Here is a 72,089-nt window from a genome sequence, read left to right on the forward strand (position 1 = left end):
GACAGACAGACAGACAGACAGACAGACAGACAGACAGACAGACAGACAGACAGACAGACAGACAGACAGACAGACAGACAGACAGACAGACAGACAGACAGACAGACAGACAGACAGACAGACAGACAGACAGACAGACAGACAGACAGACAGACAGACAGACAGACAGACAGACAGACAGACAGACAGACAGACAGACAGACAGACAGACAGACACACACACACACACACACACACACACACACACACACACACAGTGCCAGTGCCAATCAGCATGTTAACTCTCGGCCTCCCACACTGTCTTCTGGACATCAGGGTTGGACCGCCCAACCACAACCATCATTTATAATCACTTCCGAATTATTGTATTATTGAATAAAGCTTTTATGAAGATTTGTAATCCACCTACAGAATATCTATTTATCTATGTATGAAATTATTTATGAATCTATATACAGTAGCCGCAACAGTGTCCCAGCTTGCGAGCGCATAATGTCATTCCCCCATGCACTTATGAAGTTTGCTCATAATGCTGAAACACGTGACATATAATCACACACCAGGAACAACTGCTTCATTGTTTTAAAAATTATATATAGTCTGGTAATAAATTCTATATAGTCATGCTAAGAAATTATATATAGTAAGAAATTATATATAGTCTGGTAATAAATTATATATAGTCTAGTCTGATATATATATATAAAGTAAGAAATGATATATAGTCCCAGCAATCAGCGCTCCGGCAAGTCACAATCACAAAGAAATTATATATAGTCTGGTATATATAGTAATATATAATTATAGTAAGAAAGTATATAGTCTGGTAAGAAATTATATATAGTCTGGTATATATATATTTTTTATATATATATTAAGAAATTATATATAGTCTGGTATATATATATAGTAAGATATATAAGAAATGCGAAAATGATTTGATAGAAGCTGTGACCCGGAGCCTCTTACACCTTTGGACTTCTGCCTGAAATGACACCCAGGGAGATTTGAACTGCAGTGACTTCACCTCGCTGTTAGCTAGACATTTAATATTGAACTGTAGTGGCTTCTCCTCGCTGTTGGCTAGACGCAGGGGCTGAGCTTCCTACAGGCGATATAGGCGGTTGCCTAGGGCGCCACCCAGAGGGGGGCGCAAAAAAAGCGGCCCCCTCTATATCTGCAACCATTATTTTTACATAAAAAAAATTCTAACATAAGGGAAAATGAGCCAAAAATCTAAAACGGTCGGTCGGTCTGAGCCTCAGCTTTAGGTGTTCACAGTCAGAACATGCTAGAGCGCTGTGCATTGATGGGTATCGGTCAAGTGTTTATAGAATTGAGCGTTGAGGAAAGAAAGACTAACGTTAGAGAACTATGAAGAGGCAAAAGCCATCCGGCCAGCCAGTATAAAAAGAGAAGAAAAGAAGAAGACGAGAAACGTGCCAAGGTGAAAGGTATGCAATTTTGTACAACTTCCAAGACCTGCCACACCAAGAGCTGGTGAAGCAAGCAGAGGCACTTGTACACACCTTAAACCATGGAGGGCAATCTGATTTGGATGGGAAGGAGCTGGCTCAGGAGTTGGACAATTTGATGTGATTGATGACTTTGCAGCGAGGAAGGCCAGAAGGATTGCACTGTAAATGGAAACCAGTAGGAGCTACAGGCTAACCTTGAAGTGTGATGATAGGGAGTGGAATGTAAATAGTTCTTTAGACAAAGTGAATTTGTAATTTTTATTTATTTGTTTGTTTATTTAGCATATTATATTTTGATTATATATGTGTAACATATTTTACAATACATCATTTTCTTTTAAAGCAAATTTGCACATTATTTTATTGTTTGTTATTGTTATTATTATTATTGATTGTTAGCTAAGTTGTTTGTTTTAATTCTTTAGTGTGCACTTTACATTTCTTCTTAATTCTCTAGCAAATTTGCACATTCTTTTATTGTTTGTTATTGTTATTATTATTATTGTGTGTTAGCTAAGTTGTTTATTTGTTTTAATTCTTTAGTGTGCACTTTACATTTATTCTTAGCTCTTGTTCTTGCTTGTAAAAAATAAAGGTGCAGTACTTTACTGTATAACTGTTAACCCTTTCACTGCCACACGACGGAGGGTTAACCCTTTACTATCACACAACCGACGGTCGTGAAAGGGTTAACCTTCTGTGTATTGTCGCAGTGAAAAGGGTTAACCGGTTGGTAGCGCGGCGATGTTTTGATTTTGGGGGGGGGTCGGGCGCAGTGGTGAATCTCGCCTAGGGTGCCAAATGTGCTAGGTCCGCCCCTGGCTAGACCTTTAAAAGTGGAAGCATGTCTCCCCACCTACACACAGCAGTTGGATATAGGGGGTTCTACAGGCTCTACAATGTGTTTGTTTATTTGTTTGTTTGTTTGGGCTATAATATTGTTTATTAATTTATAAATTTAATATATAATTCATCAATAAATATAAAAAATATAATATAATATTATATAATAAATATAAAAAAAATAAAGAATACATTTGAAAAGGAAAATTATTCATTTTCATCAAATGCGGTGCCATGATAGCGGTCATCTTCTCCACAGCAAACAAAAGTACACGGAAGTAAATGTTTTAACTTTTAACTACACATTAACTAATAACTACATATGGAGCTGTAAAAGTGGATTTATAGAAAGCTGGGGTGAGTTTTCCTTTTCATGTTTTTTACCAGACTATATAGAGTTTCAGCGAATATGAGCAAATTCATAGGCCAGATGAGACATTATCTGTGGCCCAGATATGCGCTAGCAGTCTGGGATGCTGTTGCAGCTAAGTATACAGTAGAGAGAGAGAGAGAAAGAGATTAACTCTGAAAAACAAACAAAAAAAACAATATTTTTTTATAGGCACTTGTATTTTAATAAACAATGTACTTGGACCAGGGGGTCAGTCAAACCTAACAGAATGTATAGAACACCTACAGCTGTCTTTGGAGGTGAAAACCTCTCTGTCTCAACAAGTGGTGTTACATCCTTTGAATTCTGACACCAGCCCCTCAACCACCAAAGTGCAGATGAAACCTTTTTGCTATCCGTCCTGATGACTTGTCGTACAGAACTTGTAAGTCGCTTTGGATAAAAGCGTCAGCTAAATGACTAAATGTAAATGTAAGATTGTGGTGCAGATACACTGTGTAGACAAATTATCCAAGTTAAGAAGCGACTCACAAACGGCATTGTGCAGAAAATGCAGAGGGAGACTTGACTGTTTACCTATTTATTATTTTCTTTTGGATGTTTTAATGTGTTTTGATTCGAAAGTGCTTTTGTATTTGCATTTCTCTTCGTATTGTATTCATGTTTAAAATAAAACTGTGCTCTGTACGAGTGCTCACGTGATCATTTTAGTTCTTCATTTTCAATGTTTACATACTGAAAAAAGCTCTTGATGTTGTCTGTGAAATCAGTTTCTTCTAATCACCCAGACTCAGAATACATTTCTGATATTATTTAAAGCAGCATACATATAGACTGCAGATTGATATTGAAATGTTTGGCTTAACTCAAACTGCTTGGTTTGGCATAATTGTCTTAGCATATCAAACATCAAAGTGGGCTTACCTTTGGATCAAACAGGATTTGACAAATCCTACTTCCTAGATGTAAGGATTCTATTGATTTACAGAGAGCGTTCTAATTTGCAGTTCCCGGAGAAGCAGGTGGTTTTCATGTTATGCCTATTGCCTAATGCAAAAGCTGTTGGTAAATATTTCATGGGTAGTCATGAGCATGTGAAATTATTCAACAATTGTGAAATTAATATGCAATTAAAATTCTGAATTTCCATTGTTACCTTAGGACAGGCTGAAACCCTGCTGTTTTCAACTGCATTAATAAGGAGGAGACTGGGTGCACCAATTAAATTGATCTAAATTCCCCCCTCAAGGCTGCAAAAGGCCATCTAACTTGCACATGTCAGTGTGGATTAGTGCTTTAGCTCTTCCCCGCTAGTTATGCTAGTTTCGCTTATCTCCATCACATAGTCAAGGAAGAAGAGAGTGTGTGTGTGTGTGTGTGTGTGTGTGTGTGTGTGTATGTGTGTGTGTGTGTGTGTGGGAGGGAGGGGGTCATGTTTATAGCATGAGGTATGTCCAGGCGGTCCCCTAACAGGGAGATCAAAATGGTGACAGCGTGGGGCAGTCCATGATAAGGGGCATGCACAGCAACACCCTTTGGTCAGGGGTTGGCAGACAATGACACTGCATCTCCAGCAGTGAGACGTGCCCGTCTGCCCACCAGCCTGAGGGTGGAGGTCAATAACTAACCTAACGTTAGTTTAGGTTCGTGTCAACGTTAGATAATGTACAAAATAAACGTATTTCCGCTGCTATAGATGTCGCTCTTTTATTTTGGAACCCCCCGACCGGAAGTTATTACCCTCGTTATCTGCTTGAGTGTCCGGTTGTGTCCAGTAGCAGCATATCAACACCAGCCATGGGAATACTGTTTTCTAAATTGGGGAGGCTTTTAATCGTCAAGGTAAGAGGATTTTAAGTCATGGTATCCATAAACTTCAATCGGTTCGGATCCTTTGAATGAAATGAGAATGTAAACAAACACGGCGTCACGTTAGTAAGTATCACTGCGTTGCGTGAAATCACTGACTGCGCCCCGAGAGGAGTGGTTCGGCAAAAAATAGTTCAGACTATATTTGCTTAGAAAACGTAATTGTCTAATTCAATCATTTTTTATTTCTCCACGTGGTAAATACACAGGTCACAACATGTTTACAGGAAAGTTTTGGAGTTGTATTTGGAGTGTATTTCGTGACTGTAGGGCACTGTAGGGAACGTCGGGGTACAGGTCTGACCCACTTCCAGTGATGAAGCTAAGCTACGCTAACGGAGCGGCTGTTCCCTAAGCCTAATGCACGCACAGAGAAGAAAAGGGTATGTATCTTCTTGTCTAACTCCAGGGAAGATGGCAAATAAGCTAATTTCCCAAAATGTTGGCGTTTTCCTTTAATGCGTGCACATACTGCATGACAGGCTTCTCTCAAGGGGGCTGTGCCACACACACATACACACAGGCATATACACACACACAGACACACACACATGCATATGTACACACACATACACACAGGCATATATTAATACTTTATTTGGTTCCACAAATTATATTACATAAACAGGGAATCAAATGTATCGGGGCCAAGCAGCACTGAACACTTAAGGGTACATGTAGAGGCAGAAACCGACTTGGTGGATTTATATATTATTATATTATTATTATTATATATATATATTATATTATATATATATATATTAGAACCTTTAGACTGTCTTATTTATGTTTGGCCACTAGAGGGCTCACCACCCATTACAGCCCACTCCTATAAATAGCCAAGGTAATCAATGGAATCTTGTGCACCTGCCGAGGTTTTACCTTCAAACGCTACTGTCTCACTGTTGGAACTGCTACTGTCTCACTGTTGGAACTGCTACTGTTTCACTGTTGGAACTGACCTCACGGAGCAATTGACGACTGTTCTGTTTAACCCTTAATTCACTATAATTTACCCTTGGACAACAATAAACCCTGTAAACCGAACCGGCGGCAACTTTGGACATTCAATTCATTCAACATCACAACTTTGGTACAGTGTGAAAAGGCACAATAGCAGGTGCATCATGGATGACTGTCAGCACACAGAGGAATGACAGTCGGCCACTACAGTACACATAGCACCTCCTTCTCCACGTGGCTAAGCTGCCAATAATAGCTGAGACAGAGCAATATTTGGCAATTTGTTTGGCTTTTCTTTTAGACATTGCAGCAATTCTCAGACCGGTCATGGTGCATTTGTGTACATGGCCCAAGACTTCCGAACACAAGTACACTATATCTACACCTATACCCAAGGTCAGCCATCACACTGAGCAGTGGTTGGTATTTGATATACTTGTCCCGGAAGGCCTGGTCCATGTACAGGTCAAAGGTACAGCCTACTTCTATGACCAGCACCTCTCCGTGGCTGGTGTCAACAAAAACAACGTCCGGTGTATTGGGTATGTTAGCAAAAACATCGTTGGTAAGGCCAAACCACTCTGGTTTCACTCTGGCATGTTTGTACATTGCTGCACTAGATGGTGATATGTTCCGTACCACATCAGACACAATGTCCACAATACGGTCATGACGAGCGATGTACAGGTGTTTGTATGCATTACATCCGTTTGTTATGTGTGCAATGGATTCTAGGTGTTGTGAATCCTGATGGTTTAAACAGAATGGACTGTGAGTTTGAGGATACCAAGTGGACAGATTGTATTGAGTGGGTAATACCTGCAGTCTTGCTTTGATGCATATACATGCATATACACATGCACACACACATTAACATCTTCGCCTCTTCCGCTCCCCCTGTTCTTAGAACCAAGGTCTTCTCCTTCCTAATCAGATCTCACTTCACGCGTGGAAAAGGACTGGTGTGCCTGCCATTAGGAGATTTTTCCCACGCTTTGCGAGTGAGAAATGTTCTGTAATTTCACTGCCTTATCCAGATGTACTCGCCGGGTAATATGACAGGATTCATTGTTGTCGATTATTGAACTATTCTATCAGCCCCTTAGATGGCACTAGCAGGGGGGATAATTGCTTTCTTTCTGTCTTTCTCTCTCTCTCTCTCTCTCTCTCTCTCTCTCTATCTCTCATCCCTCTCTCTCCCTCCCTCAAGTCTAATTCCCCAGGCAGCGTACCTGCGGTGTATACAGGCCTCTGAAGTAATGAGCGTGACCTTGCTCCGGTGTATGAGTTCTTAACTGTTATGGAAAGGCCATTAACATTTAGAGTTGCTTTTGGGATCAATTGATCTCTCTCTCTCTCTCTCTCTCTCTCTCTCTCGCTCAGCAAATAGGTCACTCACCCCCAAATTAAATAACTGTAGTTTTGGATAGAGTGTAAGCATAATCAAGATTAGCAGTCTACACTGTGAAAAGAGACAAAATTAGTCTTTGGAAATTAAATTCCCTCAGTAACCTGTTTTTGAATGAGGCTTCCTTTCAAAGACAACCCATTAATTGGAGAGACATCTGTTGGAGGAAGCCATGGGAGATTAGCCCTGGTCTCCTCGACACACTGAACCATACAATTAGGCTGCTGACTGTTCTGGACAACGCATGCTACAGCGAGACTGGATTTGTCTGTATTAAATTCATTATTCATCTCTGCCAATCAGCAACCGCTGTCAACTGAAAGGAAGAGAGCCGGTTAGGGTACTGAAAACCCATTACTGTGCTCAAGTGCTCATAAAAAGAGCGATGAAGACATCGTCATCAGCATACCAACACCACAGTGTGCAAGCTTTGTGATCGGAACGCGTAGCATGAATTTAGTTCTCAAGCTAAAGTTATGCTCGGATCATTTACACAATTGTATTACAGTTTGTTTCCAGTGTGATAACATTTTATTAAGAAATAGATGGTTTCATGAATGTTGTTTCTGTTTGTCTGTTTTGTATTGAAAAGTTGAAAAATTCAAACAAAATTACAAAAAGAAATAGATGGTTGTATTGTCTCCCTTTGTTGCCAAGCTAATTAAACTCCTCCACTGCCTAGTATTTCAATACTAGAGGCTCAGTAATTTATCTGAGTATCTCAAGGAGATTAGTGCTAACCTTAGTTTATCCTAGTTAATAATGGAACCCACCAGACCAGTAGAATGTTCCAGGTATACTCTAATAGATATTTTATTCTTATAGGCCTGACAGAATTACAACCGGCAGTGTTTTTCAACTTGCCAGTAGTGATCACTGTCCAATTGCTTGTATTAGAAGTACACGCTCAATAAAAACAAAATATCACACAGTTACTAAAATACGTTTTAGACACTTCAGTGAAGAAACCTTCTTAACTGATCTTCACCATAGTGATATACACGTCACAGTTGAGTTTTGGGACTTGCAAATGGTTCGTTTATCGTTGATAGGTGTAACTGAGGGGTACAATTCCCTGACTGTATTAATAAGTATGGTATCATTAAACCACTACCGTCTTATGTACATTACTACTGGCCATACAGTACACGAGTATATGATGAGAACACCTCCACAATGATACGGTTCCACACAAATCTGGGTTAAGAATATTTATTAGCAGCAAGAATACATAATATACTTTACTTTCAATGCGCTTATAAGGCAAAGGAATGTGCGTAGGCAAATCAGTAACGAATGTCCATTCTCATATTACGCAGGAGATAATAATACAACCTGAATATTAGGAATTATATCTATGGTACTCCAGGGAGGCAGCGGGAGATACTGGAAGGGGGTTCCCACCGGTTGTAAGCCAGCAGGGGGAGGAAATGTTCGAATGCAAAGTCTGGATCCACGGGGACTCAATAAGCTCCTGCTATGGGAGGCGGTATATTACTCCCTGGATCAGCAGACGAAAGCAGCAGCTGTAATCCCAGTATGCGTGCAGCACAGGTGAAAGCCGGCCAGCCTCTCCTTGCGACGGGCTCGAATGATGTTCCTCACGTCACGGGTAAATCCCACAGTAGTGGGTGTAGACGATTCTTCTCCGCTCCAACAGCCTGGTCCAAAGCAATAATAATAATAATCCAGCCGGAAAGGGGCTCTGCATTCACCTGTGTAGATTCTCCGGTGCGCGGTACTTCACATTAGCTAGGTTGAACTTGACGTTATTCCACTAAGCTCTGACACTTTACTATCCTATTCGCACGCGGCTATAAGTGCTCTATTTAGACGCACGGTTGCTCACTTCACTTGGTCGTTGACTCGTGATGAAGGCTTTACTAGTAAGGAGCGAACGATACGTTGAACAAACGTATTAGGATAAGACAAGACTCTATTTTGGGGCAAAACGGGCCCTACTTCACCGCACGTCGTATCGTGGGTGAGGCTTCACTTGGGTAACTCGAACTACTTCTGTATTCACCTGCGCCATATTTATATGTCAGGCGAATAAACTAGTACCAGCCTTATTCCTGTCTCGTAGTCTTGGGCAGAACCGGGCATGTTGAGACAAGCCTTGACGGTGGCTTTGAACTCGACTCTGGGGGTATGGCAATGGCGCTGGTGGAACGCTATCCAATAAGAGAACGAAATATTATGGTCTGTACTAGGTTAAAGGGATATTCCGTGTATATGTACAAAGAATACACAAGGGATATCAAACGATATACAAATATTATGCAATATATATCAATCAATAAATATATATATTCGGTTTAATCTGACCCTTTGTAACAGCCGCCTCCTAATTAGTCCCACCTAATTAGATAAGCAGATACAGATTAACCGCACTGTCCACTACTCAATGTCCGTTGTGAAGGTAGGGCAGTTCACAAAGTCAGGGGTCATGGTCGTCATTAAGCGAGTCGGGGAGCCTTGGCGACTCTATCAGCCTCGCCACGGGTCGGTTGTAGGTCCGCCCTTGGACGAGCAATTCTGCCGCTCTGACCTTTCCGTCGGCACCAGTGGTCACTTTGCTTACGCGGCCGGCCGGCCACGCAGCTCGGGGTAGTGACTGGTCTATGGTCATGACGACTGGACGGGATGAAGGGGGGCTTAGGAGGAAGCGGGCCTGAGACTGCTTTGATCTGTGCTTGGCTGTGCCTCCTCCTCCTCCGTCTGTTTCTCTTGTTTGCTCTGTACCCCGTCTGAGGAGGGGCCGGTGCCGGCCGCCCCGTCAAGGAGTCGCTTGGGGTGCTGGGTTCGAGGTCAGCTACGTCTGGAGCGCAGCTGAGGGGGGTGGAGTTCCGAACTCCCTCTGGTGCCCACGGTTCTCTCACGGGCCTCTCGCTTAATGTCAATAGCCTCTGCTGTACGAGGGAGTGGCCGGTGTCGCTCGCCTTTGTGTGTAGGCAGCGTGTAGACGTGGGTTGACTGTCAAGTCCGTAGAGGGGGCCCTGGAGCGTCTATCCCAGTCGGGTCTGAACCGCGACTGGGCATCCTTTGGGTCCGATGTGGGCCGCCTCAATTGGGAGAATGAGGTCCGCGTGGTCGGAGCCGATGAGCAGGGTCGGTGTGGCGCCGTCGATAAGCGGTATAGGTAGTTGACGTAGGTGCACATACTTAGCCATCAGCTGTGGGATGGGGTAGGTGTACTGAGACAAGCCTATGTCGTGGCTGGTGAAGACGTTGGTTATACTATACTGCTTCTCGGGCTGGTCCACCGCTGCCATCTTGAAGGAGACCTTTTCACCTTTTATGGTCTTCTGGTCCCTTCTGATGGTGCGTATGGTCATGGTATCTTTGACACCCCGCAGGCCCAACTGGGCTGCTGCGGAAGCGAGGAGGAGAGTCTTTTCAGACCCATCGTCCAGGACGGCGTAAGTGTCCAGGACCTTGTCCTCGTAGCTCAGGAGCACTCTGACCACTTTGATGAGCACTCGGGGGGTCCCGCTATGCTGGTCAATGTGGAGCACTCCTGTTGGTCGGTTGCCTTGGATCTTCTGGTGGGCTCCGCACAGTGCTGCGCGGTAAGCGGCGCCCGCCTGGGCCGCCCCTGCGCGGTAAGCGGCGCCCGCCTGGGCCGCCTCACGCCACTGGTCAACTTGGACGGGGTTCAGTGTCTTATATTCGGCGCACTGTGCCAGCCAGTGTCCGCCGTCGCAGTAGGTACAGTAGGGAGCGGTCTGGTGGCTCTTCGGTACTGGTGCCACCGCCTCGGCATGGTACATTACCGCGACGGGCCCACTCTGTTGTCCTGGCTGACGCCTGTTGATGTCATGCAGGACCTCCAAGTGGGTGCCACCGCACCTGCTGCACTTCTTCTTCAAGCGGCACTCAGCTGCCAGGTGGCTGCGCGCGCAGCGGAAGCAGCGGCGGTGGTCCTTGATCCACTGACTCACCTCGTCCGTGGTCAGCTTCCCGAAAGTGTCGCATTGGTACAGCCGATGTTCTCCCTCACAGTACTGGCACTCAATCTTCCACTGGTCCTCTTTCGTCGAGGGGGTGTTGTGGTTCTTGTGCTGCGGTACTGATTCGGCTTGGTGCATAACGGTCACCAACCGGCGGTTATCTGTTGATCCCCGAGGTCCGAGTCTTGGGCTTGGTCCACTCCATACGAACGTGTCGAGTCGTAGGCTACTGACCTCACTGGCGAGGAACTCAGATAGGTCTAGGAGGGATGCCTCTGGACCGTTGGGGTCGCGGTGGTCTCTCTGCCGCCGAAAGCGCTCTTGTCGGGCGGGAGGGAGCTTCTCTAATATCCTCTCTACATTAGAGTTAGCGTACAGTTCATAGATCCCCTTTTCCTTTTTGGCCCCCAGCATCCCTACCAGGGACTGTACCTTGATAGACAGGTCATCTAATGCTCTGTTGTCTCTGGCTGGGGGGAGACGGTCAATGTCTCTTATCTCCTGTATCACGTAGTCCCATATGCGTCCATAACGTTGGTCGAGGGCTACTAGAGCCGCGGTGTATGGGGTAGTAGAGCTGGAATATGCCAGCGCTATATTGTGCGCTCTGGGCACCTTCAGGTGCTTGAGTAGGATAGCATACTTGTACGGTTCATCTGGTACGTCGGACAGCATAGTCTCTAAGCACATTCGTAGCTCTGTGTACTGTGCTCTGTTCTCGTGTGTGAAGTCCGGGAACGTCGGTGTGCCAAGGTACGATGCCATGGATGACTGGCACATCGGTGAGCGTTGGGGGAGAGGCCTCCTGGGCGAGTCTCCCCGTGCGTGTCGTCTTGGGCTGGTACTTGGTGGGTACCGAAGGTCGGGTACCCAGGTGCTGTTCCTCGGGGCTGGCGGTGCGTCAAACTCACCCGTGAGTTGAGTCGGGGGTTTGTAGCGCAGGGCCTCGGAACTGACGTCTGGGCTGTACTGGACCTCCTGGTCCAGAGTACGTTGCTGCTGGTCGGGGCTGTACTGGGCCTCCTGGTCCAGAGTACGTTGCTGCTGGTCGGCTTGACATTCCTCCTCTTCCTCTTCCTCTGCTAGGACCTGGAGTCTTCGGTTCAGTCTCTCGGCATGGTCCGGTTCTTCCCGGTTGCTGGGTCTCGTATGGACCGGCCGGGGAGGGGGTTCGGAGACGTGGACAGGATCCTCCTGTTGGCGGGGTCCCGGGTCGCTTGGTCGGGTAGGGGAATGCGTCCTAGACCCTTGTCGTGACGATCTCCGGGAGCTCCGTGCGGAGAGAGGGGGTGTCGCCATGGCAACCAATTTGTCCATCAGCTGCGCCTGCAGCCGGTTGCGCTCTGCCTCGCGCTGGGCGTGGGCTGCGTCGCGCGCTGCTTCGCGGTGGGCATTGGCGGCGTCGCGCTGTGCATTGGCGCTGGCCTGGGCGGCGTCGCGCTGTGCGTTGGCGGCGTCGCGCTGGGCATTGCCGCTGGCATGGGCGGCGTGGAGCTGTGCATTTACGACGTCGCGCTGTGCATTGGCGGCGGCGTGCTGTGCATCGGCGCGGCTTCTTTCAATGTTCTCTTCCGTCTGAAGGCGTCTGGTCTCCAGTCTTATGCGGTCGTCTTCACTCCTTTGTTGCGCTTGGAAGCGCTCTCGCTCGGTTGCAGAATGTTCGCGCTCGCGCGTCTGTTGCGCTTGAAGTCGATCGCGTTCGGTGGAGGCTGCCAGGGTGGCGATGAGTGCCTGCGCCAGTATCTTGTCCGCTTTGCTGGGGGAAGACACCGGCGGAGGTGATCGGCTTCCGGCAGTGCTCGTTGGAGATCTGTTCTCTGGGCACGCCTCGAGGTCCGTCTCCTGGGCGCGCTTCTCTTCTGGTAGTGGGTCGGGTTCCGTCCCTGGAGCGCTTTCTTTATCCTGGAGCTCTCCGGGGACTGTCCCGTTGGCGTTGTCTGGGGGTAAAGTCATGTCATGTCCCTCCTGGTCCCCCCCGTGAGCTTGGTCAGTTACGTTAGAACCCACTAGGGTCTCTACTGGCGGGGTCGCCTGGTCGTTAGGGTTTGGCATACTTTTACTCTCCGCTTTAGTTATTTTATCCGCATTTAACTTCCTTTTAAAGCTAGGTATTGGACTGACAACGTAGTCCTCTAGGTGAAGAGGTGGCTGCCGTCTGCGCTCCGGGCGATCTAGCTTAGGAGAACCGTTTGTGGAGTGTTCATCATCGGCCATGTTAATATTAATATTATATTAATATTACGTTAATTCTTATCCGGGGCTCGAAGGACCAATTGTAACTGAGGGGTACAATTCCCTGACTGTATTAATAAGTATGGTATCATTAAACCACTACCGTCTTATGTACATTACTACTGGCCATACAGTACACGAGTATATGATGAGAACACCTCCACAATGATACGGTTCCACACAAATCTGGGTTAAGAATATTTATTAGCAGCAAGAATACATAATATACTTTACTTTCAATACGCTTATAAGGCAAAGGAATGTGCGTAGGCAAATCAGTAACGAATGTCCATTCTCATATTACGCAGGAGATAATAATACAACCTGAATATTAGGAATTATATCTATGGTACTCCAGGGAGGCAGCGGGAGATACTGGAAGGGGGTTCCCACCGGTTGTAAGCCAGCAGGGGGAGGAAATGTTCGAATGCAAAGTCTGGATCCACGGGGACTCAATAAGCTCCTGCTATGGGAGGCGGTATATTACTCCCTGGATCAGCAGACGAAAGCAGCAGCTGTAATCCCAGTATCGCTGCTGTCGGGACAAAACCTCATAACTCCATTTTAAATTTTTTTCTTTTTATATAAATCAACTCCGTATATCATCCTCCATATGTGTGTGTGGGTTTTACAAAGTTTAAACAATGGGAAAGCATTAAACCGATCATCTGTCTAAACCTCCGAACTCTATTCACCCTCAAATCTGTGTTAGTTTTTTTCATCTGCTGAAAAGTTGGGTTTTTGGAGTTATGAGGTTTTGTCCCGACAGCAGCGGTATGCGTGCAGCACAGGTGAAAGCCGGCCAGCCTCTCCTTGAGACGGGCTCGAATGATGTTCCTCACGTCACGGGTAAATCCCACAGTAGTGGGTGTAGACGATTCTTCTCCGCTCCAACAGCCTGGTCCAAAGCAATAATAATAATAATCCAGCCGGAAAGGGGCTCTGCATTCACCGGTGTAGATTCTCCGGTGCGCGGTACTTCACATTAGCTAGGTTGAACTTGACGTTATTCCACTAAGCTCTGACACTTTACTATCCTATTCGCACGCGGCTATAAGTGCTCTATTTAGACGCACGGTTGCTCACTTCACTTGGTCGTTGACTCGTGATGAAGGCTTTACTAGTAAGGAGCGAACGATACGTTGAACAAACGTATTAGGATAAGACAAGACTCTATTTTGGGGCAAAACGGGCCCTACTTCACCGCACGTCGTATCGTGGGTGAGGCTTCACTTGGGTAACTCGAACTACTTCTGTATTCACCTGCGCCATATTTATATGTCAGGCGAATAAACTAGTACCAGCCTTATTCCTGTCTCGTAGTCTTGGGCAGAACCGGGCATGTTGAGACAAGCCTTGACGGTGGCTTTGAACTCGACTCTGGGGGTATGGCAATGGCGCTGGTGGAACGCTATCCAATAAGAGAACGAAATATTATGGTCTGTACTAGGTTAAAGGGATATTCCGTGTATATGTACAAAGAATACACAAGGGATATCAAACGATATACAAATATTATGCAATATATATCAATAAATATATATATATTCGGTTTAATCTGACCCTTTGTAACAATAGGCTTATTATTTAGCGATTAACGCTTAAGAAAATGACCAGCAAAATAACACCTTGGTGTTATTCTAGGAGTTGCCAGCCTTGTTTAAAGACAAGCAAAATAGAATAACACCTTGTTATTGCTGGCAGCCTTGTTTAAAGACAGGAATAGTGCTTGGTGCCAGACTCTCAGGTGATACTCCACATTGGCTGTGATTCAAACAGATTAGAAATAAATGTCCCTCTGCAGTGAGATTTTATCACTAGCTCCTACTCTAATCCGGCCAATTTCTGGAAAGCAGCTCATTTGAACAAAAGAAAACCTACAAATTATCTGCCTACGCATATCAAGTAGAATAGAATAGAATATAATAGAAATCCTTTAATAATCCAGAGGGAAATTCGGCACTACAGATCACTCACATTGAACAACAATAAACATTTAGGTAGTCAATAGGACTAAAATAAGAATAAGAATATAATAATATTAAAAATAAGAATAAAATAGAATAAAGAATAAAATACGGGCCGGGATATACATTATGGTAATTCTAAAATCTTAAATATACAACTATCCAGCCAAAAATATACAGTAAATGTACAGTAATAAGTGTAAAAATGTAAAGTGATGCAGTGAGGCACAGTGATGCATTATAGAGTCTAATGGCTGTCGGAATGAAGGACTTCCTGTGCTGTTCAGTGTTACATCTAGGGAGTCTTAGTCTAACACTGAACGTGCTCCTTCTTTCAGCCAAGTCCGTGTGTAGTGGGTGGAAGGGGTTGTCCATGATGGCGTTGACTTAGCAAGGCTCTTCCTCTCCGCCACCACCGCTAGAGAGTCCAGCTCCACCCCTACCACGTTACTGGCCTTCCTGACCAGCTTTTCCACCCTGTTTGTGTCCCCCGCTCTCAGTCCACTACCCCAGCAGGTCACAGCGTACCCAAGAAGGCACCCGCCACCACCGACTAATAGAACATCCTCAACATCCTTGTACAGATGTTGAAGGATCTCAGCTGTCTGAGGAAGTAGAGTCGGCTCTGGCCCTTCTTGTAGAGTGCCTCAGCGTGTTTTGACCCGTTCAGTTGTCAGGGTTCGCACAAGGTCCTTGAAGTGCTTAAAGTGCTTGATTTTTGTCCCTTGAAAACAGCAATTTTTTAAACAAGTAGCTGAAATTCAAATCAACCATTTGCATTGAAAGTTTTGTTCATCCATGATAAAATAGTTCTGAATCAAGAAATATAAAACATTTTATCTAAAGTGTAACTAATTGTCAGAAATTGGTTTAAAGCCATAACTGGATCCGATTTTCTTTTCAATAAAAAAACAGCATTTAAAGGTGAATTGTATCATTTTAAATGCCCTTTTAAAATGGAAAATAGTGCTTATAAAAGTACTTGAAAGTCCTTGAATTTTATTTTTCAATGTCTGTGGGAACCCTGCTATGTGGACTCCGAGGTATTTGTAGTCCTCAACCATGTCCACATCGACCCCCCCTGATGGAAACGGGGGTCACAGATGTACTCCTCCTCCTCCCCAGATCCACAGCCAGTTCCCTGGTCTTCATCACATTTAGCTGGAGGTGGTTATTTTCACACCATGTGACGAAGTCCGCCTCCAGTTCCCGGTATTTCTCCTCATCACCGTACTATGATTGTGTGTCTAGCATAATGACTGTCTATAGCACAAGCACTTGGGGATGCAGGGTATCTGTTTGAGAAGACATAAGACCGGACCTGCCCTGGCTGCTGATGATGGTAGGTGCTCAATGCATTGCAAGCAGGGCCGGACTGGGGAAATAATTCATACCGGGAGATATAGCGTGAAATATAGCCCCAATCAGGCCACTTTTTAAGCGGGGGGTCTGGGGGTCCCCCACCCGGAAATTCTTTGTTACAAAGACTTAATTTCCTGCATTCTGGTGAATTTTAGTGCATGTGAATCACAAACTAATGAGCCAACAATTGCTTAGTACAATGTACTGTTATGAACCTCAAATAAAACTGTTGTGGCACTAGCAATGCTACTCTCTCCACCTTCAAAAAGAAAAAAGCAAGAGCACAACATATTTGTCTATTTACTATTATAATACAGTTAACCACTCTCTCCACCTATTCAAACAGAGCAAGAGCACAATACCATATTCACTTTATGATGCACTACCCATCAACAGTAAAAATAGCCCTTTACACAAACATTAAATAACAGACCTTTCATTACAATACTATAATAACAGTAGCCACTGCCAGAATAGTGACACATGTATCGCGTGAGGTGAGCACACGCATGCATGCACAACGAAGACAGAAGATTGCATTGTCTCAATCATTTTAACTATAAAATGAGCTCAAAGTATGAGCTCACTGACTGAAATTTCCAACAAAAAGCATCAATTGTAAAAAATAATATTGATCACATTAACTAGACTAGATGTTTTTGAGGAAATTAGAAAGGGAACAACAACTTAAACCTTGTGTCTGATCAGATTCTTATTTTTTTGATAACTTTGCAGTGATTATGTTTGTAGCCAATGTGGCAAAGGTGTGTAATCTTTTAATTATCTTGGAATTATTTTGACTTTCTCTTTCATAAATTGTTTATTCAACTTCAGCCCCAATCATAACCACCACATATTGTTTTTTGTAATGTCAGATTTAACAACTCCTTTCAGAAAAGTGGGAGTATGCCATCTGCCATTCCATTCGCCGCCTCCGCTGTCAATCAGTTGTAATGCCTGGTCCCGCCTCCACCAATCACAAGCGGCAGCACGGCTCCATTGTGTGTGTGTGATCCGCGTGAGGGAGAGAGAATCAGATAGTTCTCCAACTCTGTCGCAGACAGTGAAATCCTGGTTGTTCCCCACCCACCTAGGTTATCTAACTATCGCGCCGCGCCGCCGCCACAACTAGAAACAATGGCCTGGCAAAAAAATAATAATAATAATAATAATAATAATAATAATAATAATAATAATAATAATAATAATAATAATAATAATAATAATAATAATAATAATAATAATAATAATAATAATAATAATAAAAAAAATATATAATTTTTTTTTTCTTTTATATTTTGTTTTTATCTGTGCAGGCCAGGCCACCGGGAAAACTCCCGGTGCTCCCGATGGCCAGTCCGGGCCTGATTGCAAGCCATTGATACCAGGAGTTTGTGGAACAATGAACTCGTACATATTTCCACCGTAGGAGGTAGTTTCCCTAGTGTTTAGAAAACAGCACATGTGTGACCCCTTTAAACATAGAACAAAAAGTTCTGAAGTTTGTGTTTGGTAGATTATTTCTCTGTTGTAACAATGCTTCTTGGCAATACATTTTATACCGTTTGGAAAGCCTGTTTATTTCCCTTTTAAATGGTTCCCCATTTGTAAGGAACATGCATTTGTGGGATGAGCAGCACAGCTGAGTATGTGGGTTGTGCCGATGAAAAACAGCTTATTCTACAGTTGCTATTGACTCTTGTTTGGTGTTGTTTGGTGAATTGGATGATTGAAGTCTATCAGTAACAAGGAAGAAAAACAAGACATATTGGCAATTTTACAATGAATTAAACAGCCTCAGTAGCGTGTGGAAAAACCATACACAGCCACAACAGCCTGGCACCTCCTCAGATATGGACCTTGATCGGACCTTCCTACGCTGAGCTATGGTCACTTTTCCACACCTACCCCCTACCAGTGGCAATCCCATATCTCCAGTCTGGGACCGAACTCCATCCTCCGAGATGACAACGCTCGGTTTATCAGAGACTACCTCCAGAATTTGGGCCTGCCAACAGTCCTGACCTCAACCCAATTGAACGCTTGTGGGATCAGCTTGGGCGTGCTGTTCGTGCTCAGGGTGACCAACACAACCACGTTGGCTGACTTGCGACAAATCCTGGTTGAGGAGTGGAATGCCATCCCACAGCAGTGTGTGTGACCAACCACGCTGGTGTCCAGCATGAATAGGTGCCAGGCTGTTGTGGCTGTGTATGGTTTTTCCACACGCTACTGAGGCTGTTTAATTCATTGTAAAATTGCCAATATGTCTTGTTTCTTCCTTGTTACTGATAGACTTCAATCATCCAATCCACCAAACAACGCCAAACAAGAGTCAATAGCAACAGCAGAATAAGCTGTTTGAATAAGATTTGGCTAATTTTTCATGGGCGCAACCCACATACTCAGCTGTACTGCTCATCCCACAAATACATGTTCCTTACAAATGGGGCACCATTTAAAAGGGAAATAAACAGGCTTTCCAACGGTATAAAATGTATTGCAGAGAATTAATCTACCAAACACAAATTTCCAAACTTTTTGTTCTATGTTTATAAAGGTGGTGACAAAGAGGACCTAAACAACTATCAACCTATTTCTAAATGACCCTGTTTAGCACAAGTCATTGAATAAATAGTGAACAACCAACTCAAGCCTTTTCTCTCAATTCAGTTTTAAGCCCTCTTGCAAAAACTAGGTAATATTGATCTTGACTGGTTCCATATTTGTATGGGAGGCGTCAGTATGTGAAAACATACTGACATACATACCATCGTTCTAAACATGTATGTAGAACGATGTACATACAAACATACATACCGGATCTCCTCACTGGTAAACAAGAATACCCTGAAGACTCTGGCAGGAGCACTCATTCAAGGGTACTATGACTATGCTTGCACCTCATGGTACCAAAGCACCTCAAAGGCGCTAAAAACAAAATTACAAACATCTCAAAACAAACTAGTCAGACTACTGCTTGACCTGACTCCTAGAACCCACCTCACCCCTGCCCACTTTGACAACCTAGGATGGCTTAGAGTAGACGACAGAGTACAGCAACTTGCAATGGGCCTGGTCTACAAGCAGGGGTGCAGTCGTGCACACACGCGGTTACACGGCGTGTTATTAGTAGTCACTCAGGGCAGAAGTGCGCGCAATGATAAGTACCCGGCCGTTGTAGAAAGCTACCCGGCCGGCGGCCGGCACTTGTCACCTAGACTTTGCATAATAATAAGAACCTACGAGAAGGTGGGGGGCTGCTTGATCTCCATTGTTATGCATAATAATCATCTGTTCTGTGCAACTGAGGGAACATGTATGCGCGTGCACGTGGCGTGTAACCAGTTCCCATATTACGACTGCACCACTGTCTACAAGATACACTACACGACCAAGGTACCCATGTACATGTCAAAATACTTCCCAAAGGTCAGTGAATACCACGATCACAACACCAGAGGGAGCTCCACAAATGATGTTAAACCCAGATTCGGCTCAAACAAGGGACTAAACACGTTTCGCAATTATGCCACATCAATGTGGAACGCCCTACCCAAAGCTGTAAAGGAATGTGAATCACTACCCACTTTCAAAAACACTCTCAAAAAACACCTACGGGAGACTGCAATTCGAAACTGGCCCCTGTAAATGTCCTAACACAACCCCCTCCAATGTACAGTAAATTACCAAGTATGGTCTTGTCAATATTCCAATGTACAGTTTTGCTTGTACAGTTGTACAGTGTGTCCCCCCCACCCCTCCTAAACCACCCCCCCCCCCCACTCCTACCCCCCCCCCCCCCCCCCACCCACCTCCAATGTACAGTCCCCCCCACCTACCCAACCTCCTCCAATGTACAGTTTCTACGTCAAATGTATATGTATATGTATTTGTAAATCTGGTATAGATTTAGCAGTACTGTCTATCTGTATGTCATGTATGTCATATATGTTACGATTAATTGAAAATGGGGGACCCTGATGTAAACAAGACGAAAGTCTTTCTCTGGTCTGCATCCCCTTAACAATTGTATGTATTGAGCTGTACTGTACTGTACCCATTCTGCAATCTGTTAATAAAGTTTTCAATCAATCAATCAAAACGGGTGATGCCCAGCCTGAGTTTTTGCAGATAACAAAGGGTGTACTAACTTACTACAAGGTAAAATGTTGGTCAAAGTCAATTTGTATGTGGATGTCTGATACTATAATTTATTGTATTGCTGACTTTGTTCAGCTAGCAATGGATAACCTCCAACATTCCTTTGATGCTCTGCAGGAAGCTTTCATCATGATGAAACATTTACTTTTAAATACCACATAACCAATTTCACTAGCAAGCTGAGACAAAAGATTGGGTTATTTTACAGAAACAAATCAAGCTTCCCTGTGGTTTTCAGAAATAGGATTGTTGAAGCAGTCTTTATGTCAGTTTAAACTTTTGGATTATGGTGTAATTTATAGAAGCACTGCCTTGTCCACTCTTTTACCCCTAGACACTGTCTATCATTCTGCTCTTAGATTCATAACTGGTGATGGTTACGGCACTCATCTTCTTATCCTGTATGTTATTTTTCGTATAGCTTTGCGCTCTGCTCTATTGGAACTGTCCCTTTAATCATATGCTATCATGAAAACTTTCAACCACATGCATGCTCCTCACCTGCCTGGCCACGCCCACATCCGCTCATACATAAGCGGGGCCATGGCCATACTACCAGCTCCTTCCCTACTTTCACCACCGTGAAGTCTGTGTATAGCACTGCTTCAAGTTTAGTGCTTTAAAGTAGTTAGTTTAGTTATAGGAGCTGTGTTGGCGTTATTCAGTTCCCCCGCCAGCGTTGCGCTCCGGCTGTACAGCTGGATACTACTGCCGCGAGAGGCAGTCGGCTGGCTGACAGTCTCTCTAGGTGGGTGGTGTCTTGCGACACGGGCCTCAGATGTGTCAGTTGTGCGGGGTCGGCTGCGCAGGCTTGCGGCCCCGCAGAACAGCCGGCTCCAAGCGAGGATTCCTCCGTTGCCTCTCCATCGCGGGTGTATGGAGGGGACGAGGGGTTCTTGTTTGACGCCCCACGAAAACAGAGGCTGTGTTTTCCTCTGAGCCCCGATTCCGAGTCTGGGTTCGAGTCCCAAGTCTCTGAGGAGGGATGCCCTCTGCCAGCCGCACTGGACATTGGCCCCCGCCTTTCAAGAAGAAAGTGGGTTGTGCTTCCCGGCGAGAGGGGTGCGAGCTTGCATGTTTTTTAGCCCGAGCTCAAGGCGGCAGAAGGCCGCATAAAACGGGGCTTCGCTGCCGACGCCACTGTATCTCTGGTAACGCCGTCCTGTGAGGGAGACAGGTGTTGTCTGCCCTGTTTTTCTTTGGGCTAAAGAAGAGGCAGTCGGCTGTCTGAAGTGATCAGGCCTGCATCGCTATTCCTCACATTACACAGTTTCAGTAGTAGCCGGTAGCTAACAGTGGGCCCGTGAGAGCTAGCCGTTAGCTTGCTGCTGCGTTGGTAGCTGGCCGTTGGTCGGAGCCGACGGTGGGCCTGTGAAGGCTAGCCGTTAGCTTCAAGTCAAGTCAAGTCAAGAGTTTTATTTGTCACGGCATACAAGTATACAGTGAAATGCAGGGGGTCTTGCCCGCAACGATTGTGCATAATACAATAATACAATAATAAGAATCCGATTGGATGAGAATGCGACATTTGTGCAATAATACAAGTAATAGAGTAAGACATATCAGGTATATGTACATGAGTTTTACAAAAGCATGGTAAGACATGCTAGGTCCTGTGATAGTGCAATACACTGTTAGCTACGGATGAGGCACTGGGTCTTATGTACACTGCTATACAATGCTATACTATACAATCTCTAGTTATACTATGCGTCCTTATGCTAGCTTGCTATCGATCTATTTACTATAAAAGAACCACTCCCGTTCTTGTTTTTAAAGTGACCTTTCATTGTTAGCTTAGTGCTAACCGTCATCCTGGAGTTAGCTGTTAGCTTGTGCTAACCGTTGGCGTTAGCCGTGGTGAGGTAGCGGGCCCTGAACACTCTGATTCGGCGTCATCTCTGGCAGAAGATGTCGTCAGCCTGCACCATGGTCGGCCGCAGGATGTGGGCGAAACGCCGGAGCGAGACTCCAGCCGTCGCCACTTCTGGCCCCGCCAGCAAGAGGTCTCGTCAATGAGGTGGACCAGCCATTGTTGTGGCCATTCATCCTGCGTCCGGGGGTTAGGTAGGACACGTTACGCTATGCCCCACTCTCCCCCCCCCCCCCCCCCCCCAAATGTTTTTGGTTAATAACAATTGTTGACAGAATCTGGCTATGGGGCGACAATAATGTGGTCAAGAGGCATGGTTTCTATCTTTAGCCTTTGGCGTGGTTTATTCATTCACATGTTAAACAGCAGTTCTAGAGTTCTCCTCTCACTGAGAGGCTGGTGGAAAAGAAGTAGAGGGGGAGGAGACATCTCTTTATATACTCACCACCTGGTGGTATCATGAGTGGCTCCGCCTAGAGTGCCCTCTAATGGAAACAGTTATATATGCAGTTAGACAGTTACTAGCAATCCTACATAGAACCTCTAACTTTAACACTCCCATTTAGGTTTGTTTTAGCACACTGGATAACTTCTCCGAAAACATTTTACAAAGAAAATAATACAATCCAAAACATCAAAAGAGTATGGCAGTCAATATTTACACGTTAAACATGACCTCTGCAAATCTCTTCAATTTCAATTTGGAACAGGTTTCCTCATAGTGTCTGCTACCATGCCGTCCATTGTACAATAAATCAGTGTCATTCTTTCTTGTCTGATGACAGATCTGATGAGATGATATTTTATATCGACATGTTTACATCTATGTCGGCACACTGGGTTCCTAGCAATCACAATGGTTCCCTGGTTGCCCTCATAAACAGTCTTCATATATACATAGGTGTCCATCACTTCGAGCAGTTGTTCTAGATAAACACATTTTCATATATACATAGGTGTCGAGCAGTTGTTCTAGATAAACACATTCCTGCATTGTCATAGCTAGAAACATACACTCGGCTTCACAGGTTGATAGTATCACTAAACCCTCGCTGCCCTTTCTGAAACACAGCTGTTCGTCTGCTGTACCTTTGGGATAACGAAAAACATGTTTTTGACGTAGTTCAATGCTTCTCTGTGGGGTCAGCAAAATGCTGTGACAATTTTTACTCACTACAAAACATAAGTCAGGGCGAGTACAGGTTGTCAAACAACTGAGGCTACCCACAGCTTCTCTATACATCTCTTACATCAGTCAAAACGTCTCAGGATCTTTTACACATAATTAAATCATTTAGAACATGGTAAGTCATCCACCTCTGTATTTAAACATAGGATCCATTTCTGTATTTAAACATGGAATCCACTCAGGTATTTAAACCTGGATTCTACTCCTCCCGTATTTAAATCTGGAGTATCCTCCTCCTGCATTTAAGCAGTGTAGCCACCCTCCTTCAGTATTTAAACATGGAGTACCCTCCTTCAGCATTTAAGCAATTAGCTACAAACCATACTTTGTACTTGTCGTGGCCTTCAATACCCTCCTTGATTGAATACACCCATTCCCCCCCACTGTCTGTCTGCCCTCTGGTAACTTGGTTGAATACACCCATTTCCCTCCCACTGTCTGTCTGCCCTCTGGTAACTTGGTTAGAGTAAATGTGTGGTTGTCCTCTAGGGACCTCATCTCCTCATCCCTTGCTCTCTCCCATTTACTTGATTCAGGGGACACTATGGCCTCTTTAAAGGTCGGGGGTACCCCACTGACTACCCTGTAGCAGTAATCAACGGTGGTAAGTGTACTGTCATCCTCGTCACTCCCTCTCCGGGCATAGTCTGTCAGATACTTTGGGGGTTTGTGTTCCCTTGAGGGATACCTCCCACTGCTTGGGGCACTTGACGTCACCCTCGGGTGCTCCTCGTCATCGCCCTCTGGGGGTGGCTGACTGTCTGCCTGCACGACCGTGCTAAGTACACTGGGCTGGGGTGTCTCTGTTTCTTCACACCTTACTCTGGAGTCCAGCTCTGGTTCCTCTGTCTGTCTCGCTCTCACATGTTGTCTTTGTGACAAACTTGACTAGCATGTGTTTCAGCGGGGCTTCCCTTGTCGTGCCCTACAAAGAGTCCTTTCTCACATCTGGACTCTGGCTTTCCCCTGTCCTGCAGGTACGCATAACACACTGATCCAAATCGGTGCATTCTAGCTAGATTACACTTCTTTCCTGTCAGTGCTGTATACGGGGTGGTGCCCGTGTGCTTATTAAAGCACCTGTTTCTGGTGTAAGCGGCTTCTTGCACCGCATAATGCCATAGGCTCTTAGGTAAGTTACTGTCTACTAGCTTACACCTAGCCATTTCGAAAAGGGTGCGCCATTTCCTCTCTGCCACTCCGTTCTGGTGTGGGGGATATGGACATGACATCTTGTGTCTTATCTTGTACCTTCTCAACAGTGATTGGAATTCTCTGTTTGTGAACTCGGTTCCGTTGTCGGACCTCAAGCATCTTACGTTACCATAAGGGGCTACGTCTGCCAGGAATTTCTCTGTGGCCTGGAGTGTGTCACTCTTTGCTTTGAAAAAGTAAACAAACACTGCTCCTGTGCACACATCTGTAAAAGACTGTACATATCTAAAGCCTCCTATGGACTCGTTGCTTACTGGACCGGCTAGATCCGTGTTAACTAGCGCAAGTGGTACCTTTACTTTTTCTGTGGGATTTCTGTTTCTCGATTGAGTAAACTTGCCCGTTTTGCACACTACACAATCTTTGTCAGGTCTACGCTTTTCACCTTCAATGTGCATGCCTTCTGTCACTGCTTGCAGTTTCAGTAAATCCTCGTAATTACAATGACCCATAATCTCGTGCCATGTCTGAATATCGTGACTGGCCGTCACGCTACACATATCATTATTATCATTACACTTGTCGTTGTCATTACACTCTGTTTGCAGATAATACATTCTCTGGTACATCTTTATGTCAAACCGTGTACCGTCAGGCTCTACAAGAACATTTGTACCTTTATCGAAGAATACCTTGGCACCGCTTGCAGGTTCACTCACTTCCGAAATCTACTGGGAACACACTTGACAGTGGATGAAGATGAGGAGACGATACCTGCCGTCCTCACGAATCTCACCATTGACGATGGTCCCTTCACAGCCAGGGAGTTTACCAAAGTGAAATCCACACTGAAGCAGGGAAAAAGTTCTGGGCCGGACGGCATTCCCCCAGAGGTCTATAAGAACTGTGACCTTGACAACATCATCCTGGAGTTCTGCAACCATGCCCTGATGAAAAACAACCAGCCTGATATGTGGTTTCTCTCTAACATCATCCCAGTGCCTAAGTCTGGAGATCTCTCGAAGCCAGACAACTACCGTGGCATAAGTCTGACATGTGTCATTGCAAAGATGTACAATCGCATGATACTAAACCGGATAAGGAATGCCATCGACCCCCACCTCAGGGAGAACCAAAATGGTTTCCTAGCGAAGAGGACCACTGTGGCCCAGATCTTGGCCTTGAGTAGAATCATCGAGGAGGTGAAGAAGAACAACCTGACAGCGGTACTGTGCTTTATCAACTTCAAAAAGGCTTTTGACTCGATACACAGAGCCGTGATGATGAGGATACTCAAGGCCTACGGAGTCCCTCCCAATCTACTCCGGGCCATAGGGACCATGCACACGGGTACAAGGGCCAAGGTGGTAACCCCAGATGGCAACAGTGAAGAATTTGACATCCTGGCTCGAGTGATGCAAGGGGACACCCTTGCCCCCTTCCTTTTCGTCATAGTCCTCGACTTTGCGCTCAGGAAGGCCATCAATGGACGGGAGCAGGAACTTGGTCTCACAATAACCCCAAGGAGATAGAGACGACACCCCGCCATAGTCCTAACAGACCTTGACTACGCGGACGACATCAGCCTGCTCTCTGACCACGTGGAGCAGGCACAGGAACTCCTGTGCAGAGTGGAGATGGAGTGTGCCAAGGTTGGCCTTACGCTAAATACCAAGAAAACCGAAGTCATAATGTATAACACCCTCCCGGATCATCCACCTCTAAGGACAACAGGAGGCTCTGCTCTAAAGGAAGTTGGTGATTTCAAATACCTGGGCTCGTGGGTCAACTCGTCCGAGCAAGACCTTAAAGTGAGGAAGGCGCTTGCGTGGAGGCTTCTGAACGGCATGACCAGTGTGTGGAAATCCAACCTCCCCCGTCAAATCAAGCTCAACTTCTTTCATGCAACAGTTGAGTCTGTCCTTTTGTATGGCAGTGAATGCTGGACCTTAAAGCCCACCCTGCAGAAGTCCTTGGATGGGTGCTACACCAGAATGATGCGTGTGGTGCTCAACATCAACAGGGATGAGCATGTCACTAATGCAAACTTGTATGGGGGGGTGCTAAGGGTGAGCGAGAAAGTGGCAGTCAGGAGAATGAGGCTGGCAGGTCACTGCCAGAGACATCATGAGATGCCAACCAGCAAACTTGTGCTGTGGGAACCAACACACGGGCATCGATCACGAGGACGTCCCACATTAACCTACGTGGACGTACTCAGGAGAGATGCGGGAACAAAATGCACTGGCGAGCTAGCCAGATGCATGGAGGATCTGGATGACTGGAAGCACCGATGGAGGGCCCGTCCGAGGACGACCTAGATAGATAGCTTGCAGTAGCAGCTATTACAGAGAATAGTCCTTGTGGGAACGATGGTACGTAGAGAGCGTTCTTTAACGTCACTGTACGCCGGCTCCCTCCACTGTCCGTGAGGCATACCTGTGCATCTCCTCTCTCTTGCGCCAACCCGTAGGTGCGCTTCCCGTCTGCCAGCTCCATGCTGTGCCTCTCCGGGTGGAAAGTGTTGTCAAAGTTCTTGAACCGACTCCTGTCGTTGATGACATGGGACGACGCACCTGTGTCCACGATCAGTCCCTTCCTCTGGGCCCTCTGCATGGCCGCCGTCTCGTCCATGGCCGTCATCTTGTCCATGCGCGTATCGCGCACTCTAGTCGTGTTTCTTCATGCACGCTCTGTCTGTGTGCCCCGTGGATTTGCAGAAGCTACACCAGACCGTCTTTGTGCAGTCGCCTCTCCGATGGCCTTTCTCTCCGCATCGCCAACACGCCAGCTCCGTCGTGGTCCTGGTCCTCTCCCTTGGCGTCGCTCGGACCTTCAGCACCCTCTCTCCCACTTCCGTGGCGGCTGGGTGGGTATCTTCTGAGGCCTCGAAGTTTCTTAACTTGGCCTTGAACTGTCCCAGCGTCATGTCCGCTGAACCGTGTGTTACCAGGAGTGTGAACGGTTTGTAGAGCTCCGGTAGTCCTCTCATCACCATTGCCATCATTAGCCCATCGCTTGGTGCTTCTCCTGCACTTTTCAATGCCGTCATGGCCTGCTCAGCTCTGATGACGTATTCGGTCACCATCTTGGTGTGCCCCTTCCTCAGTCCTGTCAGTGTTATGTAGAGGGCCACGACTCGGGGTCTTCCTCGCCCGATGTAATGCTCTCTCAACACCCCCAGGCTTTCTCGGCCTTTGTCTTTAATGTCGCAGAATATCAGCCCCAAGCTTGTGTCGTCGAGCAGTGGCGCTAACTCAAAGTACGCGTCTGCGTTACGCTTGTCGTCCAGGGCTTGCTCTTCGCCATCAGTGGTCCCGTGGGGGCTGTCAAGATTGTCGCCTTCTGTCCCGCACCGTGCATGCAGCATAACATGTGATCTTCCCAGAGCTCGTAGTCCTCTGCTTTTCCATTGAATGAGGGCCATTTGCTCCTTCCCTTGGTCGCCATCCTCTTGGTTGATGGTAGGCGTAGCTTTAGCTCTTGTTGGCCTAGCGTCTAGCCACGCGGTGCTCCCGGTGCTAACCTAGCCTATACTTTAGCTAAGCTTGCTACCCTTATTATTTCGCCCCGGCGTGATCTGGGCCCATAACCTATTGACAGAATCTGGCTATGGGGTGACAATAATGTGGTTAAGAGGCATGGTTTCTATCTTTAGCCTTTGGTGTGGTTTATTCATTCACATGTTAAACAGCAGTTCTAGAGTTCTCCTCTCACTGAGAGGCTGGTGGAAAAGAGGTAGAGGGGGAGGAGACATCTCTTTATATACTCGCCACCTGGTGGTATCATGAGTGGCTCCGCCTAGAGCGCCCTCTAATGGAAACAGTTATATGCAGTTAGACAGTTACTAGCAATCCTACATAGAACCTCTAACTTTAACAACAATGTTTTTGTTTAACAAAACGTGTTTACTTCACTGTATTTTGGGGGTTACGACGTGTGCTATGTGAACCCACAGCTACAAATGCTGGGGGCGCCTTCTAGCTTGAAGTTTGTGCAGTTTTCTCTGAAATATGCTTGGTTGCTGTTGTATAACTTGCAAGGCTGTGTTCTAGCACTTAGCCGGGGCTTATGTCCTTTCTCTACCTAAGCCGGTGTTTTTCTTACATGGTAAGAGTGAACTTGGCGGCTTCATTGTATGATGAGGGTTGTGTGTGTTTCATGAAATAAGTTTTTTTTGGTTAAAACTTAGCTTTTGAGTCCGCAACTGGTGTGCTAGTGTTAGCTTACAGAGTTATACGTATGCATGTGAACCAAGGACTTTTGGTCCCTCTCTTCAGTCTGTAAATTTTTTCTTTGCTTAAGGGTAAAGGTAAAAAATAGCAGGTGGCAAGTTTTGAGAGCTTAAGAGAGCCGTGGATAAAGCCAGTTTTTAGGTTATCGGCTGAGGTTGGCGTGCATGATGTAAAGCTTTTACTCTACAGGTAGAAGTATGTGCTTTCATGTAGCCTGCTATGCAACTGGTGTCACGGCTCTGTTTTTTTATGGCGTCATATCAGGGGTGAGGTGTTGAGGGGGGTGGATAGAATAAACCTCCCCCCGGATATAGTTATATCCTTTACGTAACTGATTGGCCGGGAGGTTGTGTCTTTCTACCTATCAGTTTCCCTGACGAGGGTGTTTTCTCTCTCTCTCGTCACGGGGAGGGGGGGGGGGGGGGATTTCCCTGTTTCCCACACCAAATTAGTAGGTGGGACACGGGATTCCCCCGGCCATTTGAAGACGTCACAGGCACGTTTTCTTATTGGCCAAGCGACATGTCCGTGAGTTACAGGGCCTGTGCTACAGGCTGCTGTCATTGTAAAGGAGGGGATGCAATGCAGTCGAGACTATTGGTTCTTCTGCTTTGCTCCCTACCAGTAGTGTATATTGGGCCATTTTGAGTTTTCAGAGCCTCCTCAGAGAGTTTCAGAGCCTCCTCAGAGAGTTTCAGAGTCTCCTCCTCAGGGAGTTTCAGAGCCTCCTCAGAGGGTGTCAGAGCCTCCTCCTCAGAGAGTTTCAGAGCCTCCTCCGTAGAGAGTTTCAGAGCCTCCTCCGTAGAGAGTTTCAGAGCCTCCTCCTCAGGGAGTTTCAGAGCCTCCTCAGAGAGTTTCAGAGCCTCCTCCTCAGAGAGTTTCAGAGCCTCCCTCTCAGTGAGAGAGCCTCCTCAGAGGAGCCTTCTCCTCAGAGAGTCTTAGTCTACTTAGTCCAATTGTTACATGAACCTTTTTCAATTGTTTTACTCACGTTGAGGTCTCTCTGGGAAAACCGCTGTCTTCCCCTCTTACATAAAGAGCAGAATTGAAGCGGTTTTTATTCCCAGGCTCGAGAGGCCATTGAAGACGTCACAAGCGCGTTTTCTTATTGGCCAAGAGACATGTCCGTGAGTTACAGGGCCTGTGCTACAGACCGCTGTCATTGTAAAGGATGGATGATGCGATGCAGTCGAGACTATTGGTCCTTCTGCTCTGCTCTCTAACAGTAGTGTATATTGGGCTGTTTTGTCTACTTAGTCCAATGTGTTACATGAACCTTTTTCAATTGTTTTACTCACGTTGAGGTCTCTCTGGGAAAACCGCTGTCTTCCCCTCTTACATAAAGAGCAGAATTGACGCGGGTGTTATTCCCAGGCTCGTCGTGTGAGAGCCCGTGTCTGTGTCTCTAGACCGGCTTCCTGCTGCTCGTCCCAGACAGCGAGGGGAAACATTGTGGGGCTCTTTCTTGTTAGAAATTCGCCGTCACTGTTCTCGGGTTCTTTACGAGCATACACGCTGTTTCATAAATCAGCGTTTGGTCTTACGAGACCGATCAGCGCTGGCCCAGGGTGTTTTTCAATGATTGAATCCGCTTTTTGGGACCGGCGCGCCTTGGTTAAAACAGCGTTTTTTATGCGGTCGGCTGGGAAGGATTTTTGTCTCTACCGAGCACCAGTGCACTAGGTTAGACTCGAGGCCTCGCATACATCTCCGGGGGAGATGACGGAGTAGATCAAAACATTGGCAGGGGGGTTTCACGCCCGTTAGGTGGGCCACCGGGAGCAGTGCATTCGCGTACTGACCGTTTTGGTGGCGCCCTCTGTGATGTTTTGGATCGACACGCGTACCTACCCCTCTCTTAGGACTGGGGGCGGCGGCGTGACAAGGGCACGGGACTTGTCCTGGTTGTGCCGGACCGGATCAGTTTAACCCGTTGTCCGCCGGGCGCAGACAAGTTCTGGTACCCCGAAGGACCCTGAGCTTTTCCGGTGGGGAAATGCCGGGGCGGGCCGGACATCACAGGGGTTGATGTCATGAATGTGTGTGTCATATAGGTGCCACTACGAGTTGCCCTTAACAGTGGTGTGCATTGGTCCATACTGTGTTGTACCTTTTTTGCACAATGTTAGGTGGGTTGGTCCTTCTCCATTTGTTTTCACCCCTCCCCTCCCTGCTAAACCGGGGATGGGAGGGGGCTGTCGGGGAGGCTGCTTCTGTCAACTCCTCTATGCATCCCTGTGTAGGTCCCGCTCCGCCAGGCCCAGGTCGGGCCTTGCCCTCAATGACCTGTTGGCCTGGGTTAACCCTTTTTAAACCTGAAACGCTGAACTGCATTGTATAGCCTGTGTATACGCGCAGTTATGTTTCTGGGGTTTCTTAGTGGGTTAAGGGAGCAATCACCTCCTGTTAAAGTAAACATAGGGGGGTGGTTGTCGCCCCGGTGTGTTGGTAGCAGAGTCGATTCTCATGTTGAGCCCGGGTCTGACCCCGGCTGCCCGAGAGTATGCCCCCGCATCTTTCATGACATCTGCCAATTGTGTCAAACTCTTTCTCTGACCCTCGACCCCGCGGGATTAATAAATTGGCGGGGTCAGGGTTTGTGACATGGTGCACAGCATAAAATACCCTTTCCGCCGGGATACTGTTCTTACAGTAAGCCCCTTAGGCGCCTGTCTAGTCCACAGTGCTCCGGGCGCAGGTCGAGTTCTGCTCTTGGGACCTGTCGGCCTGGATTGAGGGATCAACCTCCTTGGAGGGTTGTCTCTCCGGCACGCTGGCTGGCCCCACGATATTGTGGGGGGGAAGCCTCTTTGGGAGCGCTTCGGAGCGGCGTGCCAAGGGGAGAAGGGCCTTCACCTGGTTTAGGCCCTGTCCGATACGCTGACGATGTGGGGGGTGGTGTCACCAGTGACCGTCTGGTGGGGTCTCAATGCCGCAGCCTCGTTGACCTCACCAGGCCCCTTTTTTCAGGGGGTCCTAGCTCCCGGGGTGGCCTGGGGCTGGGACCTCCTCAGTGCCCGCTGCTACGGCCTTGCCACAGGGTTGGGTTTTTTTTACCCCGACCCTGCGATGTTGGGGGCTGTGACGGGGGTTTTGCTTCACGTCTGTTCTTTGGTGGCGTGTGGGATGCGCGTCCGAGTAGTCGCTTCTAAACAAAGGTAAGTCCCACGGTCTGCTCTCCCTGTGCGTTTGAGGCGCTAAACCCTCTTCGCACAGTCAGGGTCTGATCTCCCTCCCGTCGCTCGCTGGGGGGGCGGGGGGGCCCGGATCCTCCCCGGTATTCTGATGGTTGTAGGGGACCTCAGCGGGTACATCTGTCAGGCTTCCGCTCTGCTCAGCTCTTGTGTTCCAATAGAGCAAAGCGTAAGCTATATACGAAATATAATGAAGGTTATCCTATAACCCTAGTTATATGAGTAATAGCGAGCGATTTGCTCTGACTCACTGAGGACCCCACGGTCTTCCGTTTCGGCGGTGAAAGACTGGGGAAGGAGCTGATAGTATGGCCATGACCCCGCTTATATTGATTAAAGGGATAGTTCCAATAGAGCAAAGCGCTCGCTATTACTCATATAACTAGGGTTATAGGATAACCTTTGTTTTGCGAGGTGAGAGGTAGTGAGAGGAGAGGTGAAGGCGAGAAGGTGTTCATTGTGTACTGGACCCTAGACTGGCTGAGAAACCCCCTTGTGTACTGACCCTGGACCGGACGACTACTGTATTGAACAATCCCTTTTTTGTACAAGAGCCTGTTTTTGTGTTTTGACCATCGGACTGTATTATGACCATTCTATTTTCCCATCGTACTATTATTCTGCCTGTAAATCAATAAATATTCTTATTGATTGATATTGCACTTGTGTGGACATTTGAATTTGTTTGTTTTTTAACCATGACAAGTGTGAACACCACCAGGCTCGTCACAATACTTTTGTACATTATCTTCTAACCATTTCCAATGTAGTGCTGTTGACAACAACCCCCCCCCACCCCCCCTCTCCCGTGATAATAAAGGTCTCTCTTATTTCTCTCTTTTTTTTATTTCCTGGAGAGCCCACTGAGACGCATTCAAATGCAAGAGGGTGCACTAAAAGCAAGACAACGCATGTCAAAGGAATATACTGTACCATGTTTCTCACAATACAGTACATGTTTATATATGCAGGTATACGATACATATCGATATATACTGTAGAGCAGTGGTTCTCAACTGGTCTAGCCTCGGGACCCAACATTTTCCTTAGTCATTAAGTCGCGACCCAAAATGTTGAACCACTATGATTTATGTAAAAAAAGAAATTGCAGTAATACGCAATCTTTCAAAACATGAAATAAACACAAAAAAGTGCAACAAAAGTGCAACTATTGCTAAAAACCCAATGAAATAAAATAATAATAAATTATATGCTTCTTAGCAGACTTCTTAGCTTAACATAACAGGGAACTAATGGGATAACTGGGGATGTTGTTTGCTCCTGACGAGAGTCTCAAAGTCTGGGGTGATGGTAGACAAAGCAACTCTGAGGTCATGCTCAATGTCCAATCTGTTCCTCCGCTTTGTCTTCAGCTGGACCAGAGCTGAGAAGCCACTTTCACAAAGATAGGTAGTGCAAAACAAAATAAAAAAATGTACACACACATCCGCGACCCACTCAAAATGGCCCCGCGACCAACTTCTGTGGTCGCGACCCACCAGTTGAGAAACACTGCTGTAGAGGATACAGTTATAGGCTACTGAATTTAGGATCTTACCAAGCAGCTTCCTTGGGAGCAATTAGCTTTGCAAAACCAAGTGATATTCATCTTTCTTAGAATAAAAGTGTGACTGGTTAGAAATTATATATTTATTCTCAGCAATGGCTGGAAAAAAACCAATATAATTGTCCGTAAATTGTCCATAACTCACAATACAGTCCTTTACTGTATTGTGGCGGCACGGTGGTGTAGTGGTTAACACTGTCGCCTCACAGCAAGAAGGTCCAGGGTTCGATTCCCGCTTGGGGACCAGGTTTCCATGATGCCAGTTACCCAGGTGGGGTATCTCCCAGGCCTTTCTGTGTGGAGTTTGCATGTTCTCCCCGTGCTCGCAAGGGTTTCCCCCCCGATAAGATAAACCCAATGGAAAAACATGCACAACAACAAGATCGCTAACGCTGTGGCGTCCTTGACGAAGACGGACAGGAGCACTTGGATTGGTCCCCTGGCGCGGCTCACGTTGACGCCTGTCTGCTCCCGGCTGCCCTTGGGGGGGAAGGACGACGGGATGGGTTAATCGCAGATACGAATTGCATGCATCGCATGTGTGCCAATTGATGACCTCGGAGCAGGTCCTAAATTATTAAATTATTATACTTTATGTTTATCATTACAGCATTTTCAGCTCATCCAGTAATTCTGAGGTATGTATGTATTGTGGCAACCCCAAGCCACCACTGGGCTTAGTGATTGAAGGACGCTATAACTGCCACACCTACACCTGGAATTGCCACAGTATATATATTGTGACAGATCTCCTCCCCCCTCACATGGATATGTGAAAGACGGGAGATACTTCTGCCACAGGAGGAGTAGAGTCAATTAGGTAGCTGATTAGTACTGATAGAATACACCTGCGCATAATTAGTTCACACACATCTCACGTGCACACACCCCAGACACACACACACTAAAAAGTCACTTGGTTAGTCAGGAGTAAGTTGAGCGGAGGTGAGGTTGGAGTTGTTGTATTGAGAGAGAGATTGTTGTAGTGAAAGGTGAGGAGAAAGCGAGTAGGTGTTTTTTGCGTACTGGACCCTGGACTGGCTGAGATTCCCCCTTGTGTGCTGACCCTGGACTGGACGACTACCCTGAATTGTGAACAATGGTCCTCATTCATGAAGCGATATAAGAACAGATTTCATTCTAGCATTTCCTCTTATTTTGTTCTTAACTGGGATTCAGCAATGTTTTCTTATTGTTGCTTTTCTCTCAGGCAAGACCAAATTCTATGAGTGGTCGAGAGCACTCTTACCGAAATAAGAAATTCTTACCCAAAGAAATTTAAAAGTAAAAAAAGACTAACATTGGTCAATTGCTCCCAAATACGACTTTAAAATCCCAGAACTTGTCAATAATAATAATTATTATTATTATAACTTATTGCGTGTGTTCTGCTTCTGAAATGGATTATATATTGCTGTTAGAACAGTTAGATGCCATGGGCGGCTGATTGGCGCAGTGGGCAAGGCGCTCGCCTCTAATGCAGGAGACGCTGGGTTCGAGCCCAGCTCTCGGCGTTGCTACCGGCTGGCCGGTCGTTCATACTAACACAATTGGCAAGTGTTAGAGGTTGGGAAAGCCGGTGGGTGGGGATTGGACGTTGTGGACAGCGACTCCTACAGGTCGGTTTGGTGACGCCGGTGCGACGGAAGCAGGAAGTAGCCCCCCGTGTGAGCCTTCTGCAAGGCTTCTGTCCTCACTACAAGGCTTCTGTCCTCACTACAACCGACCTGTGGGAGGCATAGTCTAGCAACGTCAAGACAGGGGAGGGAAGAATTGGACAATACAAAATTGGGATGGGAGAAAAATAGGAAAATGGGGAAAAAAAGTGAATAAAAAAAAAAGACAGTTAGATGCTCTGGCCGCCCAGGCCGTACGCATAGAACGCATATTGTCTAGATCTATTTGCAGAGTCAGATGAGTGGCTGCTTAACCGTTTCAGATTGAGATGTATGCAATACTCTGGATCATCAACTCAGACACAACACACGTGGCTTTGTTCAGTATTGACAAAGCCTACATTGCTGGAACGATTAATTTCACACATTAAGTATAAGTCTTTATTTGTCATCAGATTAACATTGGATTATGTTGTAAATACTGTATTGCACTGTTAATGTTTCTTATATATTATATTGTCGGTCTCATAAACATCTTGCCAAAAGGACTACAGTTGCGAATTAGCCAGCTGGCTAAAACGGACACATTTACAGAAATGTTTATTAATGTGTACTGTCCTTTTTTTAAAATAAACTGAAACTGAAACTGAAACACACACATGCGATGGGCGACCCACAGGAACACACACACACACACACACATGCACTGAGTCGTGAGACGCGTGTGTGTGTGTGTGTATAATAATTATAATAATTTAGAACCTGCTCAGAGGTCATTAATCGGCATGCATGCGATACATGTATGCGATTCGTCTCTGCGATTAACCCATCCCGTCGTCCTTCCCCCCCAAGGGCAGCCGGGAGCAGACAGGCGCAACGTGAGCCGCGCCAGGGGACCAATCCAAGTGCTCCTGTCCGTCTTCGTCAAGGACGCCACAGCGTTAGCGATCTTGTTGTTGTGCATGTTTTTCCATTGGGTTTATCTTATCGGGGGGGAAACCCTTGCGAGCACGGGGCGAACATGCAAACTCCACACAGAAAGGCCTGGGAGATACCCCACCTGGGTAACTGGCATCATGGAAACCTGGTCCCCAAGCGGGAATCGAACCCTGGACCTTCTTGCTGTGAGGCGACAGTGTTTAACCACTACACCGCCGTGCCGTGTGTGTGTGTGTGTGTGTGTGTGTGTGTGTGTGTGTGTGTGTGTGTGTGTGTGTGTGTGTGTGTGTGTGTGTGTGTGTGTGTGTGTGTGTGTGTGTGTGTGTGTGTGTGTGTGTGTGTGTGTGTGTGTGTGTGTGTGTGTGTGTGTGTGTGTGTGTGTGTGTGTGTGTGTGTGTGTGTGTGTGTGTGTGTGTGTGTGTGTGTGTGTGTGTGTGTGTGTGTGTGTGTGTGTGTGTGTGTGTGTGTGTGTGTGTGTGTGTGTGTGTGTGTGTGTGTGTGTGTGTGTGTGTGTGTGTGTGTGTGTGTGTGTGTGTGTGTGTGTGTGTGTGTGTGTGTGTGTGTGTGTGTGTGTGTGTGCGTGCGTGCGTGCGTGCGTGCGTGCTCAGACGTGCGCTAAGGCTGCCTTGCTAAGCCGTTTATTTATTTATTTATTTATATGTATTTATTTCTGGAGCATTAAATGCATTTATCCTCTCTGGTTCGATGGTGTATTGTACATGTGCTGTATAATAACAATACATTTGAATCTAATCTCATTTTGAGATCAGTCGCAACTCGCAAATTGCTTCCTGTTGAATGGATCAGCATGCAATACCAAAACTCTCAAGCTGTTTTGCATACGCCTCACCCGCCTTATAAGGAGCATGCGGGCGCGTCTGTATGCAAATGAATTGAGCGCGAACACGCATTTGAGTTTAAGAATGAGTGGGATTCATCATGCAACACACCTGGGTAAGAACAGATTTGGACGTTAAGAACGGCTTGATGAATGTGGCGGTGGCTTTTCTTAACTCATTGACCGCCGGGGATTAGACGGGCCCCGTTCTAGCACTGCCACGCTTTAAAAGATAGGAGTGCGTCACCTTGTTTGTAGAGCTATAACTATATTCTATATTATAGCTATGGATACAAAAACTATGGCCCATTTGACATCACCTATCTATCGTTCAATATGTGAAAAAGAATTAATTTCTTCATCCATACGTTCCTGTGTTATACCGTGGTGAATATAAGTATGGTTATAGCGTGGTCTGGGGTAATTCCCGAAGGGCTGAGTAATAGCCTTATACGTCAATTCTACTATAAACGTTGCCGTTTCTTGCCTGTACACTATATCATAGGTATTATATGTTTCATCATGAATGCATGAATGAATAATATATATATATATATATATATATATTAGGGCTGTCAGTTTATCACGTTAATTAGATTAATTAATTACACAGCAAATTATCGCTGTATTTTTTTAAATCTCATTCATTCCATAAGAACGTAGAATAAACATTTACAGATTTTTTTTTTTTAAATGGTTCATTTGCATGTTCTTGGTATCTGATTCTAGGGACATCTATGGATTTCAGGGAATGTTTGCAGTGTCAGAAATACTGTGTCTGTTAGGCTTGAGTAAATTGTAATGAACCAAATGAGAATATCAATTCAATTATTTAATTTCTTTCTTATTTCTTTTGACTGTGAATAACAACATGATAAAATTTACCAGACCTGAAAAATCTAAGCAAATGAATAAAGGGAAGATGATTAAACAGAAGGTTTTGTAGATACATTACTGAATTCTGCCATCCGGACACATGCAATTTGAAATATGATTATAGAATATAAAATATCAGGCCTAAGATGGTTATGCGATTAATTAGATTAATTAATTACAAATCCTGTAATTAATTATATACAAAAATGTAATCGCCTGACAGCACTATATATATTAGTGCTGTCAATCGATTAAAATATTTAACTCAATTAATTGCATGATTGTCCATAGTTAACTCGCGATTAATCACAAATTAATCGCTTTTATTTTTATTTTATTTTACCTTAAACGGATCTTTTTCAAGTTCCAAGTTTTAATACTCTTATCAACATGCTTGCTTTATGCAGCCATTTAACACAAAAGGATGACCCTCATGCATTGCAAATTTGCATCAAATTCAAAACAGAGTGATGCACAAAATAACTTAAAAGAAAATAATAATTTAAAACAATGAATAAAGTGTACATGAAATAATAGGGGAAAGAAAACGTTAGGAACTTGTTACATTCACCCACACAAGGGCTGATTAATCACACACACCCCCTCTCTCTCTCTCTCTCTCTCTCTCTCACACACACACACACACACTCTCCCAGCTCTCTTTCTCTCTTGCCCCTTCCTCATCTCTCTCACCCCCCCCCCCCTCTCTATATCTCAAACACACACACACACACACACACACACTTCAGAAACAAACATAGTATCAATGAGAGCATCAATAATACACCTGAGTGAAGTCTAGTAAAAAAAAAATAAAAAATCTTAAAAGTTCATTGTGAGTTAAAAGAAATTGTGGCGTTAATAGAATCGGGCGATAACGCGTTAATACCGCGTTAACTTTGACAGCCTTAATATATATGTAACGGTTGTGACAACACGGGTCTCCCGCATGCAACAACACAGATCGCTATACCAAGAGGTGAATTCACTGCTTTGTAACGTATCTATCTGTCTTTTGAGGATGAGAGTGAGTTTAACCCATAGCACCGCTACTCACCCCAGCCCTTCGTGACTGCGCTTCACGATACCATCCGTTACATACATATTGTGGCAGATATCATCCCCCGTCCCATGGCTACGTGGAGGAAGGGAGATACTACTGCCACGGGCAGAGGAGAGTTAATTAAGGAGTTGATTAGGACTGATGGAATACACCTGTGCACCACGTGATCACCCACATCCCACACACCCCCTAGGAGAGACAGAGAAGAGTTGAGTGGAGGTGAGGAAGGAGCAGAGTTCGCAGAGAGAGAGTGAGATACTGAGTTTGTGAGTTAAGAGGTAGTTTGAAGGAGAGGTGAGAGCAAGAAGGTGTTCGTGTTACTGGACCCTGGACTGGCTGAGATACCCCCTTGTGAAACTGACCCTGGACCGGACGACAAACCCTGAGTATTGAACATTCCCTTTTTTGTACGAGAGCCTGGAACGTGTATTGACCCTGGACTGTTATATGACCCCTCTATTGCCCATCGGACTTGTACTGCAGATCAATTAATATCATTTGTTTATTGAAATTGTGCTTGTGTGGACATTGGAATTGTTTGTTTTGGTCCGTGTCGAGCCTGAACACCACAAGGCTTGTCACAATATATATATATATTAGTGTTGTCAATAGATAAAATAAAATTAACTAATTAATCTCACAATTTTCTGTAATAAATCTAGATTAAAAATCGCATTTTTCTACTTAAGACCGAAGTTTGTAACAGATATTTACTTGAGTAAAATCATTGAATTAATGTAAAATCAACACAAAGAAAGTATATTTAGATTCAAAGACTATTTTAATAGCTTTCTTTGAATAGTTTCTCTCCTGTGAAATACAAATGTTCAACAAAACCATCAACATTGACTCAGCTAGACCTCTTTCTTATATCCGCGGCGCTAACAGAAATAAAAACAACCCAGGCCTATGTTAAAGTGCAGATTGGCAATTACTACCAGTAATATAAATCATATTAACAACAAATGTGTTCCATCTTCATGTCAGATGATTTTCAAAAAGGTGCATGCAAAAAAAGAACAAGCAAATATACTGCTGAAAGTTCAGAACGTTGAACATTTTTCACTCCATAGATTAATCTAGATAAACTTTTTTAACGCTTTAAATTAAATTAAAATTAATCTCCAGAGTTAAAGCATTCATTTTGACAGCCCTAATATATATATATATATATATATATATATATATATATATATATAACTTAGTCAATGCAGTTATAGTTTGTTTACAATATTGGTGAGAAGACCCGGGGGAAGGAGATGTTTAAGTTTATTTATTTTTTTACCCAGGGACAGTGCACATTAATCAACATATTCAGTTTCCACCTCAATGTAAATGTGCCAGAATTAGCTGATGAGCTTGTTTTCATCTGTAGTCCCTGCCTACCATGCATGTCTTTATGGTGTGGGAGGAAACCAGAGTACCTGGAGGAAACCCACGCAAACACAGGGAGAACATGCAAACTCCACACAGAAAGGCCCCCTGTTATATATATATATCACTGTGTGTATATGTCGAATCGTCGTCGACATATATTCCCTGTATCGTGTTTTTGGAGACTTTCACTTAATTTGACAAAAGTTCAAGATTCAAGATTCAAGACATTTATTTGTCATATACACACTTACACTGTACAATGAAAATCTTACTTTGCTAGTCATACAGAATCACAAAATATAGACTCAAACTAGAATGACTAAATATTAAGAAAAGGTTTAATGCTAAAATAAAGAATCTTAAAAAAGATAAATAAAGTAGAAACATAGTAACAATATTGCACAATCAGTTCCCAGTGTAGTGGTAGAAGGATATAGAAAATGAGTTACTTTTATTTTAGTTGTTTAAAAAAATTCTGATGGCGGAACCTAATCTACACAGATGCTGTCTGAGCTGTCTCCAGTAGGCGACAAGGAGGCCAAGGAGTCTACCAGCTGGAGTCTGCAGTATATGTGCCTGCCTTTCCCAAAATGTAACTGCGTGTGAGGTGATGCACCACTGCAAGTGATGTGATTGGCCCGCTTGCCTTGAGCCGCAATTTATGTGAGGGCTGGAGGAATTCTGCATGCAGCCCAACGAGGGGGCGTGCCGTTTTTCTGCTTCACGCACCTGAGAGGAGTTTGCGATCAGCTCGGGAGAGTACTAGTATTGCAGAATCCCCTCCACTCCTGGTCGGGTCGTTCTTGTTACGACCATCTACTGCCGCGTCTCCGGCGTGAGACGTCGTGCCACCCCTGTACATCACCACCTGTCGCCGTTCCCTGGAGTGGGACACCGTCTTCGCTCTATATTACTCCACGGGAGGATCTCAGTGTTCCCACTCCAGATGTCCTGCCGGCTACTTCCCAACTCCCTCTACATGGACACGTTCCTGGGGTGAGGCTCGCCATCGCTCTCTATTACTCCACGGGAGGATGCCCGTGTTCTCACCCCATTCCCCTTGGACCCCCTGGTTGCTGCGCTGCCTGTCGGCAGCATTCTGGTCGGGAGGATGCCCGTGTTCAATGAAGAGTCCTGTCACCTGTGTATTTTTGCCCGTGTTTCTGGAAGATTTCCCGTGTACCTCTTTGCCTGTGTGCTAGAGGATTCCTGCCTGTGCGCCCCTTAAAGGCACAGTGCCGCGTTTTTTTGTGTTCATGGACTTTGGTGTTTTTTTCCCCCTTAAAGGCTGAGTGCCGCTTTTTTGTATATAATAAATCATGCCCTTGTTTTGGCTAACTCTGATTACCTGTCTGTGTCGTGCAATTGGGGTCGCACTACAAACCATAACAATTTAACTTGTATCAAATGTATCTTGCTCTCGTGTAGAGGACAGATTAGCAAAAAGGTCACATGGAACTATAAATCCTTATAACCCTGCGACCAGCACAGATAAAGAATAGACTACAAGACTACGTGGAAGTATTTTTGGATTCAGTTGAGCATTTCTCAATTTCCTGTTTTTCAAAGGCAACCAATCAATTATTGATAACTGGGCTGGGCAGCATTTTGTTTTTCCAGTAGAAATTACAATGTGATATAAATCCTTTCATGGCTTTATCTTGTAATACAATCATGGTACTGTTTCATGTCATTGGTTTTTTCTTATAAAAAAATTGAATAGTGCTTGATGGGGACATTTTCCAACACACTATCTCTCCCTCTCTCTGTCTCTTACTATTTCATGTGTGTTCAAGTACAAACACACATGCACAGGTGTCACACTATCTACACACACTACCCCCCCCCTCTCTACATTTTACATCTATCTATCTATCTATCTATCTATCTATCTATCTATCTATCTATCTATCTATCTATCTATCTATCTATCTATCTATCTATCTATCTATCTATCTATCTATCTATCTATCTATCTATCTATCTATCTATCTATCTATCTATATCTCTCTGTACATCATATCTATAATTCATATTATATTATGTATACGATCTCCACTTTATCTACTCTACTACTGTTGTTAGCTCGCCATTTTACTGACATCCTCAGTAGACATTATTTTGTTGTACTCTTTATCTCTATGCTGCGCAACATGTGCTTTCATTCAATTCCATCTTCAACCAGAGACTCTGCTGTCTGCCTCCATGAATAATCTGGTGAAATTATTCCACATCACTGCTGCAACAATATCCAATATATATATATATATATATATTTATTTTGACCTTATGTAATTGTTCTGAAGGTCCAGATTAACACTGAAAGTCTGCGTTTATTATTTTGTATAACTTATATATTGTTTATATATATAAGATATATATCTTCACGTCATCTGTTTTACGTGCCAGTATTTATCATTCGCCTTTTGTATATGTCCCAATCTTACCGCTGTAGGCGCCTGCGCGCGCCCCTCTAGACATGTTCAGAACATGCCCAGGCAAGCCCAGAGAGAGCGCATTGATCTGTGGGGGTGAACAGGCTCAGTCCACAGGTAACACAGAGTGAGAGAGAAGTAACGTTTGGCGCAGTTGTAAACAGGACGGCAAGGCAACGTATCGTTATAGAGAGCCGCACGGCTGATTAGATACAACCATAATATTGTCAAGCCATTATTGGCACAGTATAGTGACTTGTGTAAGCGAAGTAACGTGGAGAGACTTATAGTTGAACCCAGCGACGTTCGGGATATAACTACTTATTGAAGACTTCATGCGGGTTAGCCTAGCAACAAGGGCTAACTAGCTATCAACCATGCCAACGGGCGTTTGGACTAATAGCTATTAATTCTGCCATCGGGCGCTAGGAATACAAGGACCGGTCCGTACAAGACCCTTTCCTCCCCAGCGACGACCGGATTATCCTAAGTGTGTCTGCAGACTGCAGCCCTCTGGAAGTAGGAACTCCAGAGGACCACCGTCTCCATCCATCATCTTGCTTTTCCCTGTTCTGCGTGCTTCGTCCCAATCCACTCCATTCAGAGCTCCAACGGTCGGGTACCCGTAGTATAGGAACTATCGTTACCTCGGACATTGTGGCATTGATATTAAGGTAATAACAGGAGATCTGTGTTCATATGCTATGTATGTTTTCTATTAATATTAAAGTGATTGTTTAACTCGGTTTCACTGTCCCCTCGCAGTTAATGGAGTGTCCGCCATTTTGTGTAACTATATTGTCTGGCTAATTAATATTCTAGTAGTGGTCTAATCTAAACATTTAAATACAGTCAGGGTTGTGTAGCCCCTTAGCTACAATTGGTCCTTCGAGCCGGAGGGTATCAGTAATAATAATAATATTAGTGATAATATGGCCAGCGGTGGACACTCTCCAACCAGCTCTCCCCCCTCACCACGCCCTAGGCGCCAGCGTCAGCCCCCTCACCACTTGGAGGGCTACACTGTAGATTTACCTCCTAGCTTATCTACGAGGACGCTAAGCAAGGATAGCATTGGTAGCTCAAGCATGCCCAACCTTATCGACCTGTCAAACCCAGATGTAGAGACCCAAGCTAGTTTAAGTGAAACTGACTTAGCTTACAGGGGGGGACAAGCGGGGCATGACTTGACTATACCCATAGAACGCTGCGCCCCCGAGATGGACCTCGGAGCGCATGAAAGTAAAGAACATGGCGCCCCCGAGATGGACCTCGGAGCGCATCAAAGTAAAGAGTACCGCGCCCCCGAGATGGACCTCGGAACGCGGGAGAAGACAAAGTACAGCGCCTCCGAGATGGACCTCGGAGCGCGTGAGAAGACCAGGTCACCGCCAAGCCCTGCCAACTCCAAATCACCATCATCAGCGTCATCCCCAAACGGAGCCGATAAGAGGCTAGCGCAAGTCCTGATCGCCACGATAACCGCTTCGGCGGAAAGGGATCGCCTCCAGGAGCAACGAGAGAGTGAGCGTGACCGCCTCCAGGGTGAGCGTGACCGCCTCCAGGAGCAACGAGAGAGTGAGCGTGACCACCTCCAGGGTGAGCGTGACCGCCTCCAGGCGCAACGAGAGAGTGAGCGCGAACATCTCAGACTGGAAGAGAGACGCCTCCAAGCTGACCACAGACTGGAAGAGAGGCGCCTCCAGGCTAAAGAAACCATGGAGCGAGACCACGCCAATGCGCAGCGCGAGGCAGAACGAGACCGTCTACAAGCACAAATGATGGCGCAAGCGCTCCAGAATGTGACTCCCCACTCTTCCACTCGGAGCTCCCGGAGATCATCACGCCAAGGGTCGAGGACACCCTCCCCTCCCCGACAAAGCTACATGGGAACCCGCCTAAGGGAAGAACCTGCTTACGTTGCAGAACAGCTAGCCGAGCGACTACAAAGCCTGACTGAGGACGAGGGAGGACAGAGGGCCCACCCGCACTACTCCATCTCAGACCAGGAGGCACAGCGCAGCCCCGGTCTCAGTCCCGACACGCTGCGTCATGAACCCCCAACACGTCCCAGTGGGGAGTTCGAGCACCAGACGGCACTGAGGACTAGTGCCTGGGAACCCAGCCCCTGGTTCCCGCCCAGCACGAACCAACGACCCAACGCACAGGGAGACTCGCCGCGGATGCCTCTCCCCCCACGTGCGTCAGTGTCACAGCCATCCATGGCACCCTACATTGGGACACCCACATTCCCAGACTTCACAAAAGAAGACCGAGCGCAGTATACCAAGCTGCGTATGTGCCTAGAGACAATCATGTCAGGAGTACAGGACGAGCCATACAAGTACGCCATTCTCCTTAAGCATCTCAAGGTAACTCGAGCTCACAACATTGCGCTGGCATACTCCAATTCACAAACTCCCTATTCTGACGCCCTGGCGGCCCTCGACGGACGTTACGGACGTACGTGGGACTATGTCATTCAGGAGATACGTGAGATCGAACGTCTCCCCCCGGCTAGAGACAACCGAGCCCTGGACGACCTATCCGTCAAAGTACAGTCCCTAGTAGGGATGCTCGAGTCCCAGAGAGAGAAGGGGAGGTACGAGCTGTACGCCAACTCCAACGTGGAGCGCATATTGGAGAAGCTCCCCCCATTCCACCAAGAACGCTTTCGGCGGCAACGAAACTACCGTGACCCGATTGGACCGGAACAGTCACTGCTGGATCTTGCTGACTTCCTAGCTAGGGAGGTTAGCAGCCTAAGAATCGACACCTTCGCATGGGGTGGCTCGAACTCTAAAGAGGGACCGAGGAGGGCTAAAGACCAAAGCAGGCCCATCACAGTGATGCACCAGGCCGAGTCGGTGTCACGACAGAAGAGTCACAACCCCCCCGCCAACGGGAAATGGAAGATTGCATGTCAATACTGCGACAACGAACACTGGCTGTCACATTGCGACGCATTCAAGAAACTGACCACCGTCGAAGTAAGTCAGTGGATTAAAGCTAACCGCCGCTGCTTCCGCTGCGCGCGTGGCCACATGGCAGCAGAATGCCGCCTTAAGAAGAAGTGTGGCAAGTGTGGCGGCGCTCACCTCGAAGCACTGCACGATAGCAACAAGCGAAACCCAGCTCCACAAAGCAACTCGAGAGCAGAAGTACTCTACATCGACCCCGCGAAAAGTGGGAGCTCCAGCGTGCTCCTCAAGGTGGTACGAGTACTCCTCAGTCACAGGGACAAGGTACTCGACACCTACGCCGTCCTCGACGACGGGTCGGAGAAGACACTCCTCCTCGCCTCCGCCGCGACCCAGTTGGACCTGCGGGGCCCAGAGGAGACCATGACCCTCCGTACCATTCGTCGACATTAAAGACAATCAAAGGTGAAAACGTCTCGTTCACCATTGCAGCGATCGACCAGCCTGAGAAGCGGTACAGCATCAGCAAGGCGTTCACGAGCTACGACATAGGCTTGTCACGCTACGATTACCCCATCCCACAGCTGAGGGAAAAGTACGACCACCTACGCCAACTGCCCATACCGCTCATCAGCGGCGCTACACCGACCCTACTCATTGGCTCCGACCACGCGGACCTCATTGTCCCAACTGATACAGTCCACATCGGACCCAGAGGATGCCCAGCCGCAGTTAAGACCCGACTGGGGTGGACGCTCCAGGGCCCCCTCTCCGGGCCTTCCAGCCGACCAACGTCCACACGCTGCCTTTACACCAAGGCGAGCGACACAGACAACACTCTCCTACAGCACGTTGAGAGGCTATGGACACTAGACGCACTGCCATTCAAGAACGAACGCAAGATGGTTCGGTCCAAGGAGGACAAGTATGCCATCGCTCTACTAGAGCAGAAGACTACGAGGGTCGAGGTCGACGGAGTGCTAAGATACGCAACCCCACTCTTGAGGCGGGAAGGGATGCCCACTCTGCATGTGCCTAAGGGAGCGACGCACCACTACCTACAGAGCACTGAGCGGCGCCTCGCCAAGGATCCCCCACAAGCAACAATCTATCGCGCCGAGATCGAGAAGCTGGTAACGGCCGGCCACATCAAGAAGATCGATGACCACGAGGCAGAAGGGATGACGGAATCCTGCTACGTGCCCCACCACAAGGTCACCCACAACGGAAAGAACCGCATTGTGTTCAATTGCAGTTATCAGATTGGACAGCAGAATCTGAATAACCTACTCCTGCCCGGCCCGACACTCGGACCCTCCCTCCTCGGCGTCCTGATACGTTTTCGTCAGGACAAAGTGGCCATCAGCGGCGACATCAAGGGGATGTTCCTACAAGTTCGACTGATGGAGGAAGACAAGCCTTTACTGAGGTTTCTGTGGAGGGAGAGACCCGACGACGAACAACCCTCGATATACCAATGGGAGGTACTCCCCTTCGGCACCACCTGCAGCCCGTGCTGCGCCACGTTCGCGTTACAGAAGCACGTGGCCGAAGACCCCGGAGCTGACGATGATGTCCGACACAGCGTTGAGCGAAGCTTCTACGTGGACAACTGCCTACAGAGCGTATCCATGCCAGAAGAAGCAGAGAGCATCCTAATGAAGCTACGGGCTTCATTAGCCAAAGGTGGATTCGACCTACGACAGTGGGCCAGTAGCGACCCTCAAGTTCTCCAGCACCTCCCTCCAGAGACTAAAGCCGCTAGCAGAGAGACCTGGATGGCGCACACCCCAGGCGAAGCGCAACAGATGACTCTGGGCCTCGTCTGGCACTTCAAGACGGACTCGCTTCACTATGACACACACCTCTGAGGACGGATCAGGAGACATCCACGACTAAACTGACCACTCGGCGGAGTGTGTACCGAACACTCGCAAGCCAGTACGACCCTATGGGGTGTATTCTCCCCTACACCACCCGGGCGAAGATGCTGGTGAGAGAACTGTGGGCCAAGGAGCAGGGCTGGGACGACCCCATACCCGAGCACCTAGCCACCACATGGAGAGAGTGGGAGGATGAACTTGTCTTACTCCGCGAGGTGGCCATCCCGCGGAGCTACTTCCCTCCTACCGTGCGCTTGGAGACTTGTGAGGTCGACCTGCACATCTTCAGCGACGCCTCTGAAGTGGCGTACGGATCAGTGGCCTACCTGAGAGCTCGAGAAGAGGGAGGAGAAGTCCACGTAGCCTTCGTCCTGGCCCGCTCGAGGATAGCTCCCCGCAAGCAGCAGTCGATCCCGCGACTAGAGCTCTGCGCAGCTCTGGTAGGCGCACAACTCGCCAGAATGGTGCAAAGTGAACTCACCATACCGGTGCGTGAGATCATCCTATGGTCAGACTCCATGACCGTGATCACCTGGATCCAGTCCGCCTCCTGTCGGTACAAGGTTTTCGTAGGAGTCAGAGTATCCGAAATCCAAGACCTGGTAGGAGCGGCATGTTGGAGATATGTCGACACCAAGCAGAACCCGGCGGATGTCATCACACGGGGGATGTCCCTAGCCGACCTCACCTGTCCTAACCCATACAGTGATGGCTCAGAGTTCCTCAAGCTCCCGGAGGAGAAGTGGCCTATCTCCACACCGCAGGAGGCGAACCAAGACGAGTCAGAAATAAAAGGGTCTATGTTCTGCGGGCTGAGTCAAGCCCCGGCTCCAACGGGCCTGGACCTAGACGACTGTCAAACCCTGGAGAGTGCCCAGAAAAGGACATTCCTATGGCACCACCCGGAGCTCCCCCCCACCACAGACCTCGATGCACCTGCATACAAGGAAGCGGAACTTCTTGTGCTGCAGAGGGCGCAGAGAGACTCTTTCCCAGAGGAAATGGAGTGTTTGATAAGGGCAAAGCCAGTCCCCTCAGACAGTCGACTCCTCACCTTAGCCCCAGAAATCGACGCCCAGGGCCTCATCAGGGTGGGTGGTCGGTTGAGACGGGCCCCGGACTTGGCCGAGGACGTTAAGCATCCCATCGCCCTAAGCAGCCGACACAGGATAACAGATCTGATCATTCAGAAATACGACAAGGTGGTGTGCCACGCGGGGACCGAGCGAGTCTTTGCAGAGATCCGACGGCGCTTCTGGATACTCCAAGGGAGAGAAGCTGTACGCCGATTCCAACGAACTTGCCCGACCTGTCGCAAGTGGAGGGCGCAGCCTATTATCCCGAAGATGGCAGACCTGCCTCCCTGCCGCCTCCGACTCGGCGAGCGGGCCTTCCATTCCACAGGCGTGGACTGCTTCGGCCCATTCAACGTCAAGAGAGGAAGAGGAACAGAGAAGAGGTGGGGCATAGTGTATAAATGCATGACCACCAGAGCTGTGCACATTGAGCTCCTCCAGTCGATGAGTACAGACTCGTTCCTCATGTCATTCCGGAGGTTCCAAGCGAGGAGAGGGACAAATTTCCAAGGGACAAATTTCCGAGGAGGAGACACGGAACTGAGAGCGAGCTTCCTGAACATGGGTGAAGAACTCAAGACCCGCCTTGCTCCGGCACAGGTCACCTTCCAGTTCAATCCACCGAATGCTCCCCATTTCGGAGGAACGTGGGAGAGAGAGGTCCGATCAATAAAGACTGCTATGTACACCGTACTTGGAGCCCAGACAGTGGGCGATGAAGTCCTAGCTACGGTCCTCACCGAGATTGAGGGAGTTCTGAACTCCAAGCCCCTCGGCTACGTTTCAAGCGACGTAGCTGACATCGACCCCATCACCCCAAACTACCTCCTGATGGGGCGGCTGGACCCTGCCCTTCCTCAGACTGTGTACAGACAGGACGAGATGAACGGACGGAGAATGTGGAGACACAGCCAAGTACTGGCCAACCAGTTTTGGGCCCGCTTCCTCCTACACTACTTACCCTCCCTTCAAGCCCGTCAGAAATGGGTGAAAGACAGGGACAACCTGACCGTGGGGACCGTCGTGATGATCATAGACCAGTCACTACCCCGAGCTACGTGGCCAGCCGGCCGTGTGAGCAGAGTGATCAATGGTTCGGATGGGAAGGTCAGAGCGGCAGAGGTCATCGTAAAAGGGCGGACTTATACCAGACCAGTAGCTAAGTTGATAGAGCTTCCTGCGTTCCCTGACCCCCCTGACGACGACGATAACCCACCGACTTTATAGGTTACTTCCAACTTCCCATAGCCCATTATGGAGAAATTGACTTGACCCTTAATCTTAATCTGTGCCCCACATTTTTATTTGCTAATTAGGTTCGGACTAATTAGGGGGCGGCTGTTCTGAAGGTCCAGATTAACACTGAAAGTCTGCGTTTATTATTTTGTATAACTTATATATTGTTTATATATATAAGATATATATCTTCACGTCATCTGTTTTACGTGCCAGTATTTATCATTCGCCTTTTGTATATGTCCCATTCTTAATGCCGTAGGCGCCTGCGCGCGCCCCTCTAGACATGTTCAGAACATGCCCAGGCAAGCCCAGAGAGAGCGCATTGATCTGTGGGGGTGAACAGGCTCAGTCCACATGTAACACAGAGTGAGAGAGAAGTAACGTTTGGCGCAATTGTAAACAGGACGGCAAGGCAACGTATCGTTATAGAGAGCCGCACGGCTAATTAGATACAACCATAATATTGTCGAGCCATTATTGGCACAGTATAGTGACTTGTGTAAGCGAAGTAACGTGGAGAGACTTATAGTTGAACCCAGCGACGTTCGGGATATAACTACTTATTGAAGACTTCATGCGGGTTAGCCTAGCAACAAGGGCTAACTAGCTATCAACCATGCCAACGGGCGTTTGGACTAATAGCTATTCATTCTGCCATCGGGCGCTAGGAATACAAGGACCAGTCCGTACGAGACCCTTTCCTCCCCAATGACGACCGGATTATCCTAAGTGTGTCTGCAGCCCTCTGGAAGTAGGAACTCCAGAGGACCACCGTCTCCATCAATCATCTTGCTTTTCCCTGTTCTGCGTGCTTCGTCCCAATCCACTCCATTCAGAGCTCCAACGGTCGGGTACCCGTAGTATAGGAACTATCGTTACCTCAGACATTGTGGCATTGATATTAAAGTAATAACAGGAGATCTGTGTTCATATGCTATGTATGTTTTCTATTAATATTAAAGTGATTGTTTAACTCGGTTTCACTGTCCCCTCGCAGTTAATGGAGTGTCCGCCATTTTGTGTAACTATATTGTCTGGCTAATTAATATTCTAGTAGTGGTCTAATCTAAACATTTAAATACAGTCAGGGTTGTGTAGCCCCTTAGCTACAGTAATATATGGTGGACAGCGGTTTTGTAATACCCTCATATTCGGTATACCTCCCAGCCCTAGTGCCTCTTCATCCTGGCGGAGACGTGTTCATGCATACTGATCATTGATCACGGCCTCGTCCCTCCTGTTGACCCTGACTGGGGGACTGAATCAATACAGTTAGGTAACTGAACCAGGTGGGCCGCTGCCATGGTGCCCAGTAGGTGCATCACTGTCAATCTGTGACTGTGGCTCCCGGAGCACACTTGGTAATGCTACACATAGCGCTTCCTGTCTGGGCTCTGCGAGACTCCGTGAGTTGGTCGATTAACTCAGCTGTTTGGTCCTTTTCCTCCAGTTTATGGCAAATCCCAGTCTGAAGACACAGTTCATCAGATTGGCCATGTGTGCCAGAACCTGATCCACTGGCGATGCCAGCAGTATCCAGTCCAGGGGCAGCACGGTATCCAGTATCCAGGCACAGCACGGTGGTGTAGTGGCTGTAAAGGCAATCATATGAACCACAGTTGCCTTGAGGCTCCAGGTAATGCGTTGTTAGTCCGACACGCTCCAGAATTGCAATCCAAAAGAAAGGATGACGCTGGTCCAATGTACTTTCAAAACAAACGGGATTTATTGGGAAGCAAGTCACAACAGCCCCAATAGCTGCCTACCACTATAAAACAAACAAAAAGGGTTATGTAAAGGAACGTAAACTGTCAATCAAATGCGAATTGAGTGCGGTCAAAAACTATATGGTACCGCTCTACCTGGGCCTGCATGAACTCTAAATTACCTGCCATGTTATAGGAGTGGTTAGGGGGAACGTGGGAAAAAAGGGGAGTTGACCAGGTAAGTCTCCATCTTGGAATTCATTGACATATTAATAAACACAAAGCACGAATACCATAATAAACTATATTTCTAAGGGGGCAATAAAGGATTTGGCTCCTACAGTGGCTATAAGGTCCTGCGTTCAATTCCCACTTGGGAACCAGGTTGCCGTGTTGCCAGGTACCCAGGGGCCTTTGTGTGTGGAGTTTACATGTTCTCCCCGTGCTCGCAAGGGTTTCCCCTCCCGATAAGCAGGGGTGTAAAGTACTTGAGTAATTGTACTTCATTACAATACTTAAGTACGGTTTTTGGAGATTTGTACTTTACTCAAGTATTATTAGGTTTGTATACTTGTACTTTTACTCAATTACATTTCAGAGAAAAAAAACATACTTTTTACTCCTTACATTTAAAATGCTGACCTACAAAGTACAAAGTACAAATCTCGCAGGTCCAACAATTTTAATTAGTATATTTGTTTCTCTGGCCGAACTAACGTTAATGTTATTAATCCTGCGGCCGCACTTGATTTAAAAACAGCCAATCAAATCCCCATCAATGGAAAATTAACCACCCCCCATACCCATGCTGATTGGTCCTTGTGCAAGACTAGAAAGCGGGGATCTTTGATTAAACACCTGCTATCAGAAGAATAGACAGTCAGAGTGACAACTACAGAAGATGGCCACAAACGATAGTACGAGTGATGAAGAGGACGAAAACGGAACATTTCATTGCCCCGGAATTAAAAAAAGTTTTAACTTTGACTTTTTAGTACTTAAGTACATTTAAAAGTAGAAAGTTGACTTTTACTCAAGTGTGTTTTTAGCCAGATACTCTGACTTTTACTTGAGTACGATTTTGAGATAAGATAAACCCAATGGAAAAACATGCAGAACAGATCGCTAACGCTGTCCCTGACGAATACGGACAGGAGCACTTGGATTGGTCCCTCTGCACGGCCCACACCGCAGCCCATGTCTGCTCCCGGCTGCCCTTGGGGGGAAGGACGATGGGATGGGAAAAGTGCAGAGAGACATTTCATCCGCGACTAAGTGCATGTGTATGTGTTTTCCTGTAGGTTGCTGATCTCGCATGTGTGTGTGTGTTAATTTGCATGGCAATTAAAGACTTCACTCAGTCGATCAGGTAATAGTAAATTCTGATACCAAGATGATGAAAAGGCTCCAACACTGTCTCGACTAGCTTGGAGAATGTTCAGTGTCAGTTGTGCCCTTCTTTGGAAATATTGGGAGTAAAACCCACCTTTTCTTGGTTTGGGGGAAACCGGAGCGATGACCTCTTTCTTGAGAAGCTGTTGGAACTCTGCCGAGAGCACTGCCAATCCTCGTGGGGGTGGCGGCTGCATCTCCAATACCCTGCAAACCCAATTCTGTAGCTGCGTTGTACCAATCACGTTGCATCATCGGATACATTGCATTCATCTTCGAATCTTCAAATTATTCAGCGGCTGCACCCATTTCTGCTGGTGTTTTTCATGGGACAACCTTTTTCTGGCCCTCGTCATCAATATGAGCATAGTTTCTGAAGGCTGCTGTATAGCCCAAGGGGTGAAGGGAGAGCCGCGCTCTGCTTGCAACGTGCTCGAGGCACTGAGAAGCCAGCGGTGCCCTTTGAGCTGGGACCCGCGGGAGGCATAGGTCTGAGGCTGCAGATGTAACAGAGTGTCATTATCTAGTTCCATAAGCATAATAAATATGTTCGCCGGAGGGCAGCCGTGACAGTGGCTGTTTGCTACCCTGCCTCTTAATTTAATGTAGAAGGGGGTGCCACACCACACTTGAAGTTGTGCAGACACGCCAGTCCACTCTTATGGCAAGGAGAGGGCTGTGATCTGTGTTGTCAGAGATAACAGGAGCTGGGGCTCTGGGCTGATGCAGCATCTTCTCATCATTGATGTGCTCCACAATGTCTTGAAAGGCTGCAGCAATGAAGGCTTATGGAAGGGCAGATGTTTTCTCACGGTCCGGTCAGCTGACCTTCACCATTGCTGGTACCCATCTGGGACGACTGCTTGATCGGGCTGATCACCAAGTTTAGCCTTGACTCACTTGCCCCAAGTAGCTGGATGGATGGTGGTCATGCTGCTGGTCATCGGGGTGGATGTCGTTATCCAAGGATGATCCCCTCATCGAAAGAGAAAGGCTCTCTTCATTTGATGCTTCTTCCTCGTGGGCAAAAGTTGGCTGTAGGACTTTCACCACGGAAGAGGCACAGGACTCCTCATCAGTGCCTTGTGTGTAGTGCAGCTGTATGGTAATAATAATAATAAATTGTATTTGTATTTTCGTTCACTAGGATCCCAAAGTGCTAGATGGTTAAAATATAGTTAAAAAAAAGAAAATTATTATTAATAATAATAAAATAATATACAGAAAAAAAGAAAATAGAACATAGTTAAAAACATAGTATAAACAGACAATTAAAGACAACAGCACAAGAAAAAGAAAAATCACAACAAAAAAAAAGAGCTAGCAATCAAAGGCCTTTTGAAATAGATTTTTAGTTTTCAGGCCCGCTTTAAAAGAGTCCAGGCTCTGTGGTGCCCTCAGCTGGATGGGGAGGCTGTTCCACAGGCCTGGTGCAGCCGATGCAGATGGTGTGGAGTACAGTCCTCATCTGCTCTGACTGTCTGCTCTGACAAGCTTGGCACAATCTTGACAGGTGTTGACATCTTCAGCGCCACACCATGTGCGGTCTAGACTGAGACAGATGATGCAGCGCTCATGGCTGTTGGTCTGATCCAGCAAGCCATCTCATCATTCAGGGCAGGTGCGCACATCCTATTGCCGAATTTCAGACACCTACACGAGGTTGCTGAACGAAGACATATCGGAGTTGGAGGATAATATGTGGCATGATATACTGTAGCCTACCCTTGGGGGCATGAAATTGTAATATAATTTCTGCACCACTCAATGTAGATGATTGGCTGTCTGGTAGGTAGACTGGTGTTCAGGGGCCAATGGCTGTTCAGGATTATCCATAGTGCTAGCTTTGAAGCAAAGTGCTGATGTACAATTCAAATATTCTTTGGGTCAACAAAATCACTCTCCCATTGTTTGTGGTGCAACTCCAGATTTGACATCCTGATGACATCAGAGGCTGCTTGAGTCTTAGTTTTTATATTTCTGACTTGGGGTGAGTGTCCACAAATGTATGGGTTAGTGGAATTTCCCAGATAGGAATGAAATACTATATCAATTGCTAAAGCGAGTGGTATTCCTCTTTACACAGTAGGACATTTGTTTATTATGAATATCCATTTAGTTCAGTAATTATACCACATTATAATAAAACTTTCTAAATATACAGTAATCATTTGATTAAAACTCTGATGTGACAGAAATGCCAACATTGAATTTTAACATCTCTGCTAAACAATTCTGGTGATTTTAATTATTCACAAACGAATGTATTTCATGTGGCTTTCATTACACCATATTGACTGCAGTCAACTTTGATCAGAACTTGAAATTGTGTTCATTGAAGTTTAACTGATTTGCTACACCCAGTCAGTTGCACACTTTAGTTTCTCCTCATTTTTCCCCACAAAAGAACAAAATTAAAAGGATACACTACATACATATATAGCCTGTACACACCATACTATGTGCAGTAAGGGTAGTAAAACACCAAGGTTTTCTATAACAAGTTTTATTAATCAAATACATAGAACATCATGTGAATATTAAAAGAAATTTCTATTTACAATAACAAATACCATGTAGTACCATGTAGTACCCTGTACTACCCTGTACTACCATATAATACCCTGTAGTACCCTGTACTACCATATAATACCATGTAGTACCCTGTACTACCATGTAGTACCCTGTACTACCATATAATACCCTGTAGTACCCTGTACTACCATATAATACCATGTAGTACCCTGTACTACCATATAATACCCTGTACTACCATATAATACCCTGTAGTACCCTGTACTACCATATAATACTATGTAGTACCCTGTACTACCATATAATACCATGTAGTACCCTGTACTACCATATAATACCCTGTACTACCATATAATACCCTGTACTACCCTGTACTACCATATAATACTATGTAGTACCCTGTACTACCATATAATACTATGTAGTACCCTGTACTCACCCTAACAGTCTGCTTTCTTCCATAAAACGTTATTGTGTCCATGTTCTGCAAGTATAGATGGATTGTAAAGGAAAAACATTGACTATTGCATCACTTATTATCAGGTAAGTAACAAATACTAGGCCTATAGGCTAATAATACCTCAGTTATAACAGTACTATCATAGTAATAATGATTAGCATGTGTGTGTTTGTATGCAGAAATGACATATTGCTAACAACACACTCAATGATCATTCATGCAAACAAACACACACATGCTAATGCATGTTATTGCTACAGCATGTCCACACACACACACAGCCTAATTTGGGAACCAAATTGGGCTAACTGCATGGTGTGTCTTTGAAGACACAAACCAAAATTAACAGTTTTACTCTATATATAAAAGCAAAATACGTATCTAAACTATAATATATGCTTATTTACATGTTCATAGTCATGCACATGTTTTTTTCTGCAGTTACTCCATTTTAAACAAGTTTAATAGTGATATTCATCTTACCTACTAGAGGTGAGCTGCTCCATGTGGTGCTGCTTCATGAAAAGAGGGACCCCTCCCCCAAAAGAAATGACACACTCTCTTTGACTCATCATTTCATTGGTCAGATTGTCTGGTACCATTATTTGAAAAAATACATATGATTTCTCTTAAAGGGTCAGGTCGGCAATAGGCGGCCCGCGGGCCGAAATTGGCCCGCCAGAAATAATGTCTGGCCCCTCAGAATATAAAAAAGAAAAAATTATCAGACCAACTAGGCTAGGCTATATGTTAGCTATAATGTCCAAATAGAGAAACTACCACCACCTAAAGAGTGCTTATTATACTTTTTTTTATCCATGTTGAGAGTGAATAACAGGCAGCGAGGTGCAATGTAGCGCTTGCTCAACATGAAAAAAGTCGGTGGACAGCGCCTGGTGCTGAAATAACAAACAAGCCACACCACATGTGTGGTGTGAAATTAAAACACCAGTTCAGTAAGTCATTCAAACTTTATCTTTACTTATATATGACTGTGACGGCACCACACATGTGAACAGTAACAATGCAATTAAACTGAAGTCAAATCAGAGCAAAAAAAGCTGAATCTGCTTCAAGAAGATGCGCTACATTAGGTATATATTGACTAAATAAAAAACACAATTAGGCTTTTAACCCTCTAAAGCCGGGCGCAACACTAGACATGTTTTGTAAAACATTAAATATCTTTGGATTTGTTTGTGATAAAGACTTGCTTTATTGTATCGGAATCGATTGTCATCTCAAAATGTAGTGCATCTCTCAGATAATGCGCGGATGTAAAGCATAGAATCTTGAAATATCTAGATTGGTTGTTTTCCCTGGACTGCATCTAATCCGCTGTATCTATCCATTTATCATATATCTATGTCTGTCACTATAGCCAATGGAAATGCTAGAAATGGTCACGTGGACTGGGAGAACCAATAGAAAATTCCTATTGTTTCTCAATAGTCCAGTGCGCTCCACAGAAAAGGCTGTGTCATGTACAAAGGTCTGGTGATGACCATATGGAATATAGCTGTACATGAAAACCAGCCCGTCCAGTAGGTGCTGTAAGCACAGGTCCCGACAGGCAAGAAATAATACAAAGCGTTTTTCAAAAGGTAAATGATATTTATTATAATAATGGGGAAAGGGTAAGGGGAGAACAAACAAGGTAAATATAAATGGACAAACAGACAACACGAGGGATTAAATGATAAGGCCAATAATATAGACATGCTCCCCCATGAATGTGTCAATTAACACAGAGGCCAATCTATATATATCTATATGCTACCTGGTAGCAACACTAGCACAGATACCTACCAGGTAGCAGTGTGAACACAATGAACACACAGTCCCATATAATGATGGAGACAAGGCCAAATACAATATAACAAAGGCAAATAAAGCACAGTTCCACCACAGTGGCAACCGCAGACAACCTCCAACACCGTGATCACCGGCAAGTGACACAATGAGGCGCCTGGATGTGTGTCATCTTCCAGGCTATATCCACTCATCCCAACTGACTGCCCGCAGATGCACTCAGCAGGTGCAATCAGCCCAATCAGCGAGATGAGTGGCATCTGGGAAGGGGAGAAAGAAAAAAGGGTTTAGGAGATGACACACATCACACACAAACAAAAGAACACATATTAAATATACTAACCTGATGTTACATGGTGTTAAAAATATGGCAATAATGATAATGAACAACCCACGTACGTGACAGGCTGTCAGATAGACGCATTGGTTGCGCGTAATGTAAGATAGACCAATAAGAGATGGGCGCTTGTCTCTGGTTTTATAATAAAATGGCAAAAAGACAAAGGTATAATGTTCAGTGCAAATGTGTATGTCGTTTACAGTTTATTATGCCACCTATGCAGCTCGTTTATTTTGTCCATTCTCTGCCTCTGCCACAAATGTATGTCTTAGTTATAAGGTGGTCTGTCACAGAGTTAAAATGTTTTCACTATCAATATATATAAAATTAGCCATTGTTTTTGTTTCCGGCCCCCCATACAATGGCTTGGAAATAATTTGGCCCTCTGCCAAACTTAATTGCCTACCCATAGGGTCTCCAAACGTGTTTTGTGTGTTCAAAGACACACTATGCCAGTGGTCACCAACCTTTTTAAGCCCAAGATCACTTTTTTTTTTTTGGTGAAGGCAAGATCTACCTATTGAAGCGTTGAGAGAAAAAGACAGCCAAGATTGTACTTTAAACTAAATTACTTTTATTTGCCTGTATTCTAATTACATGCAATGCTTTGGTCCAACATTAAAACGTCAAAGTAGAACTATTATGTACTTTCTCAGTCAGTGCTAAGTGCAGTCATCTTATGCAGCATCACTTTTCACATCAAAACAAAAGTAGAACTGTAATGTGGACTTTCTCATATTATTAACATTGACAAACATATTTACAATTAGCATTTTATAAAGTAGAACTGTAATGTGTACTTTCTCAGTCAGTGCTGCTAAGTGCAGCATCATTTTCACATCAAAACAAAAGTAGAACTGTATGTGTACTTTCTCAGTCAGTGCTAAGTGCAGCATCACTTTTCACATCAAAACAAAAGTAGAACTGTAATGTGGACTCTCAGGGTAAGATAAAAAAAAAAAAAAAAAAAAAAAAAAATTATTTTCATGGAAAGATCTACAGGGACAGTCTCAAAGATCGACCAGTCAATCAAGATCGACGGGTTGGTGACCACTGCACTATGCAGTAGAGGGTTAAGAATCATACTGTGTAATTAATTTACATTCCGTAAATTACCATTAAAGCCACATCTATAAATTTTTTAAAGCTAAATAGCATGATTAACCGTTTCAAATTCTAAAGTTCTAAAAATGCCATATAAGTTGAATGATTTTAATGGAAACAATACTGATGATTATAGTAAGTAAGTATATTTTATTCATGCACCTTTCAAGATGCAGGATCACAAAGTGCTTTCCAGTCAAAAGATATCAAACAACATCAGCATATACATAGAACAAATCGAACACACCAAATAATAATAAATAATAAATCAAAAGTAAAACCAAGATAAGCGTTTTTAGCTGTTTTTTTAAAGAGTCGCATGACTATTGATCTCAAAGAGAAAGGGAGGGCGTTCCACAATTTGGGAGCAGTACTATATACCTGTATGTCATGTATGTCCCTATGCCATAAATGTCATGATATCATGTATGTTGTGTATGTCATAAATGTCACGATGAATTGGAAATGGGGGACCCTGGTGGAAACAAGACGAAAGTCTTTCTCTGGTCTGCATCCCCTTAACAATTGTATGTATTGAGCTGTACTGCACTGTACCCATTCTGCAATCTGTTAATAAAGTTTTCATTCATTCATTCATTCAACAATTGTGTATATTGAGCCGTACTGTATTGTACCCATTCTGCAATCTGTTAAATAAAGTTTTCATTCATTCATTCATTCATTCATTCATTCATTCATTCATTCATTCAGCTACCTGAAAGGCACGATCACCCCGGGTTACAAAACGAGTTCTAGGGACAGATTGTTCCAGGTGATGAATGGCTCTAAAAGTAAGAAGCAGCACCTTAAAATTAACTCTAAATTTTAATGGCCAGTGTAGGGAGGCTAAAATAGGCGTGATATGAGACTTCTTATTATTTCTAGTTAAAAGTCTAGCAGCTGTATTTTGGACAATTTGTAAGCAGCCCAAAGCAGACTTATTCAAACAGGTAAAAAGTATGTATGTTACAATAGTCATAGTAAAACGGGTGAAAATAAAAGCGTGGATGATCATCTCTAATTTTGCCTTGGATATGACAGATCTTAATTTAGCAATGTTCCTCAGTCAGGAACGAGTGAGCTGAACATGATAATTAAAAGACAATGTTTGGTCAAAAATAACACCTACATTTCTTGCTGAGTACATAAGGTTAATGACCCAATGGAGTGCTTGATGATGGGGATTAGGTTATCAGGGGAAATGATCAGGGTTTCAGTTTTTTCAGCATTTAACTGAAGAAAGTTGTTGGTCATCCATTCCTTTATGCCCCCAAGCAATCATTTAAAATAGACAGTTTGCTACACTCTTCAGGTTTAAAATAAAAATACAGCTGGATATCATCAGCATACAAATAATAAAGAGATGCCTTTAAAACAGCTGATAATCTGACCAAGAGGTAGCATAATATAAAGAAAACAACATTGGTCCAAGAACAGAGCCCTGAGGGATGCCACATGACAGAGGGGCAGTGTCTGACTTGTATTGGCCCATGGAATTGAGAGTCAAATATGATGAGAGCAAATCTAGTGCAGATCCAGTAATACCGATATCGTTAAGCCTAGGATAAGATGATCAACTGTATCAAACGCTGCAGTAAGGTCCAATAACACCAGCAAAGAGAATTTCCCATAATCTGCAGCCATCCCAATGTAATTTGTGACCTTGCGAGGGGCTGTTTCTGTTGAGTGCATTTTACAAAAACCTGATTGAAAAGTGTCATACAAATTGTGAGTTTCTAAAATATCTGTGAGCTGCTTGGAAACTACCTTTTCAAGAAGTTTAGATAGTAAAGACAGCTTAGAGATAGGCCTATAACTCTTGGGGAGGGAGATGTCTAAATTGGGTGGCTGAACTCCAGCATGCTTAGAATTATTGGGGCAAGATCTACCTATTGAAGCATTGAGAGAAAAAGACAGCCAAGATTGTACTTTAAACTAAATGACTTTTATTTGCCTGTATTCTAATTACATGCAATGCTTTGGTCCAACATTAAAACGTCAAAGTAGAACTATTATGTACTTTCTCAGTCAGTGCTAAGTGCAGTCATCTTATGCAGCATCACTTTTCACATCAAAACAAAAGTAGAACTGTAATATGGACTTTCTCATATTATTAACATTGACAAACATATTTACAATTAGCATTTTATAAAGTAGAACTGTAATGTGTACTTTCTCAGTCAGTGCTGCTAAGTGCAGCATCATTTTCACATCAAAACAAAAGTAGAACTGTATGTGTACTTTCTCAGTCAGTGCTAAGTGCAGCATCACTTTTCACATCAAAACAAAAGTAGAACTGTAATGTGGACTCTCAGGGTAAGATAAAAAAAATAATTTTTTTTTTTTTTTTTTTTTTCATGGAAATATCTACAGGGACAGTCTCAAAGATCGACCAGTCGATCAAGATCGACGGGTTGGTGACCACTGCACTATGCAGTAGAGGGTTAAGAATCATACTGTGTAATTAATTTACATTCCGTAAATTACCATTAAAGCCACATCTATAAATTTTTTAAAGCTAAATAGCATGATTAACCGTTTCAAATTCTAAAGTTCTAAAAATGCCATATAAGTTGAATGATTTTAATGGAAACAATACTGATGATTATAGTAAGTAAGTATATTTTATTCATGCACCTTTCAAGATGCAGGATCACAAAGTGCTTTCCAGTCAAAAGATATCAAACAACATCAGCATATACATAGAACAAATCGAACACACCAAATAATAATAAATAATAAATCAAAAGTAAAACCAAGATAAGCGTTTTTAGCTGTTTTTTTAAAGAGTCGCATGACTATTGATCTCAAAGAGAAAGGGAGGGCGTTCCACAATTTGGGAGCAGTACTATATACCTGTATGTCATGTATGTCCCTATGCCATAAATGTCATGATATCATGTATGTTGTGTATGTCATAAATGTCACTATGAATTGAAAATGGGGGACCCTGATGTAAACAAGACAAACGTCTTTCTCTGGTCTGCATCCCCTTAACAATTGTGTGTATTGAGCCGTACTGTATTGTACCCATTCTGCAATCTGTTAAATAAAGTTTTCATTCATTCATTCATTCATTCATTCATTCATTCATTCATTCATTCATTCAGCTACCTGAAAGGCACGATCACCCCGGGTTACAAAACGAGTTCTAGGGACAGATTGTTCCAGGGCCCTGTTTCTTGTACCTGGTTCAACTAAGTCGATCAAGATGTCATTATCCAGCTTCAGTTAACCCGATGTTCGAAGCCGGGATTTTCCTGTTCCTCGAAGGTGGATTCAGTCTCGTTAACTCAAGCCAGACTTGCGACTCAGGCTAAATGCGCGCGGCCGCTTCAGGCGAAAAGCCAGCACGTATCGATGGCAGAGATCCTGATTCTCTAACGGCATTGATTGATTAATTGATTTAAAACTTTATTGACAGATTGCAATACGGCTCAATCGCCTCGCAGACAAGTTAAATGCGTTATCTATAGGCTAATTTTAAGTCCCTCATTACCTCAATCAATCAGATTATATTTCTTTACACTTGCCTGCTGGATTGAATAATCAAATGAGATCTTGCTAGCGAAAATAATTAGTTAAACTTATACAGAATTACGATACGGCTCTCTTACCCATTGATTGATGTATAGTCGATCTTTAACTTATCTCCAATGTGGTCTAACGGGTTGTTGTTTTGACTATCACGCAGACGACCGGGGTTCGAGACCCTAGTCTTTTCCTTCTTTTTGCAATATAGGAATAATTCAATTTGGTGCACGTTGAGAGCTATATAAAGAATGACATCCTCAATGCATGTAGATTTATAATATTTTAACTTAAAACCAGGCTACTTTGGCGTATAATCATTAATATTATATTCAAAAAAATCATATTGGAAACACCGGGTTTTGAACCCCGGTCGCTGGGTTGGCAGGCTTGAGCACTACCGCTGCACCACTGTGCCAGATGGGATAAATTCATTGTTTATACATTAATGAACGAGAGACCCGTGTTTAGAATATCCTTTGTTTTGAATGAAGTTTATCTCTTTATCCTCATTCATTAATGTGACGTCAACGGCTCATTCAATTTCTCAAATCCGTCAAACAGCGCATCTCATCAGACATCTTAATCCCAGTTACAATTAAAATAACCACATAATGTGTACATCGCACGAGCGAGCGCCACGGTATATATAACGTGCATTATTTAGGACAAAGTGAATTTAGTATCAGCATTTTGGGTCTATTTTACATTTCAAAAGCCCCCTCTGGAAGAATGGAGCACAAAAACGTAATTCAGAATGGTATAATGCAGATCGTAGACTGTGGGAATAGTTTCAGGAAACGGGCTGTCACTTCTTTGCGGGGGCGTGGCGATGGTTCAGGCTAACTTGAACTTAAACTCTGCTTTCGACCAGGCTCAAACTTTTGGATCTGTTGTCATGGTGATTTGGAAAATCCACGTACGGGGAACCGGAAAGTCCGGCTAACTCAGTTATCCAGTTAAAGTTATCCAGCTAACTCAGTTATCCAGGTACAAGGAACGGGGCCCAGGTGATGAATGGCTCTAAAAGTAAGAAGCAGCACCTTAAAATTAACTCTAAATTTTAATGGCCTGTGTAGGGAGGCTAAAATAGGCGTGATATGAGACTTCTTATTATTTCTAGTTAAAAGTCTAGCAGCTGTATTTTGGACAATTTGTAAGCAGCCCAAAGCAGACTTATTCAAACAGGTAAAAAGTATGTATGTTACAATAGTCATAGTAAAACGGGTGAAAATAAAAGCGTGGATGATCATCTCTAATTTTGCCTTGGATATGACAGATCTTAATTTAGCAATGTTCCTCAGTCAGGAACGAGTGAGCTGAACATGATAATTAAAAGACAATGTTTGGTCAAAAATAACACCTACATTTCTTGCTGAGTACATAAGGTTAATGACCCAATGGAGTGCTTGATGATGGGGATTAGGTTATCACGGGAAATGATCAGGGTTTCAGTTTTTTCAGCATTTAACTGAAGAAAGTTGTTGGTCATCCATTCCTTTATGCCCCCAAGCAATCATTTAAAATAGACAGTTTGCTACACTCTTCAGGTTTAAAATAAAAATACAGCTGGATATCATCAGCATACAAATAATAAAGAGATGCCTTTAAAACAGCTGATAATCTGACCAAGAGGTAGCATAATATAAAGAAAACAACATTGGTCCAAGAACAGAGCCCTGAGGGATGCCACATGACAGAGGGGCAGTGTCTGACTTGTATTGGCCCATGGAATTGAATCAAATATGATGAGAGCAAATCTAGTGCAGATCCAGTAATACCGATATCGTTAAGCCTAGGATAAGATGATCAACTGTATCAAACGCTGCAGTAAGGTCCAATAACACCAGCAAAGAGAATTTCCCATAATCTGCAGCCATCCCAATGTAATTTGTGACCTTGCGAGGGGCTGTTTCTGTTGAGTGCATTTTACAAAAACCTGATTGAAAAGTGTCATACAAATTGTGAGCTTCTAAAATATCTGTGAGCTGCTTGGAAACTACCTTTTCAAGAAGTTTAGATAGTAAAGACAGCTTAGAGATAGGCCTATAACTCTTGGGGAGGGAGATGTCTAAATTGGGTGGCTGAACTCCAGCATGCTTAGAATTATTGGGGATTATACAGAATATTGTATTATTGTATATGTTTGATACACTGTTAGATCCTGGTGATCCCTTTATATGACTACTGGTTAGCTCTTAGTTATACAGGTCCATTCCTCAGGTCTGTAGGGCATTGTCCCAATAGAATTCCTTAGGAATGTAGAATTTATAGGCTGATGGTGAGAAGACTCGTCACTGTCTACTTCCTGCTCTGTCAGCAGCAGTAGCCCACTAACTAGATACTCACCCGAGCCACACCAGTTAATGACATACTGGAAACAGGTTTTAGAAGCAGGTACAGTATACTGACACCAAGACCATGAAGATGACCTGGAACCAACTGGAGAGAACAGCTCAAGACAGAGATGCCTGGAGATCGCTTGTTGACGGCCTATGCCCCAGAAGGGGTAGTAGGCGTAAGTAAGTAAGTAACAGTATACTGTACTTTTGTTTCATGGGGTCTGTTAGTTAATTTGACTAGAATAACCTTTAGAACCCTTTGAATCTCAAACACACTCAATGCCTAACCATTTATAATATCACCCCCTTCGTGATAGAATATAGAAAGATATTTTTTCTTTTATTGCAGGAATTTAGCAGGGGTAAAGCGTAGAATCAGAATTGATTCTAATAGTGTAGAAACTGAAAATATGGATACCAAAGAAACACATTTAAACTCTTCTGCCCCCTTAGCGACTATTTTGTGTTTTTTGCCTATATTTTTTTGTGTTTCTGTGTACAACGATGGCTGTGTTGATTATTATGTCATGAAATTGTGTCAGTTTTTTTTTTTTTTTTTTTTTTAAACAATATATTTATTGGGTTTTAGTTTGCAAATTACAACATGTATATCAGCAGAGCAGTATTCAGCAAACATTTTCACCCCGTTCTCCCTCCCCTAACCCCACCCCACACAAAATAATAATTAACTTCAAAAACAGGTTCACATAGGAAGGATACAGATTTAAATAAAAAATAAACATAAATAAATAATAATACAACCAAAATGTTTTACACATTAAGTAAAGGGTGTTTCTTGTCGTTTTTACACAATAATAAGAGTTGTCCCACAGTACTCCCCCTAATCCCGTTCTTGTTGAAGCAAGTTCCCAACATTCGTATTATGCTTTAAGAAGTACACAAATGGTCCCCAGGCATTATCAAAAATGTTTTGTTTACGTCTAACAATATACACCATCTTTTCCATTGACATATTTGAAGCCATTTCTTTAATCCACATACCAATTCTTGGTCCATCAACATTTTTCCAATTAAGAGCTATTACACGTTTTGCTTGTAATATGCACATATCTATAAATCTAAACTCTTTGCGTTGTAGATGTGGGGTGGTAGGATATAAACCAAGAATAAAAAGCTTGGGATTCAATGAATTGTGTCAGTTTGCTTATTTTCCATATATTCACAGAATTTGAAAAGATTCGATTTTGAAACCCTCTAACACAAAAGTTAACAATATTAGCTTTCAAACCGTCCATAGTGGTTTATTTCTTGCCATTAGGGGGTTAGGGTTAGGGTTAGGGTTACCCAGACAGAAAGATTAGGAGAAGGTAAAATCTCATCCCTGTGCCCGTGTCCACCCCAACACTTGCTCAACAGTCCCCTAACCTAACCCTAACCCCAACCCCAACCCTAACCCTAACCCTAACTCTAACCCTAACCCTAACCCTAACCCCAACCCTAACCCTAACCCTAACCCCAACCCTAACCCTAACCCTAACCCTAACCATAACCCTACAAACGGAAATATTTGGAATCTTTGATAGATATGTTGAGTTAGGTTCATAGTGGTATTCATAAAAAAATTATTGGAACGAAATATTACAAATTACGTTTTTTATGACCTTGAACGTGATGCAATCTTTTCATGCACTAATGTGACAACTCTGTCAGTTACTTAACAAGGCACAAGGGTTAAGGCTATAATTGGATGAAATTGTATAACTTGAGAGGGAGGATGAACCAACTATCCAAGACAGTCCAACCAATCTTTTCCTGCCTGGATGAAGTAAAACCTAAATTCAGCGATTCCGCAACCCCATCCAAGGTTCTTGTAAATCCACAAAAAGAGAGTAGTTTCTCCAGAATCTTTTAAAAACATGGCAATACTGAAATTGGACGATAGAGATCCTGAATCACCTGCTTTAAATAGTGGAATCACTTTAGCCATTGTAGGTCAGAAGGTATGGTGCCAGTTTCCATGGATAATGCAAAAATGAAATTTTAATTTTTTTTATCCACTTTTTCTCCCCATTTTCTATTTTTCTCCCATTTCGTATTATCCAATTCTTCCCTCCCCTGTCTTGAACTATGCTAGACTATGCCTCCCACTGGTCGGCTGTAGTGAGGACAGAAGCCTTGCATCACGTGTCCCCTCCGGTACACGAGGAGGCAGCCTGTCGCATCTTTTCACCGCAGCAGCTCGAACTCTCAGTGCCGAGGAGTAACGTGTGGGAGGCTCACACTGCCCCCGCTGCTTCCTGCTTCCGCCGCACCGGCGTCACAAAACCGACCTGTAGGAGTCGCTGTCCACAACGTCCAATCCCCACCCACCGGCTTTCCCACCCTCTAACACTTGCCAATTGTGTTAGTATGAAAGACCGGCCAGCCGGTAGCAACGCCGAGAGCTGGGCTCTAACCCAGCGTATCCTGCGTTAGTGGCGAGCACCTTGCCCACTGCGCCAACCAGCCGCCCGCAAAAATTAATGTTAAAGGCTCAATAGGAGTTACAACTTCTTTGATTATGGAGAGGTGGAAATTCCATCATGACCCAGAGCTAATTCTTTAAATTCTAAGATACAGTAATACCATTCACTTCCTTAAAGTCAGGCAGATCAAAATGAAATGGGGGGGGTGTGTATCTAATGGACTGACTTTTGAATCAATTATCTTTTTGACAAGAGATACACCAACACTTGAAAAGAAACCATTGCGCCTACAAGCTATCAAGCTATTTCACTGATCAAAAGGATCAGTGAAAGTAGAACTCAAGGTTGAATTGTGAGGAGGCCTTTTTTCTAGCTGGTTAATAATGTTATGTATCCCCTTTTTTTATCCACTTTTTCTCCCATTTTTCTATTTTTCTCCCATCCAAATTTCGTATCGTCCAATTCAACCCTCCCCTGTCTCGAACGCTGTTTCTTGCCTCCCACAAGCCGGCTGCAATGTGGACGAAGCCAGCACGAGTCCCCTCCGATACTCGAGGTAGCAGCCGTTGCATCTTTTCACCTGCGCGGCGCGATCTTTCAGCGTCCGGGTCTGCGCTTTGGAGGGGCGCTGCCCCCATCGCTTCTTGATTCTACTGCGCAGGCGCACCAACCGACCTGTAGGAGTCGCTGTCCACAACGTCCGATCCCCACCCCTCAGTTTTCCCTCCCCCTAATACTGCCAATTGTATTAGTACGGACGACCAGCCAAACTGAAAACAATGTGGAGAGCTGGGCTCTAACCCAGCGTCTCCAGCATTGGTGGTGAGTGCCTTGCCCACTGCACCACCTAGCCGCCCATGTTATGTATCCTTGATATTGCTTTCACATTTTGGTCACTGAAGAACCTTTTCTTGGCTGCCCTAAATAAATTAATGTATTTGTTTTTGTAAGATTTATAAGTAGCTCAATTTAAGGGAGTTAGACATGAAATATAGTTTGTAGAGTTTCACTTTGATTATGGATGATTTATTCAATTCAGCAGAAAACCAAAGATTATTATATTTTCTTCCAGTATCAAGAGAATAAGTATAACCAGTAGAAAACATTTTGTGAAATAAATAAATAAATAGTTGTATAAATGCTTGATATGCTGAGTTTGCATTGCTCTCCCTGTATACCTTTTCAAAGGAAACTCTCAAGTAAGTTATTTATCATTTATAAGTTGCTGCAATAGAAAATTAATGACACTATTAGCTTTTCTTATGAAATGCACTTTTGGCTTGGGGCGTCTATGCTTTTACCAACGCGTTCGTGTTTCCGGGTTCCTGTTTTGCGCTCTGATTGGCCACGCACGTTTCTGGTCATGTGACATGTGCGCCCAATAGCGTGACGAGCTGTGTCTTTGCCCATTTCCGCGTCGAACAGCCTGCAAACTACCTGGCGTTCTATCGCCATGCTCTAAGACAAACTCTAACCTTAAACAACTTCGAAAGAGTGCCTAAGCTTAACCGTCGAAAGAACTTGCCGTCACGCTCTAAGACAAACTCTAACCTTAACCAACTTCGAAAGAGTGCCTAAGCTTAACCGTGGAAATAACTTGCCGTCACACGATTGGGCGCACATGTCACATGACCAGAAACGTACGTGGCCAATCAGAGCGCAAAACGGGAACCCGGAAACACGAACGCGTTGGTAAAAGCAATCAGGCTCCCTGGGGGGGTCCTGTGGAAGCTGGAAATACCAAGTCTATAAGTCAGGAAAATAGAGTTCACATTTCAGTACCGTACAGGTCTTACTGTATTTAACACCCAGACCTTCCACAATATCTCTGCCTGCTTTGCTTATATGCCAAAAAGTGTTAAGGCACTTGGCAGAGTAATGTGTTGAGAGAGCATATCATGCAGCCTGTCTCTGACTCTCAACTCTCTGAATATCGTATGTAACATGGCTACATTCAGAACTAGCTTCAAACTGATCATTCTGCCAGTGCTTGTGGTGAGCTACCTTCCTGCACTTTCCACTTAAGATGAATGAATAATTCTGTAAGATGTTATTTTGCTGTTGAACACAATGCATTCTGCCTCTTCAAAGAGCAGCAAAATGCATGACAGCTGGAGGTTATGCTTTTTTAATGATATATTTGCAGCATTTGTTGCTATATCTGTGGAAGCACTGAACCAGAACCACATTCTACCAAAATTAGTTCAATGTGTCATCTGTGAATTCATTTAGCCATGCTTTAATATGGGCCAGTTATCAACAATGTGATTCATTAGGTGATTTCCAACACTGCTTCCTTTGACATGCCTGGCCAGTGAAGTCTCTCATTTTTTTAAGTTGTCTCTGGACTTCCACTGCTCTGTACAATAATCTCAGTAGACAGCTGCCAAATGCTGGTAAAACGCTCTGAGAAATCCATTTGCACTTTCTGAAATGGTTTCTAAGCACATCACTTCAAATTCATTAACTCCAGTTTTGAATCCATCGGCGGTCCTGGGAATCAGCCTCAGAACCACATGTAACATTCATGATTGTAATTCTCCTTGATCAATCCGGTGAATCATTTAATGATTGAATGCCGGGCTCCCTGGAGTCAAAGGCCTGAAATGGTCCTTTATAGATTTGATCTTATTTCTCCCACCTTGCTCTGCTGCCGTCAGTGAGACATTTTCTCATTCTCACTTTCACCTTTCCAGTTATCCTTGCCTCCGGATGAGTGTGACAGTCGCAGCTGCAGTGGCGAATTGTCTTTTAAATTCCTACATCTCCTGAAACACACCTCACTCTACCATCGCTAAAGTGAGGGATATGCTTCAATTATACAAGCCCAGGGATGCCACTGCCAGCTTGATTGAATTGGACACAGGCGGGCCTTCAGGAGGAATAGGATGTTGGAAGCAGCAAACATCCAACGGTTGCCCTTGTGTTCGCATCAAGCACTAATAAAGACATTCTGGGGTGGAAAGGCACATCTCCCGCTTTCTCTGTGACCCGGCTGCTGAATGCTTTTTCTAGACGTTCAATTTGGGAGAATATTTTTTAATGTGCACATCTGCATAACTGGCTGTCAAGACAGTCAGATGGTCGGATTGTGTTATCTCACAGAAAGCAGCTTTTGTCTTTGCCCTTCTGAATACCAAGTGTTTGTATTTGCATCACAACATTCATCTTGTGGGGATTTTTCATTTGCTATGGTCCCTGGCTGTATTGTAATTCATCATCTACACCTCTTGATACTTGTTGTCTGGGTAAAGAGTGCACACAGTAGAGGAGCTCTCTGTATAAGCAGCAGCTCACATGCCGACATAATTCTCCCCACTGTGTTTGAGTTGCCCCATCGCACAAAAGGCTCCAATCAAACAGTATACTGTATACTGGTGTATATAGTGAGAAGGAATTGCCAGAACGTATCAAAGCCTACGCAAGGTTGACGGCAATTACAGGTTCAAAAGAGTGGTTGGGCACTCGGGGTGGATAGGGGGGGGGGCTTCTTTTTTACTACATTCAAGTTTCAAAAGCAGGTCATTTCACTTTGGTCAGAGGGAATGAGAACAGCGTGGCCAGGTAACATGGTGAAGGCTTAATAATGGAAACAGGGTGCTCAAGCTCAAGGGACACGGCCATGTCCTGCAGCAACAGAGAAAGTCCATTACTCTGGGAGTTTCTTTGCCTAATGCAACGTCTTATTATCTCCACTAGGCGATAAACTCCAAGGTGCAACACTCTAAACCAGAGCACTGAGAGCATAAGTGATCTGAAACGGCCACGGGAGCATTATTATGAGCACCCCGGTTTCGAATAAACAGTTATTTATTGCTCTGGTTAGGCACACTACACCGTATTCATTCACTTCTATTCGTCATAAATGGTTGTTAATCTCATTCCGGGCCAACAGCGCCCTCTGCTGATGGCCCTTCCGTGCCAACGCTATATCCAATGGAGAATAGGATTTATTTGTGAGTGCATAAAACATATCAAATATAGTAGCAATAGATCTAAATAACACAGTGATCGTCAATGAGTTGCTTCCAGTCAACATGCACGAAACAGATAATTGTTTCATACATACTGTACATTTCCATTTTATACCGTGATGAATATCAATATATTTATAGGACGTTCTGTCTCATCTCAATAAACTCCAGCAAATCGAGCTTAAATGTATTTCCTTAGAAAGCGTGCCATTTGTCGCTTGATTTATGAATCGTTTTCAAATTAAACGCTAGATTATCGATAGTATGTGTCCTCATGCACGAAGAGAAGCGGGGTCTGAAAAATCGCTTCTCCGTACTTTGGTCGGCGCGAACCTCACACACACGCGCGCGCGCGCGCGCGCGCTCCGATGGCGGAGAAAGGAACATCGGATTACCCCAA

The sequence above is a fragment of the Notolepis coatsorum genome (genome assembly GCF_963971535.1).
Source record: "Notolepis coatsorum genome assembly, chromosome: 9".
NCBI classification, from domain to species: Eukaryota; Metazoa; Chordata; class Actinopteri; order Aulopiformes; family Paralepididae; genus Notolepis; species Notolepis coatsorum.